Source organism: Anomaloglossus baeobatrachus, chromosome 11 (genome assembly GCF_048569485.1).
Source record: "Anomaloglossus baeobatrachus isolate aAnoBae1 chromosome 11, aAnoBae1.hap1, whole genome shotgun sequence".
Classification (NCBI taxonomy): Eukaryota; Metazoa; Chordata; class Amphibia; order Anura; family Aromobatidae; genus Anomaloglossus; species Anomaloglossus baeobatrachus.
In genome coordinates, this window is record NC_134363.1 from 59769966 (window position 1) to 59842054 (window position 72089).

General features: G+C 47.3%; 1 protein-coding gene across 1 annotated transcript; it reads right to left on the reverse strand.

Moving 5' to 3' along the window:
* Window positions 1-8255: 8255 nt before the first annotated feature.
* TNNI3 (troponin I3, cardiac type) lies at window positions 8256-42626 on the reverse strand. Its single transcript, XM_075327256.1, has 8 exons — window positions 42562-42626; window positions 36650-36662; window positions 30881-31063; window positions 30594-30635; window positions 20333-20464; window positions 16904-16993; window positions 10081-10266; window positions 8256-8357 (listed from the first exon to the last, which is right to left on the reverse strand). The coding sequence occupies exons 1-8, from the start codon at window positions 42624-42626 to the stop codon at window positions 8256-8258; spliced, it is 813 nt and encodes a 270-aa protein (XP_075183371.1).
* Between the last annotated feature and the right edge of the window lie 29463 nt (window positions 42627-72089).

Consider the following 72089-nt stretch of genomic DNA (forward strand, 5'->3'; position numbering starts at 1 on the left):
GTCAGATATAGTGGAGACATTGCATGGCCTGTAAGTCTCCTTACACTCCCTATACCCTTAGATTCACAATAAGAATAGTTAATGATAAAATAATTTTACCTTATTGTTGGGGTTGAGGGCTGCAAGACCATGCTTTTCTAAAGGTGATAAATTTGCCAGACGTTGGCGATTTATAGTGCAAGTGACCAAAACTTAAATCATCATTTTATGTCACCACAAGGTGAAAAGAACATTTTAGAGAATTCTTGTAATTTATGAACCCTTTACCTTTTAGAATTTAATAAGTGAAGTCTCATATACCATATTTTTTATATCAATTGTGGAAGAAAAGCTCAATAGGGTCTTACCAACGATAAATTGAGTAAAATGAGGGTAAAAACCACTCACCTATAGGAGTTGTGCCAGTCACAACCCCTTTAATCGAAAATATGATGAAAATAAAGTGCATTAATCATTAATGATACAATTGCAGAGTGGTGAATAGCTGTTACGTCACCGCCAGAGTCTGCTCCAGCGACTTCTGCTCCAATCGCCAGGCGACGCCGTGTTCCTGCCGTGGATGGTGCTGGTGATGGGAGAGGAGTCGATGCCAGCGGTACCGGTGGGCGCAGGCTTCGCTCATCCACTGGGCTGGGTTATCTTGGGATCTGCAGTACCACTGGCTGACTGTGGGTGGCGTGTGTCTTCCAGCTGAAGTTCCCAGCGTTCAGCTACAGCCAATGGGAAGACACCACACCCTTCTTATTCCCTCTCCTGTCACATGACCTTTGCCAAAGATAGTTCTGATTTCCTGGCTCCTGATCCGCCCTATTCTGTTTTGTGATTCCTGTGTGCTGACGTCTGCGTGTTTTCTGACTACCCTTCTGCCTGCTGTTTTTGTACCTCGCTGCCCGATCCGGATTTGACCTCTGCTACGTTTTCTGATTACATCCTTGCCTGCTGATTCTGTCCTTGTCCTGCAATTCCTGGTTTGACCCTGCCTGACGACTACTCTCATCGGACTGCAGCCTTCCACAGGTAGTGATCTCCAGGGCCCTGTGTAATTCCAAATCCCTGTATTAGGGGGTTAAAGGGTTTCAGGGTTCTGGGGGTCCTGCTAGGTGAGTGGCTTCCCTCTAGCCTGTCCATTACATCCCCCTGAGTCTGTTGATCCAGGCAGGCGTTACAATAGCGCGGCATCCAAACCGGACTTCATCCTCCTATCCATCCATATACCATATTTTTGACATTCACAATTTTGGCATTTTAATTTCAATGAGTAATACAGAGCATAGACAATATGTGTATCCTGAATACTAAAATCATCCAAACAATCAATAGAAAGGAAGAAGGGATCTCGGTCGGTCAGACAAATTCCAGTGTAATTTCATGACGTGCAACTTCTGACCTAAGAGAAATAACAAGCAAAGATAAAAAGTGATGATACGTAAAATACTGTATATATGTAAAAAATAATTACCACCATACACAAAGCAGGGCTGAGACTAAGGGTATTTGTGACATTGGAAGATATCTGCAGTGTCGTGACTTGATTGCACCACCTAACCTCATAACATAATAAATATATTTTATATGTATATATATATATATATATATATATATATATATACACATACACACAGTATATATATATATATATATATATATATATATATATAATATATGTACAGTTAGGTCCAGAAATATTTGGACAGTGACACAATTTTCGCGAGTTGGGCTCTGCATGCCACCACATTGGATTTGAAATGAAACCTCTACAACAGAATTCAAGTGCAGATTGTAACGTTTAATTTGAAGGTTTGAACAAAAATATCTGATAGAAATTGTAGGAATTTTACACATTTCTTTACAAACACTCCACATTTTAGGAGGTCAAAAGTAATTGGACAAATAAACCAAACCCAAACAAAATATTTTTATTTTCAATATTTTGTTGCGAATCCTTTGGAGGCAATCACTGCCTTAAGTCTGGAACCCATGGACATCACCAAACGCTGGGTTTCCTCCTTCTTAATGCTTTGCCAGGCCTTTACAGCTGCAGTCTTCAGGTCTTGCTTGTTTGTGGGTCTTTCCGTCTTAAGTCTGGATATGAGCAAGTGAAATGCATGCTCAATTGGGTTAAGATCTGGTGATTGACTTGGCCATTGCAGAATGTTCCACTTTTTTGCACTCATGAACTCCTGGGTAGCTTTGGCTGTATGCTTGGGGTCATTGTCCATCTGTACTATGAAGCGCCGTCCGATCAACTTTGCGGCATTTGGCTGAATCTCGGCTGAAAGTATATCCCGGTACACTTCAGAATTCATCCGGCTACTCTTGTCTGCTGTTATGTCATCAATAAACACAAGTGACCCAGTGCCATTGAAAGCCATGCATGCCCATGCCATCACGTTGCCTCCACCATGTTTTACAGAGGATGTGGTGTGCCTTGGATCATGTGCCGTTCCCTTTCTTCTCCAAACTTTTTTCTTCCCATCATTCTGGTACAGGTTGATCTTTGTCTCATCTGTCCATAGAATACTTTTCCAGAACTGAGCTGGCTTCATGAGGTGTTTTTCAGCAAATTTAACTCTGGCCTGTCTATTTTTGGAATTGATGAATGGTTTGCATCTAGATGTGAACCCTTTGTATTTACTTTCATGGAGTCTTCTCTTTACTGTTGACTTAGAGACAGATACACCTACTTCACTGAGAGTGTTCTGGACTTCAGTTGATGTTGTGAACGGGTTCTTCTTCACCAAAGAAAGTATGCGGCGATCATCCACCACTGTTGTCATCCGTGGACGCCCAGGCCTTTTTGAGTTCCCAAGCTCACCAGTCAATTCCTTTTTTCTCAGAATGTACCCAACTGTTGATTTTGCTACTCCAAGCATGTCTGCTATCTCTCTGATGGATTTTTTCTTTTTTTTCAGCCTCAGGATGTTCTGCTTCACCTCAATTGAGAGTTCCTTAGACCGCATGTTGTCTGGGCACAGCAACAGCTTCCAAATGCAAAACCACACACCTGTAATCAACCCCAGACCTTTTAACTACTTCATTGATTACAGGTTAATGAGGGAGACGCCTTCAGAGTTAATTGCAGCCCTTAGAGTCCCTTGTCCAATTACTTTTGGTCCCTTGAAAAAGAGGAGGCTATGCATTACAGAGCTATGATTCCTAAACCCTTTCTCCGATTTGGATGGGAAAACTCTCATATTGCAGCTGGGAGTGTGCACTTTCAGCCCATATCTATATATATAATTGTCTTATTCTGTCTGTCTGTCTGTCTGTCTGTCATGCTCCAAAATTGTGTCCTTACGGTGACACAAAGCTGATTGGCCGCTGGGCTCGCCATGGCCCCGCCCCCCCACACGGATTGGCCTCTCGCCCCGGCTCTCTGCAGGCCCCGCCCCCCTCACGCAATGCACGCTCGCTCTGGCCCAACTGACACGGAGCTCCGACTACCAGGTGAGTACACACACACACATCAGATCACACTCACTCTCACACACACCTCACACATCACATCCACACACTCACAACATCCTGGGATATCGCTTGCTTCTACACCGGCTCCGTCACGATCCCAGCAGCGCCAGACATAACCTTGCGATGCTGGGATCTTGACGGAGCCCGTGAACGCTGGTAACCATTATACACATCGGGTAACTAAGGTCCCTTGGTTACCCGATGTGTATCATAGTTACCAGTGTACACCGGCTCCCGGTACACATGTGCAGGGAGCCGGCATTATACTCCTCTCCCCCAGGACTACTCCTCCTATTACAGTCCTCCTATTATACTCCTCTCTGAGTATAATAGGAGAACTATTATAGCATGGGGGATGTAGCACGATGGGGGGTGCGCAGCATGGGGGATGTAGCACGATGGGGTGCGCAGCATGGGGGATGTAGCACGATGGGGAGTGCGCAGCATGGGGGATGTAGCACGATGGGGAGTGCGCAGCATGGGGGATGTAGCACGATGGGGGGTGCGCAGCATGGGGGATGGAGCACGATGGGGGGTGCGCAGCATGGGGGATGTAGCACGATGGGGATTGCGCAGCATGGGGGATGTAGCACGATGGGGAGTGCGCAGCATGGGGGATGTAGCACGATGGGGAGTGCGCAGCATGGGGGATGTAGCACGATGGGGAGTGTGCAGCATGGGGGATGTAGCATGATGGGGAGTGCGCAGCATGGGGGATGTAGCATGATGGGGAGTGCACAGCATGGGGGATGTAGCACGATGGGGAGGTGCGCAGCATGGGGGATGTAGCACGATGGGGAGTGCGCAGCATGGGGGATGTAGCACGATGGGGGGTGCGCAGCATGGGGGATGGAGCACGATGGGGGGTGCGCAGCATGGGGGATGTAGCACGATGGGGATTGCGCAGCATGGGGGATGTAGCACGATGGGGAGTGCGCAGCATGGGGGATGTAGCACGATGGGGAGTGCGCAGCATGGGGGATGTAGCACGATGGGGAGTGTGCAGCATGGGGGATGTAGCACGATGGGGAGTGCGCAGCATGGGGGATGTAGCACGATGGGGAGTGCGCAGCATGGGGGATGTAGCACGATGGGGAGGTGCGCAGCATGGGGGATGTAGCACGATGGGGAGTGCGCAGCATGGGGGATGTAGCACGATGGGGAGTGCGCAGCATGGCGGATGGAGCACGATGGCGGGTGCGCAGCATGGGGGATGTAGCACGATGGGGAGTGCGCAGCATGGGGGATGTAGCACGATGGGGGATGTAGCACGATGGGGGATGTAGCACGATGGGGAGTGCGCAGCATGGGGGATGTAGCATGATGGGGAGTGCGCAGCATGGGGGATGTAGCACGATGGGGAGTGCGCAGCATGGGGGATGTAGCACGATGGGGAGTGCGCAGCATGGGGGATGTAGCACGATGGGGAGTGCGCAGCATGGCGGATGTAGAACGATGTGGAGTGCGCAGCATGGCGGATGGAGCACGATGGCGGGTGCGCAGCATGGGGGATGTAGCACGATGGGGAGTGCGCAGCATGGGGGATGTAGCATGATGGGGGATGTAGCACGATGGGGGATGTAGCATGATGGGGGGTGCGCAGCATGAGGGATGTAGCACGATGGGGAGTGCGCAGCATGGGGGATGTAGCACGATGGGGAGTGCACAGTATGGGGGATGTAGCACGATGGGGAGTGCGCAGCATGGGGGATGTAGCACGATGGGGAGTGCGCAGCATGGCGGATGTAGCACGATGGAGAGTGCGCAGCATGGCGGATGGAGCACGATGGCGGGTGCGCAGCATGGGGGATGTAGCACGATGGGGAGTGCGCAGCATGGGGGATGTAGCACGATGGGGGGTGCGCAGCATGGGGGATGTAGCACGATAGGCGGTGTGCAGCATGGGGGATGGAGCATGATGGGGAGTGCGCAGCATGGAGGATGGAGCACGATGGGGAGTGCGCAGCATGGGGGATGGAGCACGATGGGGGGTGTGCAGCATGGGGGATGGAGCACGATGGGGAATGCGCAGCATAGGGGATGGGGCATGATTGGGGGTGCGCAGCATGGGGGATGGAGCACGATGGGAGGTGCACACCTCCCCCCAACACACACACACACACACACACAGGGAACCACAAACACCGCCCTACACAGACACCCACACACACAGACAACGCTGCACACACACAACTCCCAACACAAACACCGCGGCATACATAAATATACGCACATACCGCACAACACACACATTGAACAAAACATACCTCCCCCCAAAACACACCACACCCACACAAACCGCGTAACACACACACACACACACACACGCTACAGACACGCAGCGCTCCACAAACAACGCAACACACATACAACACCGCTCTCACCCCCCGCCACACCCAGACAACACCCAGAACATGTACAGCACCTACACAAACACTTGGTAACTACACACAACAACATCTATATCTATATATATAATTGCCTTATTCTGTCTGTCTGTCTGTCTGTCTGTCATGCTCCAAAATTGTGTCCTTACGGTGACACAAAGCTGATTGGCCGCTGGGCTCGCCATGGCCCTGCCCCCCCCCACGGATTGGCATCTCGCCCCGGCTCTCTGTAGGCCCCGCCCTCCTCACGCAATGCACGCTCGCTCTGGCCCAACTGACACAGAGCTCCGACTCCCAGGTGAGTACACACACACACATCAGATCACACTCACTCTCACACACACCTCACACATCACATCCACACACTCACAACATCCTGGGATATCGCTTGCTTCTACACCGGCTCCGTCACGATCCCAGCAGCGCCAGACATAACCTTGCGATGCTGGGATCTTGACGGAGCCCGTGAACGCTGGTAACCATTATACACATCGGGTAACTAAGGTCCCTTAGTTACCCGATGTGTATCATAGTTACCAGTGTACACCGGCTCCCGGTACACATGTGCAGGGAGCCGGCATTATACTCCTCTCCCCCCAGGACTACTCCTCCTATTACAGTGCTCCTATTATACTCCTCTCTGAGTATAATAGGAGAACTATTATAGCATGGGGGATGTAGCACGATGGGGGGTGCGCAGCATGGGGGATGTAGCACGATGGGGTGCGCAGCATGGGGGATGTAGCACGATGGGGAGTGCGCAGCATGGGGGATGTAGCACGATAGGGAGTGCGCAGCATGGGGGATGTAGCACGATGGGGGATGCGCATCATGGGGGATGGAGCACGATGGGGGGTGCGCAGCATGGGGGATGTAGCACGATGGGGATTGCGCAGCATGGGGGATGTAGCACGATGGGGAGTGCGCAGCATGGGGGATGTAGCACGATGGGGAGTGCGCAGCATGGGGGATGTAGCACGATGGGGAGTGCGCAGCATGGGGGATGTAGCACGATGGGGAGGTGCGCAGCATGGGGGATGTAGCACGATGGGGAGTGCGCAGCATGGGGGATGTAGCACGATGGGGAGTGCGCAGCATGGCGGATGGAGCACGATGGGGGATGTAGCACGATGGGGGATGTAGCACGATGGGGGGTGCGCAGCATGGGGGATGTAGCACAATGGGGAGTGCACAGCATGGGGGATGTAGCACGATGGGGAGTGCGCAGCATGGGGGATGTAGCACGATGGGGAGTGCGCAGCATGGCGGATGTAGCACGATGTGGAGTGCGCAGCATGGCGGATGGAGCACGATGGCGGGTGCGCAGCATGGGGGATGTAGCACGATGGGGAGTGCGCAGCATGGGGGATGTAGCACGATGGGGAGTGCGCAGCATGGGGGATGTAGCACGATGGGGGGTGCGCATCATGGGGGATGTAGCACGATAGGGGGTGCGCAGCAGGGGGGATGGAGCATGATGGGGAGTGCGCAGCATGGAGGATGGAGCACGATGGGGAGTGCGCAGCATGGAGGATGGAGCACGATAGGGAGTGCGCAGCATGGGGGATGGAGCACGATGGGGGGTGCGCAGCATGGGGGATGGAGCACGATGGGGAATGCGCAGCATAGGGGATGGGGCATGATGGGGGGTGCGCAGCATGGGGGATGGAGCACGATGGGAGGTGCACACCTCCCCCCAACACACACACACACACACACACACACACAGGGAACCACAAACACCGCCATACACAGACACCCACACACACAGACAACGCTGCACACACACAACACCCAACACACAAACACCGCGGCATACATAAATATACGCACATACCGCACAACACACACATTGCACAAAACATACCTCCCCCCAAAACACACCACACCCACACAAACCGCGCAACACACACACACACAACGCTACAGACACACTGCACTCCACAAACAACGCAACACACATACAACACCGCTCTCACCCCCCGCCACACCCAGACAACACCCAGAACATGTACAGCACCTACACAAACACTTGGTAACTACACACAACAACATCTATATATATATATATATATATATATATATATCTATATCTATAACAAAAATCATACATGAACTACACAATACGTAAATTCTAGAATACCCGATGCGTAGAATCGGGCCACCTTCTAGTTATATATATAATTGTATTTCTGAACATGTTTTTGTAAACAGCTAAAATAACAAAACTTGCGTCACTGTCCAAATTTTTCTGGACCTAACTGTATATATATATATATATATATATATATATATATATATATATATATATGTACACACACATAATAACACATATATAGAATAGTTAATAGTTGAGATACTAAGGAATTAATAAAAATATGTTGCATTCATGATACCTTCTTAACCCTGCACTGCTCCTGATGATTCAAACTTCTTTTTCCTTCCCTCCATTCCACTGAGGGCATCAACGTTCTTTCTCCAGTCTCCAACTTCCCGTATTTCCTAGATAACACAACAGACAGACATTGTGATGAATGCATATATAGTTCTCCGGAATATCGTCCTGTCAGTTTACAAGAACTAGAAGAATAACTCTGAGGGTGTCTGAAGCGGGTTTGGTTTTCCCAACCTTTTTTTTTTACATGTTTTTCAGCCTCCTAATTTTAATGGCAAATTGAATGCAATTTCCATATCAAATCTGCATTAAAGTAGTGAAATTTCAATGTTTTTTGGGGGGCTGGGAAAAAAATTGCTGTATGACAAGAAATGAGGTTTTCCTATTCAAATCATTAAATGGACTCCGTAAGGGAAATCAGTTGCTACACCATCCAAGAACTGTCACAAAGCCTATGAGATAGTGGGTAATCGGGGCTCCTAAACTGTCCCTCAAGCTAATCTCAGGGATACTCCTGATGGTGTAGAGGCCTGAGTCTCCTTCCTGGCCCTGCTCCTGCCTTTTCCTGATCTGATTCCTCCTCCCTCCAGGGAGGGATGGGACAGGAGTGTGATGAAAATCACAGATAAAGACAGACAAGGGAAAACCAAAACTTTGTCACAGATCTCACACAAAGGATGATTCAGGATGAAAACAAGAACAGGAAGGAAACTACAAAGCAACAGGGGTAAACTCCATAACCCTACCAAGCAATAAGCACAACTTTCACCAGAAAGTCTGAGATACCACATCTCACAGATCAACATAGGATAAACTATAGCTGGCATGGGTGAAAGGTTTCAACCAGCATAAATAGGAGGGGAGCAGATGTGATAGGCCTCCTCACAACATGTGACAAAAGGAGCAAGTAGACGAGCAGAGGTTAACTCTTGATAGCCTGCCTATGAATCAACACACAGCAGGTTGATGCCCGAGTCTGTCTGTGTTGATCCCAGACACCAGAGAAACCACTGGGCTGAGTGTCAGAATCTGCCATCTGAACAGCACCAAATGCAGGCATGACAGTCAGTCAAATTTGTGCAAAACTCCATTTGACAGGAGCATGATGTAGAGGCAGAGACCCTGATACCATCAATGTAACACTAGGCTGCTTACTGAAATCACAGTTTTATCTACTGCAGATCTACTAGTTGCCTGAATGTTGAGCACTGTATAACCCCGCCCACACTACTGATTGGCAGCTTTCTGTGTAGCATAGGCAGAAAGCTGCCAATCAGAGGAGGGGGTGTGGTTGGACTAGTCCTCTAGTGATAATATCCTGCTGATAAAACTGTGATTTCCTCAAAACTACAAAGCAATTAGCCCAGCAAGTGACACATGGCTAGAATCAGGGTCTCTGTCTCTACATTATGCTGCTCTCAGATTAGGTAGTAAAAACAGATTCCCTGTAATTCCCATATTTGGTGGGAAATAATATAGTTTGAGTCTCCATCTATGGTACAATGACATATTCTAGAGATAAGACTTCATTTTATGTTGAAAATACTCCTTTAAAATACAAATTTGAAACAATATTGAAAGAAAAACACAAATCTGTGACTAGAGTTCAATTCAGTGCATATTTTGTCACGGATGTGCAGATTTCCCCAAAAATATATTAGGAGATATTCCTGCCTGCATCCCACAGTTCAAAAAAGCAATAAAAACATGCATATTTTACGTATTATCTTTCCTCCCAAGACATACAGAAATGATTCAGAAATTTCTGTAGCAAATTCTTAATGTGTGCACATAGCCTCATAGGTAAATTTTGGAAAACGTGTGACTTACTTTCTCCACATCATCTTTCTTGGCTTGCTTCACTTGCTTAAGATTAGCTCTTAGGTCCATGGCAGCTTTGTGCTTAGTACCCAGGAGCGCCCGCATCATGGCATCGGCTGACAGGCGCACTCTTCTCAGCGTTGGGCGTTTGAACTTTCCACGTAGGTCAAAAATCTTCTGATTCAAATCCTCAATCTGTGAAGTCAAATGAGACCTTTTGCTCTTAAAAAGTCTAAATTATAGAGTGCGACTGATTAAATACTATAAAAAAATAATAATGTCACTCGGGCGTCGACCCACAGTCTTGTAGTTCATAGACAGGCTAGAAAGAGTTAATATCTGCTGGTGTGCTTGTTAGTCTTCTTCAATCACATGTGGGGGAGCCTGTTACATTCGCTTTCCTCCTATATATGCTGGCTGTAGGCTTCCTTTAATGCCAGCTATAGCTTCTCTATACTGGTCTGGGGAGGTGTTGTATCCAGACTTACTGGTGGTTGTAGTACTTTGCTGTGAGCAGTTGTGGTGTTAATCATTGGTGTCCTTTTGTTACTACCTTACTTCTCTTGCTTTTCTCCTTAATTTCTTAAAATTTGTTCCTGTGAGTTTGCAGTGTGTCGGAGTTTTGGTTTTTCCTGTCTGTCTTAATCTGTGTTTCCATCAAACTCCTGCCCCTTCCCTCCCTGGGGGAATAGTTAAGTTCTGGTCAGCAGAATAGTAAAGCCCGCAACTCCGGTATCTCCACCATCAGGGATAACCCAAAGGTTAGAGATAGCCTAGGGTCTCCTAGTAAAATGGGCAGTATAGGCGCCCCCTGTCACATCGTGACACATGACTCTCAACTTTGAAAGATAAAAAAGATGGCCACATACTGTGGGGTGGGCAATGGTAATTTTTGTTTTATACTCAGCCAGTACCTTAACCTCATCCACTCCTTTTTAAGCACCCACACAAATATATTGCTCCTAGCAAAATACATTAATGTTCCCACTCATTATGTTAGCCTTTTCGTGGACCCCATACTCAGTATTAACACTGCACTAACAGTATTTTGTCCCATAGTACATTCCTTCACACATGGCATGATTCCCCGACAACCCCCCACATATAGTATAATACTCCAATAATACATTCCCCACACCATATGACGCATCCCACAATCCCCCCACACAATATTATGCCCGTCACGGTTTTCCCCGCAAACAGTATTAGACTATAATTACTATATAGAGGCACAGAGCGTGACACTATCCCTCACACAGTTGCCTGTGTGCCCTGCTTCTCTGCTGAGCTGGTCTCATGTGACCTGAAGGTCCTTTACTCTACCTAAACTGAGAGCTGGTGTATGGATCTGATAGATCCCTAATCCACCTGAGGACACAGATACAGTTGAAGTTTGGACATACCCACAACCTCCCAGGACAGCAACTCAAATTTTGGAATGACCCTGGGGATGGGGGAAACAGTTTAGTTCTGGTCAAGAGAATAGTAAGGCACGTGACTCTGGCATCTCCACCATCAAGGGTAATCTGGAGGTTAGAGATAGCCTAGGGTGTGCGGCTAGAGTGAGGGACAGTATAGGAGCCCCCTCCCCTTCTCTATACTACAGTTACATCATGACACATACCTCCCAACTTTGAAAGATAAGAAAGATGGCCAAATTCTGCAGGGTGCACATGGTAATATTTGTTTATGCTTAGCCAGTACTATAACCTCATCCACTCCTGTATAGCACACACAACTATATTACTCCTAGTGAAGAACATTAATGTTCCTACTCAGTATTTTAGTATTTTCATGCACCCCAAACTTAGTATCAACACCCAACCAACTGTATGATGTCCCATAAATCATTCCCTCAAACATGGCACATCATCATTCTAACATCATCCCCACACACATTGTATAATGCCCGAACACTACATCCCCACACACAGTATGTTGCCTCCCCCAATCCCCCCACACAATATTATGGCCCTCACGGCTTTCCCCACACACAGTATTAGACCATAATTACTATATAGAGGCACAGAGTTTGGCAATTTCCCTCACACAGTTGCCTGAGTGCCCTGCTTCTCGGCTGAGTTGGTCTCACGTGACCTGAAGGTCCTTAAATCTCTACCCAGACTGAGAGCTGGAGTATGGATCTGATAGATCCCTAATCCACCTGAGGACACAGATGCAGTTGAAGCTGGGACATATCCTCAACCTCCCAGGACAACTCCTCAAATTTGGAAATGTTTAGCTGGATCCAGGATGTTTTTAAGCTAATAGAGTCTATGGATCAAATTGTCTTGGTAATACAACCCATTTAAAGAGGACCTGCATTTTTTTTTAAAACTGAGTGTGTCCTTCAATTGCCATAGCTCCACTGCTTCTGGAACAGTTTTCTTTTTCTTCTGTGCCCCTCTTTTCCGAAGTTATGGCGCCTAGTAATAATGGTGCAAAATTTCTCTTCAACCACTCGAGAGTATACCACAGATGTTCGCTATGGGTGCTTCCTTTGTCTTCTCTGACACTGGCCAATCAAAACATTGCCACGCCCACAGAGGAGCTCTGCAGTACACACCCAGTTGATTGAAAGCTAAATTTCCACCTTTATTTCTGGGGGGCATAAGTTTGGAATGGAGGGGCGCAGAAGAAAAAGAAAAACAGTTCCAGAATGAATAGACCAGTGACAATTGGAGGAGCTACTCAGTTTAAATTAAAAAAGTCAAGTGAAAAGTGCCCTTTAAGGAAATGTTCAGAAATTAATATAGGCTTTAGAATGCTGCCTGGATGTTGTCATTGTGATTATATATTACAAAAGTTAAAAATAATTCTTCTGAACAGATGCTATAGGAAATCCTCTGTCTTACGAAGCTGAAGATATCAAACTAAGGAAATGACTCGCCTCATGCCATCTGACACTGGTATTTTTATAATATGAATCCAAAATAGGAATTTCTTTAGGAAAGGAAAGAAATATTAAATTGAAAGTGGCTTCAATACTGAGGATGCAATCTATCCTCATGGCACAATCAGCGGAGTGAAGGGGCTATCCTCTGCATTGTTTTGCAGGTTTGGAGGTACAAATCATCTCATGTTGATGGCCTCTCTATAAATGGGTATTCTCAAGTTTGGGATAGAGTATAACTTCCCAATTGCTGGAGATCTAACTAGTCGCATCTGCTGTGATCCCACGAACTAGGTCTCTGAAGCGCTCCATGTGAATCCCCGATTCTTGGGGTCAGTGGGGGTCCCAGCGGTCAGATCCTCACCGATCAGCAAGCTATCAACTCTCCAATTGATAGGTGATAACTTCCGAACTTGGTAGAAATATTATATACTTCCAGAAAAAACATGTAAGTAATAATAAAAATAAGTAAGTTATAGCAGCCGCGTGGTCTGCCACTGAACAGCGCTGCTCCTCACTCGCAGAGAGGAGGTGGCTGCTTCTCTGCAGGGCGGGCACCGGGCCCCTAACCCTGCCGGGCCCGGTCACAATCGTGATCTCTGCAATCTTTACGCCCTTGGTTATACATATATGGTATGTTATACAGCCATGCACTTTATAATATTGGTGCTTAAAAATAATTTGTCACTATGTTTTGTGATCTAATTTGAGATCAGTATAATATAGGGGCAGAAACACCAATTCCAGTGATGTGTAACTTACTGGGCTGCTTGATGCAGTTTTGATAAAATCCCTATTTTATGTGCTGTAGGTCTAGCCATGGTCAGAATGCTGCATTCTGTATAACCCTACCAATACTGTGCATAGGTAGAAAGCGACCAATCAGTGGTGGGGGAGTGTGGTCGGACTACATGGCAACAGGTTTACTAGTCTGCTAGGGATAATTTCTGGCTGATAACGCTATTTTTAATCAAAACTGCAGCAAGAAGCTCAGTGACCCATTGCTGAAATAAGGGTCTCAGATTAGGTGGCAAAAAACACTTTAAGGTGTGATCTGGCAGCTGTGGACTACTGATGTGGCTACTCGACCAGGGTTCTGGAATTTTTTCACCACAATTAAAAGGGTATTTCCATCTCCAAGATCCTATCCCTGTATGTAAAATTATTATTATTATTATTATTAATAATAATAATAATAATAATATTAGCAAATACCTTCAATTAGAAACGTAGTATAGTTCTTCTGATTCACTATGTCTCTTACCTCATGTTCAGGGCATTGTTGCAATTTAGGTATCCATGGTTATGACCACGCATATAGTCACAGTTAGTTGTGAGTGGTCAGGACTCATAACCATGCATTTCTAAGTTCCTGCAATGCCCTGCACATGAGGTAAGCAACATAGCTAATCAGGAGAACTATACTACATTTCTAATTGGAGGTATTTGCTATTTTTATTATTATTATTATTATTGCACCTACTACATATTGGGATAGGATCTTGGTGTCTTATATCAGTCTTGCAGCAGGCAGTGGGTTACGTGCGCTGCTCGATGAGACTGCTATCTATAAAACACAAGTCATAGTGTCACTCGGCTGAGGCTGCCGGATGTTGGGAAGTGGGGCAATGTGAGGGCGATAAGAGCATGACTTCTGGTTCCTAAAAGCGGAAACCCAGCATAGTCACTTTCTGGTGTCAGACCTGGCAGAGGAGGACACTGAGGCTCCATGCAAGTCACAGTGCTGGCGTTACTGTATAGGGCATTGTGCGAAACCTGAGCAGGCGCCTAATCTGGACTATGTTCCCCAGTAATCAGCTGTTACTATGAAGGAAAGCTGCCAGGGTCACACACACAACCACCGCTCCTTCTTAACTACTTTCCAATCTGGCTAATCAGGAGGGCTTCAGACTGGGCGACACCAAGTCTTACCAAGACATATCCTAGATATACGGTCTCAAAAAAATATATGTTTATTAATTGAGAAAAAGTAAAATGGTCTGGCCAAATAAAATGTTCAGACTGGTGCAAAAAGACCCCAAACAAACAAACATATAATAATAATAATAATAATAATAATAATAATAATCATAATAACTAATAATATTACTATTATTTGTTTATTTATTATTGTTGTTTATTCTTTTTATATACAATGTGTTAAGAATAAATAAACAAACAATAGTAAATCGCAGAAGGGAAAGTCATGCACTAATGTTTATTATTATTATTATTATTATTATTATTAATAATAATTAATAGTAGTACCATATAAAAATAAACAACCATAATAAACTTTTTATTATAAAATGTGTTATTAGTATTAATTGATAATAATAATAATAAAAATAAAAATAATAACTAATTATATTAATATTGGACATTTGTGCATGATTTTCCCTTTTGTGATTTATTATTGCTTGATTATTGTTGTTTATTCTTTTTCTATACAGCGTGTATTATTATTTTTGATAGTATTATTATTATTATTAATAATAATAAAAATAATGACAACACCACACTATATAAAAAAATAATAAGCAACAATAATAAATAAACAAACAATAGTAAATAGCAGAATGTAAAGTCATGCACTAATGCCCATTATTACTATTATTATTATTATTATTATTATTATTAATAATAATAATAAAAATAACAATAATAATAATACAGATTAATATGATTAGTTAATAGCATTATTTAAGTTATTAATACAACATAATAATGATAACTAATCATATTAAAATATGTATTATTATCATTATTAATATTATTATTAATAATAATAATAATAATATATATTAGTGCATGACTTTACCTTCTGCGATTTACTATTGTTTGTTTATTAGTGTTGTTTATTCTTTTTTATATAGTGTGTTATTATTATTTATTATTATATTAATAATAGTAATAATACACACTATATAAAAAAATAAACAATAATAAATCACAGAAGGGAAATGTCATGCACAAATGTCTATTACTACTACTACTACTAATAATAATAATAATAATTATTATTATGATTATGATAAAGATACTAATAAATATTATTAATACAATTAGTTATTATTGATTATTATTGATATTATAATTATTATATTATAATGACGACAATAATAATAATAATAACAACACCACAGTATATGTATATACTGTATATTTGTATCTAAAAAAATAATAAGCAACAATAATAAATAAATAAACAATAGTAAATCGCAGAAAGGAAAGTCATGCACTAATGTCCTCAGTAGATTTCTCCCAATCGTCACTCAACATCAGTGTATAATTTCTTAGCGCTGAGAATATAAATCTTTCTTTTCACATCCTTATAAAATCCCAAGATGTCACATTTTTAAAAGGTTTTCGGAGACCGTTCTCATAGACGGAACCTGAGTTCCCCCTAGTGGCTCATCTTGGTATGTAATAGGGCAAGGAGACGACTGTGTGACTTGGAATGAATTAGTATTTGTACTTTTGAAGAATAGGGACACCATTGTGGGAAAAGGATGGGGAGGGTTTTTTTTATGAAATACATCTTTAGAATTAGGTGTCATTATAACTGTTGCCCTGTTCGCCTTCTCCGTCTACTGTTACTGGATGTAGATTGAGGACAGTTTCTGACTGTTATCTTCCCTCTTCCGAGCTCTTTTCCACTAATTTATGACCACAAAGTTCAACTCGAATCTCGTGTGGTCCGAAATCAGTGGCTAGAAGCTGAAAAGAAGGAAGATACGAGTTCCTTCAGTTACTTTTTGGCCAAAAAACACAACAAAAAACAGCCCAAGCTTCCTCTTTGAGCAGGAATGAGAATGTGACCGCTGCAGCCAATCACTGACTGCAATGTTGATTAATGCGTCCCCACTGTAGTCAGATTTCCAAACAACCAGAAAATTATGTATACAGTAGTCTACATTTAGCTTATGAAACTTGAACCTCAGTAATGTTTTTGTTGACTTTAGCTTCCATGTCATATCTTTCTTCATCCACAACATCGATTTTTCCATGGAGCTCTTTGCACAGATCCTGCAAATATAAGAAATGTTTGTCAAAATGATGACCCCCATATTTAGTAGCCCAAGATGTATTTTTTTTACTGAAGCACTGAAGAACGTTGGAAATGGTAATAACCCCTTAACCCCCGGGCTATTTTCCGTTTTTTCCGTTTTTTTTTTTTTTTGCTCCCCTGCTTCAGAGAGCCGTAACTTTTTTATTTTTCTGTCAATCTTCCCATACAAAAGCTTATTTTTTGCGGGACAAGTTGTACTTTTAAATTAATATTCAAAAAACTGACATCCAACAAAGGTGAACAGGTGCTAGCTGAAAAAACATAGTAACTATCAAATGCATACAGCTGCACACTGAAAAAGCCAAAAATATACAAGGGAAAATATTGCACTGCATTACTACAAAAGAAAGATATTTAGTTTATGTATTGGCCACTGCATGTAAGCCCGAAACCAACGGCAAGGTAATCTCTATAGTCCGGGAACCTAACTTAACTCAGTGTGCAGCTGTATGCATTTATAGTTACTATGTTTTTTCAGTTAGCACCTGTTCACATTTGTTGAATGTGCGGGTCAGTTTTTTTGATTTTTGTAGTGAGTCTTTCTGACTGAGCACTCCGCCCTAAGACCTGGCTGTGATCATAACCATTATAGCAGGAGCCTAGCCACCCATACATGGAGGTTTGTAGTCCAAATAGTGGCATTTTGCCCAGACATGGATATTTTTAACCTAGATAGTGGCATTTAAGTTAGGGTTCCCGGATTACAGAGATTACCTTGCTGTTGGTTCCGGGCTTACATGCATTGGCCAATACATAAGCTAAATATCTCTCTGTTGCAGTAATGCAGTACCATATTTTCCCTTATACATTTTTGGCTTTTCAGTGTGCAGCTGTATGTACTTTTAAATGAAACCATACATTTTACCATATAGTTTTCTGGAACACAGCAAAAAAATTACAAGCGCGCAAAAATTGCAAAAAAAGTGCGGTTGCATGATTGTTTTTTGGGATATTTTATTTACCGTGTTCACTATATGGTAAAACTGATGTGTCGGGGTGATGTCTTGGGTCGGTTTGTAGACACCAAACATGTATACGTTTACTTTTATCTAAGGGGTTAAAAAAATTCAGAAGTTTGTCCTAAAAAAGTGGCGCACTTTTTGCGCCATATTCCGTGACCTGTAGCGTTCTCATTTTTCAGGATCAGTGATTGCTTATTTTTTGTATCTCAAGCTGACATTTTTAACAGTACCATTTTTGCGCAGATGCTATGTTTTGATCACCTGTTATTGTATTTTGCGCAATATTTGTGACAAACATAAAACATAATTTTGGCATCTAGAATTTTTTTGCTGCTACGCCATTTACTGATCAGATTGATTGATTTTATATTTTCATAGGTCGGGCATTTCTGAACGTGGCGATATCAAATATGTGTATATTTTTATTTTTTCAACCCTTTAATTTTCAATGACGGTCTGGGAAAGCCTATTCTTGGAGGGTTGCACAAATATCCACGGGGCAACCAAAACTACCCTGACTGCTTGTAACGATCACGGCCAGTGTAAAGGAAGAAAGCGGGAATAGTAGATCCGCTTATCCTTTAGTGAGATGGGCTTAACTAAGCGATTACCACAAGGTGGACACCAGGTACCACTCCCAGGGCAGTGACTGGGACTGTGGCAGTTGAGCCCCATGGCAGGAGACGGACTTAGTTTTAGACACAGGTGCAGGTCAATGCCACTGACTAGCCCTCATGTTCTCATGCCTGGATTCAATTGACCATCTCAGCTGTATCATGTATCAGTGCATCTGAGGCCACCAAGTAGTGCCAAAAACTGTGCACAGGTGTTTTGATTAAGGTCTAGAAGGAGATGTTCAATACGCCATCCACTGTCTCATTGGGAGCATGTCCACATGACAGGAGTGTAATGCCCCTGAGGCTTCAGTCGCTACAGGGTATTGCATCTCACTTAAGGTGCAGTACTCATCCCGGGTAAGGAAGAGGTTAACCAGTGGTGTTCATCACTCACATAACACTTTAGGTGCTTTCCCACTGGAACTGAGCTAGAGTTGGTCACTATAGCAATGGGACTTTACCAGCACTAGTGTGTCAGCAGGAAGGTGGGGGCAGCATGAGGGAAGTTAGAGAACACACAGATTTTTACCTCAGAATAGTCTGGGACACAGAACAACACGGTCACTGAAGAGAGTGATTTAGAGCTACCTCAGTTAGGACCAGCCCGACTGGAAGAAACAGGGGACGGCCGGTGGAGTTCGTGAGACAGAGGAGCAACATTGTACCTGAAGGTCAAGCTCAATAGCTCCCTCAGTACCAGCGAAGTTCAGGGTGCAGAGCCCTGGGGTGGCATACACTTCATGTTGTGCCATCAGAATCTGCTGAACAGGGAGATTTCACGTCTCTCTGGCCACCAAAGATCCCGGGGCACAGCAGCATACAGAGTTAGGAGTCAGGACCATGGTCGGGCCCACGTTTGATTCACGCTGCCTGCAAACGGGACAGAAACTTAACCACCAAAGGCAGGTGAGCCAAGTAGCTTCACGCCACGGGGATCCACAATACAAAGCGCAAGGACGGAAGGTCTCACACTCCACAACACCGGTGGTGGCCTCTGAACTATCCGGGATTGGCTAGGGCCCATCACGGCGGAAACCGACACTCCGAGGGTGACGACCTAATAGTGAGAAAAGACCTTGAACCACATCTGTGTCAGCCCATCACTGCCGGCGCCGGCGCCACGCGCTCCAGTGCCACTACCACCCTGTCGTCCTCCCCGGGGCCCACTCTACCTGTGGGGAGCCGAACCGTCCGACCTACGACTCCATCCGCCCCAGAGGACATCACCCGTAGCGGTGGCTAATCCCTGGCCGCATACCACAGGTGGCATCACGAGACAACTACCCCACCATCTCCCTTCCTTCATGTCTCTTTCGTGGACACCTCAGGGCCACGAAGCCCGGCCAGGCCTCCGTGACATCCCCCAAAGACCCCTCCATCATCGGCCCGGTGATGAGTAGAACCCCGGCCTCGTGGGGTGCTCCAGGAGATTATACAGGCATATTGCAGCCGTTCATATTAATGATGACTTTCATGCAAATTGAACCTGAATGTGATTACAATTTTTTGCACTGAATCTGGGGCAATATGGAATCCACTTGTTAATTGGTTGATGAGTCTGACCTCCATTGGGCATTGATTGATCATTTTATTGTCAACAAATTAAACAATCTACATCACTAATATATATATACAGTATATATATATATATATATATATATATATATATATATATATGTTTGTGTATAAAACTTACCCTGCAAATCTTTTACTTTACCTGCAGGTCAGAACGAGACAGTCCAGAAAGCTGAAGTGCTTTGCAGTGTTCGGACAAGAAGCGCTCCTTCTCCTTGGCCCGCTCTTCTTCCTCATGTTCCATCTCACTCTTAGCAATCTGCAGCATCAGACTCTATTACAAAAAATTGTGACAGTCAAAAAATGAACACTACTAACACAAGACTCACATGTGACTGCAGAAAATCCAATGGACAGGACGTATTCTGTTAAAGGAACCCTAAATCCAAAAATCCTAAAGTAGACAGCTGGGGGCTGATATTACCGCTTGAGAAATTCCGCACCTACCGTTAACAAGAAGTGACGTCTTGAGCTTCCTTCTAAGAATGTTCTCGAAACGAAGCTGTGAGGTAAATCCGGAGATATGACGATAAATCATGATATTCAAGTATGTCAGGAAGCCCTCTCCTGGTGTCACCCCCCCTTTCCTTCACACAACTGGTTTAGCAACAAATCCCATGGCCATGTCCTGTGATATGGAAATTAGGTGGCTTAGGGACAATGGACACAGGATGACTCCCTGCCGTGACCCTGTAGTGGGGGCTGCTAGCTAGTTAGCAAGGCTATGGAAATAGCCAGACAGAACGACTCCAGTAAAAAATGGTTCATATCTCGCAAGCCATATTTCCGATAAATATGGCAACCATAAAAATGGTGTCTCCGCATGTGGACGATGCCGGCACCCCCCTTTTTATGGGAGCAGGACATTGGGAAATGCCCCAGGCGTGATATCAGCCAATGGGGAACTGGCAGACAGGTCATGAGTCCCCTCGTTCTGTAGCTAAATTCATAACTGTCACAATGAGAGCATTGGCGTCCGCCTACGACGCTCCCAGGCAAAGTTATGGCCCATATTCCATGTTGGGATATTGTCCATAACTCAAGCCAGGGGTGGAGCAGTGCTCCCTGTGAGGTCACTAAGGTAGGAGGGGACCTGGATCTGCCCAGGTTGATAACCCTACTTCGGCCATTTTCCAGGGTTCTTCTGCTCGGGGGCCTGGTTGGGAAAGACCTGTGAGGGAGTTCCTGGAAACCTGGTCTACAGCGCCCCCCTGTGGCCAGACGCAACAAGGTAACTGCTGGAACTGTGTATGCCTGTTTGTAACCCATGCTTTGATTGTAACTGTACTCTGACATATGTATATTCTGTAGATTCCCTATTGTATATATTGTAGTTTCTAGTGTGCTTTAGGCTGATTAAATTATATAATTAATCTTGGGCTGTTCTGTTATCTCGATCTTGAATCCCACGTCTGTGTGTTCGGCTAATAGTTACCGTAAATCGGTTGGTGGCAGCGAATTGTGCCAAGGATTATTGTGGGGAGGCCAGTGAGATTCAGGGAGATTTTATATATTCCGCCCGCGGAGGTCGGGGGAATATATACCTTACTCTCACCGGGGACCCTTCAATAATCGGCATAAGTAGTATAGCGGCCTCCTTGCTTATCGTCGGGCAATTCCATAATTGGCCTGACTATAAGAGGGGCGCTAGAGAGCGCATCACGTGCTCTGTCTGACGGTCGGGAGGTATAAAGGAGGGGTGACCCCCACTTGTTACCCCCCGATTGTGACGTACTGGTAGCCAGCGCGGGGGATTTCTGAGTGACCCCCCCGGTGGTTTGTGACATATTGGTGGCATAGCGGTGGGATCGAGATAATAGTGTGTGTGAGTGTGAGACCCATACTCCCAGACACTAAAGACTGCCTGCAGCAGCTGTGGCTGCTGGGGTCTTCAGACTAGCTCAACACTAGAGTGTCAGAGTGCAGATACTGTAAGGTGTGTGGAGGCATCAGGTGTCAGTTCTGTGTCAGTGACCAAAAGTCTGCAAGAATGGCTGATGGCACCAGGAGCAGAGCTATGCAACTGGCCAATGCTAAGGCAGGAGCCGAAGAGAGGGAGGACGGTGCTGTGGACAGCAATGAGGAGGTTGCCCACGAGTCCTCCAGGAGCTCGACGCCAGAAAACCGTTCTGCCGAGGACATTGCGCAACCTGGCACTGCTGGACAAGATGAGGAGGAGCTCACCCAAGGTTCCTCAACGAGCCAGATGCCAGCCCTCCGCTCTGAAAGGGACAGTGAATCACCAGGCTCCGCAGCGTGCCGCAGATCACCACGTGCCATTCCACCGAGCCTGGGAGGCTCGGATAGCCTTCTTCAAATGGCTATGGCCCTTCTCCAGGCTGGAGACCAGAAGGGCTACAAGGAACTCCTGGCAGAGCGCAGGGCAGAGCGGCACGCAGAGCGTGAGGCTGCGGAGCGAGAGCGGCAGGCAGCGCGTGAAGAGCGAGAGCGAGAGCGACAGGCAGACCGTGACTACCAGCTGCAGCTAGCTCAGCTCCGGCCCTCATCAGCCACACGTGACCTTCGAGACACCAAGCTTCCAAAGGTCCGTGTTGAGGACTTCCCAGTGCTGGAGAAGGATGGAGACTTGGACTCTTTCTTGACTGCTTTTGAACGGACTTGCTTGCAGCACCATCTGGACAAGGACCAGTGGGCCAAATACCTGACCCCCCGTTTAAGGGGTAAGGCCCTGGATATCCTTGGTGACTTGCCTGCTGAGGCAGATCAGGGCTACGACACCATCAAGCGGGCCCTGATCCAACAGTACAACCTCACTCCAGAGTCCTACCGCAAGAAGTTCCGGAGCCTACAGAAGGGACCAAAGGACTCCTGGGCTGACCACCGGCGGGCACTTGCCCGAGCTGCCGACCACTGGACCCAAGGCCTGCAGCTTTCCACCGGACCGGAGATCCTGGACTTGTTCATCACGGAGCAACTCTTGTGGAACTGCCCTGAGGATCTCCGCCAGTTCATCCGAGACCAGAAGCCAAAGGGGTCCACGGCTACAGCTGCCCTTGCCGATGACTACACCAACAACCGGGCCCCTGAGGCCAGGAGAGCGGCCACCAGCAGCACCTGGAGAGGGGGTAAGATGAATTCTGCGACTGCCCCACCTGCCCCTAGACTGCAGGGGGTGTCCCCCTCAACTCCCCTCTCCAGGCCCGTGGCGGAGCCAAGACGGTGCCACCAGTGCAACCTACCTGGACACTTCAAGGCCATGTGCCCTCAGCGTCCCAAGGCCCCGGCTCCGTCCCCGTCCCAAGGGCCGCCCAAGGTGTATTGTGTGGGTGGGGGTGGTGGTAGGTCCCTGGACAGCTTCCAACCTGTCACCGTCGGCCGGTCTGTGACCATAGGACTGCGAGACAGCGCCTCGGAGGTGACTCTGGTGCGGCCTGAGATGGTGTCCCCCCAAGACTTGATCCCTGGAAAAACCCTCGCTGTCTCCGGGATTGGAGGCACTGACCCGGCGCTGCCTGTTGCTGACATTTATGTGGACTGGGGCGCAGGGCGGGGGGTGAGGGAGGTGGGGGTAACTGATCGGATCCCTGCAAACGTGCTACTTGGGACAGATTTGGGGCAGATAACCTCCCAGTTTGGGCCCCCCCCAAGGGCTGAACCTTCAGCCCGTACTGACATGACTCCTAACAATGTTAATGTGTTATCTATGAATGATGTAAGGGAGGAGGGAGTGAACTCTGATATTTCTGCTTGCATAGACACCATAGACACACACTCAGCTGCAGCTGTGACAGGGGAGGGGGTCAGAGAAAGGTGTGACAATGCCTCTACAAGTAATCAGCCTGTGAGCTGGGATCTGTTGCCCTCTGCAGGGATAAGCAGAGAGCAGGGTGCTGCAGGGGGAGGACCAGTGTGTGGGGTGGGGGCTACCACAGCAAATGTGGGGTCCCCAGAGATTTCACAGCGGGGTTCTGTTGCTGCAGGAGGGGAACAGGCAGGTGAGATTGGGGCCGGTCCAGGAGCGGAAGTGCTCCCAGGTAAGATCTCGGTGCATGGTTCCCCCACAACCGGGGTGTCAGGAAGCCAGGTAGGTCTGCCTGAACCGGCGACTTGGTCAGGAACGGAGGAGGAGCAGGCACGACCCACGGTCGCAGCGGCTGTGGCCGCTGTCACCCGCAGTGGGAGTGCTGGAAGCCAAGGGGCCTCCCGGAGGTCCGATAGCTCTTCCCCTTCTGACCAAGTGGCAGCCGAGTCAGGTGGAGGCCAGGACACAGGTCCCGGGGTACTGACCGAAGATGTGACAGTCTCGTCGATTCTGGCCACATCTAGTCAGGGGTTTCAGGCAGCGTTAGAAGCTGACGACAGCCTGAAAGCTCTTAAGGAGCAGGCGGCACAGCCTCCCTCGGACTCGGACCCGGAGCGAGTGGTCTGGGACCAAGGACGGCTGTACCGGGCCACGGTCCAGCAGGGTTCACCGGAGGCGTGGCCCAGGGACCGACAGTTGGTGGTACCCTATCCGTTCCGGACGGAGTTGTTGCGGATCGCACATGAGATTCCGATGGCCGGACACCTAGGGATCGCTAAGACCAAGGCCAGGTTAAACCAGCATTTCTACTGGCCAAAAATGGGGGCCGATGTGGCTGCCTACTGCCGTTCGTGTGAAACCTGTCAGAGAGTGGGGAAGGCGGGGCCACGCCCCAAAGCCCCACTGGTATCTCTGCCAATCATCGATGAGCCTTTCAGGAGGGTGGCTGTGGATCTGGTCGGCCCGCTGGCCATCCCCAGCAGCTCCGGGAAACGCTTCATACTGACGGTAGTGGACTATGCCACCCGGTACCCAGAAGCAGTGGCCTTGTCGTCCATTCGGGCTGACAAGGTGGCCACCGCATTGCTGGAGATTTTCTCCCGAGTGGGTTTTCCCCAGGAAATGCTCACTGACCGGGGGACCCAATTCATGTCCCAGCTGATGGAGGCCCTCTGTAAGCAAGTCCAGGTGCGACATCTGGTGGCCAGCCCGTACCATCCACAGACTAATGGCCTGTGCGAGCGGTTCAATGGCACCTTAAAGCAGATGCTTAAGATGTTGGTCGACTCCCATGGGCGTGACTGGGAGCGGTATCTCCCACACCTGTTATTTGCTTACCGGGAGGTTCCACAGGCCTCAACAGGATTCTCACCGTTTGAGCTCCTGTACGGGCGACGTGTGCGGGGCCCCCTGGCTCTGGTGAAAGAGGCTTGGGAAGGGGATTTGGCCACCCCTGGAGTGTCGGTTATCGAGTGTGTCATGCGCTTCCGGGACAAAATGCAGGCCTTGACGCAACTGGTACACGACAATATGGCTCAAGCCCAGGCCGATCAGAAGCGTTGGTACGACCAGAACGCTTGTGAGAGGACCTACCAAGTGGGTCAAAAGGTGTGGGTACTGGTCCCCGTACCACAGGACAAGCTTCAGGCAGCCTGGGAAGGCCCATACCTCGTGTACCAGCAGCTCAACCCTGTAACGTACCTGGTCACCCTGGACCCTGCCCGTGGAAGGCGGAAGCCCTTCCATGTGAACATGATGAAGGCACATCATGAGCGGGAGGCATGTGCGCTCCCCGTGTGCAACCTGCCCGAGGAGGGAGAAGCGGAAACCCTCTTGGATATGCTAGCCCAGGTTAGGGCAGGCGGATCCATTGAGGATGTGGAGGTTGGCCACCAGCTCTTGGAGGACCAACGGTCCCAGCTGTGGGCCACCCTACACCCCTTCCGGGGGTTGTTTACCAACCAGCCCGGAAGGACTGACTTGGCTGTCCATCACGTGGACACTGGGGATCATCCCCCGATCCGGCGTTCAGCATATCGGGTCTCCCTGGAGGTGCAGCAACACATGCGCCAGGAGATTGACGAGATGCTGAAGCTGGGGGTGATCCAGGCATCCAACAGCGCTTGGGCCTCGCCTGTAGTCCTCGTCCCTAAGAAGGACCGAACCACTCGGTTCTGCGTGGACTACAGGGGGCTCAATGCGGTCACGGTCGCCGATGCGTACCCAATGCCACGCATCGATGACCTGCTCGATCAGTTGGCCGGGGCTCAGTACCTGACCATCATGGATCTGAGCCGGGGATATTGGCAGATCCCCCTGACTCGCAAGGCCAGGGAACGCTCTGCCTTTATTACCCCATTTGGACTGTACGAGTCCACGGTGATGCCATTCGGGATGAGGAATGCCCCTGCCACTTTCCAGCGGATGGTCAACACCCTGCTCAAGGGACTTGAAGGGTACGCGGCCGCGTACCTGGATGACATTGCCGTCTTCAGTCCCACCTGGGAGGACCACCTAGAGCATCTAGCACAGGTGCTCAGGCGGATCCACCGGGCAGGTTTGACCATCAAGCCGGGAAAGTGTCAGCTGGCCATGAGCGAGGTCCAGTACCTCGGTCACCGGGTAGGTGGGAGAACACTGAAGCCCGAGCCTGAGAAAGTGGAAGCCATCGCATCCTGGCCCACCCCCAGGACCAAGAAGCAGGTGATGTCCTTCTTGGGGACCGCTGGGTACTATAGGAGGTTTGTTCCATGCTATAGTAGCCTGGCAAAGCCCTTGACGGACCTCACCAAGAAGAAGCTGCCCTCTGCAGTCGATTGGACAATGGACTGCGAGACAGCCTTCCGGGCCCTAAAGGACGCCCTGTCCAGCCCGCCCGTGCTACAGGCAGCCGACTTCACGCGGCCGTTTGTAGTACAGACCGACGCCAGTGACTTCGGCCTCGGTGCGGTGCTCAGCCAGGTGGACTCTGCGAGCCAAGAGCACCCAGTCTTGTACCTGAGCAGGAAGCTGTTACCAAGGGAAGTTGCCTATTCCACGATGGAGAAGGAGTGCCTGGCCATAGTGTGGGCCCTGCAGCGTCTGCAACCCTATCTATACGGGCGCCACTTCATCGTGGAGACGGACCACAATCCCCTCAGCTGGTTGCACACCGTCTCTGGGACGAATGGGCGATTGTTGCGATGGAGCCTTGCGCTCCAGCAATACAACTTCACCATTCGCCACAAAAGGGGCCGTGACCACGGTAACGCAGACGGGCTGTCCCGACAAGGAGAGGTCGCGGACGGGCGCACGGGGGAACACCGGAGTGTGCTGCCCCCTAGCGCCCTCAAAAGGGGGGAGGTGTGAGGTAAATCCGGAGATATGACGATAAATCATGATATTCAAGTATGTCAGGAAGCCCTCTCCTGGTGTCACCCCCCCTTTCCTTCACACAACTGGTTTAGCAACAAATCCCATGGCCATGTCCTGTGATATGGAAATTAGGTGGCTTAGGGACAATGGACACAGGATGACTCCCTGCCGTGACCCTGTAGTGGGGGCTGCTAGCTAGTTAGCAAGGCTATGGAAATAGCCAGACAGAACGACTCCAGTAAAAAATGGTTCATATCTCGCAAGCCATATTTCCGATAAATATGGCAACCATAAAAATGGTGTCTCCGCATGTGGACGATGCCGGCACCCCCTTTTTATGGGAGCAGGACATTGGGAAATGCCCCAGGCGTGATATCAGCCAATGGGGAACTGGCAGACAGGTCATGAGTCCCCTCGTTCTGTAGCTAAATTCATAACTGTCACAATGAGAGCATTGGCGTCCGCCTACGACGCTCCCAGGCAAAGTTATGGCCCATATTCCATGTTGGGATATTGTCCATAACTCAAGCCAGGGGTGGAGCAGTGCTCCCTCTGAGGTCACTAAGGTAGGAGGGGACCTGGATCTGCCCAGGTTGATAACCCTACTTCGGCCATTTTCCAGGGTTCTTCTGCTCGGGGGCCTGGTTGGGAAAGACCTGTGAGGGAGTTCCTGGAAACCTGGTCTACAGCGCCCCCCTGTGGCCAGACGCAACAAGGTAACTGCTGGAACTGTGTATGCCTGTTTGTAACCCATGCTTTGATTGTAACTGTACTCTGACATATGTATATTCTGTAGATTCCCTATTGTATATATTGTAGTTTCTAGTGTGCTTTAGGCTGATTAAATTATATAATTAATCTTGGGCTGTTCTGTTATCTCGATCTTGAATCCCACGTCTGTGTGTTCGGCTAATAGTTACCGTAAATCGGTTGGTGGCAGCGAATTGTGCCAAGGATTATTGTGGGGAGGCCAGTGAGATTCAGGGAGATTTTATATATTCCGCCCGCGGAGGTCGGGGGAATATATACCTTACTCTCACCGGGGACCCTTCAATAATCGGCATAAGTAGTATAGCGGCCTCCTTGCTTATCGTCGGGCAATTCCATAATTGGCCTGACTATAAGAGGGGCGCTAGAGAGCGCATCACGTGCTCTGTCTGACGGTCGGGAGGTATAAAGGAGGGGTGACCCCCACTTGTTACCCCCCGATTGTGACGTACTGGTAGCCAGCGCGGGGGATTTCTGAGTGACCCCCCCGGTGGTTCGTGACAGAAGCTCTATAGGAATTGATGGGCATTGTGAGAAATTACTCAATTGGATTACGTCGCATATTCCAGGATTTCTTTTTAATTAGTAAATTGGTGAACGAAGGAGTATGGGGGAGTGTTTATTAAAATAAACTATTTTTTCCATTGTGTGTGTTTTTTTAACTGGTCACTTGCTGGGTTAGTAATGGAGGTGTCTAGTAGATACCGCTTGATTACTAACCCCTGGGATTAATGTCCGCCTACATTACACAGCTGACATCAACTCCATAAGTATTACCCATCCACAGTTGCACCTAAGGCGCCAGAAATGGTGCAACTAATGGATACTCCACTTCTGGGGCAGCTGCGAGCTGGGAGGGGCCAAATAACTATGAATCTTCACAGCCTGATAATATCATTCCCCAACTGTATGCTTTCTCTTGGCTGTTTATCCAGAATAGGGGAACCCCACACCATTTTTTTTAAATGATTTAAATAAATAATTTTTGAAAATGACATGGGATCCCCTCTATTTTTGCTTACCAGCCAAGGTAAAGCAGACAGCTGAGGGCTGCAACCCGCAGTTGTCTGTTTTACCTGCAATGGTTATCAAAAATAGGCGAGAGCAAACATCATTTCAATATTTTAATTTATTGTTCATAGCAAGCGTCTTCTGTATGTAATTAAGGTGTTGATTAGCTGCGCTGCAGCCTTTCAACAAGCTTTATTAGCATACGAACAGCACCTGAACGCCTAACCTTTTTTTAAAGGTCCATGATCGAGTTCGAGCTCCACACACCCGGTGTCTGGTACAAACCCAGAACTTTACCGTTCCGGTTTACTCATCCCTATTCCTGATCCTGTATCGGGAAAGGGCCATTTACCCCTGGCTCTTGACCAGGTAAAATTTATTTATTTTTTCCTTAAATGTTGTTTAAAGAGTATAATTTTTTTCTCTTTTGGATTCAATTTATTTTTTGCATTTTTTTTTTCGTGATGCGTGGGACTTCATTTTTATTCCACTGTCAATTTTTTTTCTTGCTGGTGGGAACACAAGAGTAATAAGTGTTTGTTTTTCCCATTTTTTTTAATTAATTTATTTTTATGACCACACAGAATCACTAAAATGCGTTTAAAAAGCTTTTCAACACTCTCTGACTAATATTTTTATAAATTGTACACTTTTTTTTTTTTCACTAAGGTGGGATTAGTAACGGTGATTTGAATTGACAATGCCATTTTTTTAAATTTATTTTTTACCTGATATTTCTTTTTAATTTTTTTTATACTTTGTGTTCCTCATAACGTAAAAAAAAGACAATACTAAATTTCTTATTTCCCTTGTAACTGGGGCTGCTATATTATCCCCAGTTACAGGGGAAATACATAGCAGAAATGTCCTGATCTCCCATGATTCACCAGCTCCTGTTTCCTCCCTACAACTAGAGATTCTATGACCACTGTGTATAGAAGAAGCACCATCAGTTGCACATATGGTGCTTCTTTAGTGCTTTCTATACAGTGATGGAGAAGGCAGAAGTGGTAATAAACCATCTCTGCCTTCTCTATGTTCTAAAGCATCACTGCAGCGAGACCGGCAGGATGTTTAAAGTCTTTGAGTGGTTTATGGAAGCAGTTAATAATAGCTTACATTTTTCAGTACCACCAAAGGGAGTGAACATCAAAAAGTGGTCCATTAAAACGTGAAACAGTAGTTGTAAACGAGACCTAGACCCGTTCCTGGTTGGTGACAAGCCAAGTGCCCTACCCTTGTAGCTATCCAGAAGTATGAAGGATTGCCACTGCAGTTGGTTGTTATCTATGGAGCAAGTATTCAGTGCCTCAATAGCGCCACCACAGGACAAATAAAGAATTACACAGTTCCCATTTAAATCAATGGGTTATCTCTGTATATCATAGATGTGACAGGTCTTCTGGAGAGAAAGAGGAACTCTTTGCACATAACTCTGGTGAACAGATGATGGTTTGCTACAGTACAAAAGTTACACCATCCAAACACTACATATTCAGATTATTACCTTCAGCTGCAGTTTCCGAGATGCTGAAATCTTTGGTTGTCGCTGAAAAAAAAAAAAATATTACTTTATTTCCTTAAAGCTGTCCTCAGATTTCACATTATAAACTGCATACATTGGTAAATAAATCTCTTAGACTGGATGAGGCTGGTGTACTTACTTTGAATATCAGTGTCAAAATTCTGACTTAACTGGGCTCATTTCAGTCATTATCAGCTTTTTTCCAAACATTTTAACTGATCCAATGTAAACTATAAAATCCGCACTGAAACAAAAGCATCTTTCTTTACCTTGACATGTGGTTCGGTGGCGTAGGAGCGATAGTTTGCCGATGACTTTCTTCGGAGTGGTGGTGGCGCTACGACGGGAGGAGGAGGAGGAGCAGGTTTTGGCGGCTCTGGCACAGGTTCTTCTTCTTCTTCCTCCTCCACAGCTTCCTCCTCTTCTTCCTCAACATACTCTTCTTCTTCATACTGTTAAATAGAGCTTTATTCTTATGAAGGTAATGTAGTATTTTATCAGTAGGATGTATTATACCTAGTACCTAACTTTTTGCAAAATTTAGGATGTGGCTACTAGTAGGGTAAGACTGCTCAAAACGGATTTGTATGTCTTAAAAAACCTTAAGCGTTCCTAAATTCCCGCTAGTGGTAGCTGAAGGCAGTGACATTTTATTTAAAGGGAATCTGTCACCAGGTTTTTGCTATATAATCTGAGTGCAGCATGCTATAGGGGCAGAGACCCTGATTCCAGTGATGTGTCAATTACTGGACTGTGTTTTGCTGTTTTGATTTTCAATCATTTTTATTGTATTTTAAATTTGAACAAATAAAACAGAATTAATTTCATTAATAAATTTGTCCGACTACATTATGAATAAGTATACTTACATTAACCATTTAGTATATATAGGGGGTAAGGAAGGAGGGGTTAGGGATGATAAATTAGGGAAAAACAACTTTATTGGGGCAAACCTGGGAAAGATCAAGGAAAAAAGGTGGAAAGGGTAAGTAGTAAAGGGAGAATTAACCTTAAGTAACGAAAGAGGGGAAAAAAAATAAAATTATAAGAGTAAAGAAAAGAAGGAAAGGAGAAAAGATAGAAAAAGAGAGAGAGGGTTGGGTAGGGAGGAATAGAGGTTTTTGTATCTTTGGAGTAGAGTCTCTTTGAGAAAATCTATAAATTTATGACTGTCAGAGAGTAGTAGAGGTCAACCTATATATTTGGGATTTGCTGTTTTAATAAAATCAGTGTTTTATCAGCAGGAGATTATCACGATAGGACTAGTCCTGGTCTAATCACTGATTAGAAACTGTATGTCAATTTACAGTGTACACAGAAAGCTGCTACTCAGTGATGTGGGTCGCGTTAAACACAGCTCAGCAGTCCGAGCTCTGCTAGATCTGAATATATCACAACTGTGGCACTCAGTAATTCCACAATTGTATTTTAGTTTTTTTCATTTGCAGGTGTCATTTTACAATGAAAATGACCTGACAATGTATCAGTATGAGTATGGAGATACCAAACATACATAGTTTTTGCATAAAGTAGTAAACAAAAATTCATTTATGAAGCTTTAACATTTTTTGGTCTATGGGGCTATGGAAGGGTTTATTTATTGCGCCCTGAGACGGTGATTTTAATTATATCAGTTTGGGGGTGATACAATGTTTTGATTGCCTCTTATTACATTGTTTATGTTATTGCGGTGGCCAAAAAAGAGCAATTCTGGCTTTTTGGCTTTTTTTCTCATTACAACATATACCAATCAGATTAATTTATTTTATATTTTGATACTAAATGTGTATTTTTTTATTTCTTAATTTTTAAAGGGAGGTGATTTGAACTTTAATATTTTCTTTATTTTTCATATTCATATAAAAAAATAATATTTATATTTATATATTTATTTTCCCTTTCTACTATATTTGTTAGTCCCTACAGGAGAATTGAACCTGCCATCATCCGATCGCATGTGCTATGCACATATAGCAAAAATCACAGTCTCCTCTGAACGCCAGCCATGCGCTGGAGTTCACAGGAGTACCGTCATGACAGGCATAGGGTCGCGTAGAATGGCGTGCCCCCTGCCAGAGTGCTGAAAATGCCACTATCAAAGATTAAGAGGTTAACATCCGTGAGAGGCGCTCCGCTCAATCTGTTAGTGGTGGATGAACACAGCCATCATCAGCTGTCAAAGATGCAGGCTCGGTTTGTGAGCCCGCATGAAAGTGAGGTGACGCAACTCTACGTCATATGTCGGTAACGGGTTAAAGAAGACTTTGCTTTGTCACACCAATATCGATTTAGATTTCTCTTTTCTTCATTCACTTCTCTTCATTCTTAAAGGGGTTGTCCACTACTAGGACAACTCCTGATTCCACATGTTCCCCTAGGTAAATAAATACAAACTATACTCACCTCCCGTACCTTCAGCGGTGTCAGGAATCGCGGTGGGGTTGTGACATCATGTGAGCTCTTCGTCCAATCATCACCAGCTTCTTTCTCCCCACCTTTGGACCAAATGAGTTAATGAACAGGAAGTGACCTCTGCAGCTGCGCTCACTTCCTGTTGATTGTTCGTTTGGTCCAAAAGTGGAGAGAAGGAAGCCGGTGCTGATTGGACGAGGGGCTCACGTGATGAGGGGCTCACGTCGTAGGGGAAGTGAGTATAGGCTTTACCTGGGAGAAACGTGTGGAATCAGAAGGGGTTGTCCTAGTAGTGGACAACCCCTTTAATTGATAAAAAAAAATAAAATATCACTTTTTAAAATTATTCTTACTTTTCAGCCTTTTTTCCACACTTGTCCAAAACTTTTGCCCAGTGCTGTATATACCAGTATATGCGTCATCTCTGAGCAATGTCTTCTATGACTCACACCAGCAGAAGCCTCTATACGTTATTTTACATCTTGCTGAACTAGTGAAATGTCAGCTCAGATCGAAAGTAAAATTCAATTTCTCCTTTCCCACCTTTCATTAAGTGAGTATTACCCAAAATAGAAATGCATCGTTCTTCATCTTATTAGAGAAAATTACAGCCCCGACTATCGGCTCCTGTCTTACTGCTGGATGCTGACACGCCGTTATTATATGACAGACATTATTACATTTCTGAACGGCAAATAAAAGCTAAACAGACATTAAAATATAATGAGGGTAATGAGGAATCCAGTATTTTGTACAAACCTATCATTTCTATCACAAGTAATGTTAATTAATTTTGTATTAAGCTTTTCTATAAAGCAGGCCTGCACAACATGTTCGGCACGTGGGGGAGGATGCAACCCACCAGAGGATCTACTGTGGCGAACGGGGGAGGATACAACCCACCAGAGGATCTACTGTGGCGAGCGGGGGGAGGATACAACCCACTAGAGGATCTACTGTGGCGAACGGGGGAGGATACAACCCACCAGAGGATCTACTGTGGCGAGCGGGGGGAGGATACAACTTACCAGAGGATTTACTGCAGCCCACAGGAGGGTGGATACAACCCACAGAGGATCTACTGTGGCAAGCGGGGGAGAGGATTTACTGCAGCCCACAGGAGGGAGGATACAACCCACCAGAGGATCTACTGTAGCATGCGGTGGGAGGATACAACCCACCAGAGGATCTACTGTAGCATGCGGTGGGAGGATACAACCCGCCAGAGGATTTACTGCAGCCCACAGGAGGGAGGATACAACCCACCAGAGGATCTACTGTAGCATGCGGTGGGAGGATACAACCCACCAGAGGATCTACTGTAGCATGCGGTGGGAGGATACAACCCGCCAGAGGATTTACTGTAGCCCACAGGAGGGAGGATACAACCCACCAGAGGATCTACTGTGGCGTGCGGGGGGAAGATACAACCCACCAGAGAATTTACTGCAGTCTATGGGAAAAAGGATACAACCCACCAGAGGATCTACTGTAGCATGCGGTGGGAGGATACAACCCGCCAGAGGATTTACTGTAGCCTGCAGGGGGGGGATTCAACCCGCTAGAGGATTTACTTCGGTCCGCAGAGGGAGGATACAACCTGCCAGATGATTTGCTGCTGCCCGCGGACCTGTTTGGCAGACGCTGCCACTCCCTACTTCGTGTATTCAAATATATTTGCGATTTTCATACATTTGAATACTGTGGCGCCGGAAGTGGGGCGGAAGAGCACATAGCAGAGGAGTGTCCGTCATCCCTAGCTCCCTTCATTTATACCTTAAACATACAATGAGTAAAGGGGTTGTCCACTACTTTTATATTGATGGCTTATGGCGCGCCCATGGGGTCTTGGGGGTTACTCATCACCGGGCAGGTGGAAGAGAGCGGTTGGGATGTTATAGCGGCCAGGTCCAATTCCGTGACCCCGGCGGTGTCAATAAAATGGGGGATAGTGGTTATTCGTGACGTCACTTGTGGTATGTGGCTATAATGGGAGCCGCCGCTGCAAGGGGGGGGGGTTTCCTCTGAGGGCCGATGGTAGTGCAGCTAGGTTGGTACAGCTCTCCACAGGCAGAGCTCGGGCACACAGGGAGGATGGGAGTTGTCGTCTCATGCTGCTGTGCAGGAAGTTATTTATTCACTGAAATGTCACCGCCTTTGGACTACCAGACTCCGCTGTCATGGGCTCCAGCCGATCCCGGATAGTTTGGAGGTCAGAACCGGTGTTTCTTTCAGTGAGTCCTTCCTCCCTGCGCTGTGTTTTATGAGACACTGTGGCTTGAAGCTACGCAGAGACCCGAGTCCTGGGAAATGTTTCGCTCCTGTCCCGTATAGCAGGCAGCGTGAGTTCGTTACTGGTGTCGCCCTTTGGTCACGACTCCTGGCTCTATATGCTGCTTTGCCCCGGGCACTGTGTGTGGTCCAGAAGACTTGAAATCCTCTGCCCGGTGGATTCTGCTGGCGGGACTTGCAGTGCCCACCAGCCTAGGGCTCCGCACCCTGTTCTGTGTGCGCTTGATTCTGAGGGAGCTATGGCGCAGATCTCCCCTCAGCGACTGTGTCCTGCTATGTCTCAATTGTTCCCTGGTTGTCACTGTTCCAGACTGACTGAATGTCTGTGTGTGTCGCCTTACTCCTCAAGTGTCGCTCCACCCCCTCGGGTTGCTGAACTAGTGGGTGGGGGGTCCCATACCTTATGGTAACCATCGTAATGACCCTACCCTAACCCAGTCGTGGTGAGAGGGCAACTAACTGTGTGAGGTGCAGTACCCTGTGGCGACTGAAGCCTCAGGGGTGCCACACTTATCCTTAGGATAGGTAATCAATGTCTCATCGACCGGAGTCTGACACCCAGCACCCACACCAATCAGCTGTTCTTGGTTCTGATGACAGAAGCAGACAGCCAGAAATACTGTCGGACTCTGGCCGATCACACATTGATGACCTATCCTAAGTACACCTCTGGTGTACTGTTTGTGGTGTACTGTTTGTGTCTTTCCTTGTGTGTTGGTAGTGGGGTGCTCTAGTTGGTTTACATCCCATTTTGTGTGTCCATTGTGTCGTTGTGATTAATATCCTGGTCCATCTTTTGGGTGTGGAGGAACTTAAGGCCCCATCACACACAGAGATAAATCTTTGGCAGATCTGTGGTTGCAGTGAAATCATGGACATATTGTTCCATTTGTACACAGCCACAAACCTGGCACTGATTGTCCACAATTTCACTGCAACCACAGATCTGCCGCAGATTTATCTCTGTGTGTGACAGGGCCTTTACACTAGGACCTGGACAGGAGACAGGAACACGCTGGTGGCTCAGACGTCACTACCATCAAGTGTACCTCTGGATTGAAGGTCAGCTCAGGGTGCACCTAGTCTTAGGAGTTCCCATCCAGTCACTTCCTAGTCCCGGGTGTGAGAGTTGGTTGATGGGGAAGGGAAACAGCTGCATATTACCTACAGTATCTTACAGAAATTGAGTACATATATAAGGTCTTTATAATAAGCTTTCTAAAGGAGCAGGCTGATTTCGTATTCTTGCTATTATATAGAAATAACTTGGAGAGCTAAAATTGATGCCTCTAAGTCACATTGAAGATCAAAGGGAAGCACAAAAAAATACTTACAGTCACCTCTTCCCTGCAAGAAAAGAAAAAGAAAAAAAACATTAATATTCAGAGATGCTTAAGGAAAAAGACATTTTAACTATTCCGTATCCCTAACAAAAAAGAGAATACTGATAGGATGCAAGAATCGTATAGTAAAAAAGGATCAAAGGAAGTCAGCAAGCCGTTCACACCCGGAAAAAATGGGTGAATGTCCTACATCACAAGAAAAGGTTTAGCAGCAGGATGAATGCAAAAATCAAGTTCAATAACATTGCCGCACAAATAAGGAATTCCACCAAAAAAATAACTGACGACACACAAACTTTGATGACGTCCTGATTAGAAAAATGACCAGCAATCAGCAAACAAGTAACTTATCGCTGGGCACTTAGTGCCATACATCAAGAAATGCAAATATAAGACCATAAAGCCTGCTTTACACGCTGCAATGTATCTTACAATGTATCGGCGAGGTCACATCGTAAGTGCCGCATGTCGCGGGCGGAGGGGCTGCGCTCGCTACGCTCGGGTCCGTGGCTGCTGCTGCTGCTCGGTGGCTTGAGCGGTGGGCCGGACCCGGGGACTCGAGCAGCACTCCTCGCCCACGAGTGAAAAGGGGGTGGTTTGTTTTGAGAGATAGTTCGTGACGCCACCCACGGGTCGTGGTGATAAAGGGCACCACCGCTGCTGGTGACGGGGATCCCGGGAGCGATGGTAGGGAGCAGCTAGGATGTTGTCACCTACGTGGGTAGGGGTTGGTGATCCTGGGGCCCGGTGTTGGTACGGGGAGGCTGGATGGCTGGGGTGCAGGGTTGCATGGGCAGTGCGGTGCGGTGCCGGATGGCACTGTGGTGCCACTTACTCAGGCACAAATTCACAAAGTCTCTGGTAAACCAAACGGCTGGATGGACGGGTCCCGCAGCCGGCTGCATTGTCTTTGCTCTCCCCGGACAGGTTGGTGGTGGCTGTCTTTCCCTGTACCTGTGTAGAATGTGTTGACTCCGATGGTTTCCCAACGGTTGTCCGCTCCCTGGCGTATAGGTACCGAAGGAGCCCGTTTTGCCCGCAGGCGCTGGCCCTTGGATCTCTAGCCTATGGCGATGGCAGTGTATCCTCACGGTGTGGACTGTTGCCTTCTGTCGGGTCTTGGGTGTTAGGAAACCCCTGGGGTTCTGGTCACTCTCGGATTTGACCGTTGTCGGCGGCTCCCAGCCTAGTCGGGGTCCGATCGCCCTGCCTTTGTGCTTAGCTTCACTCTCCGCTCCCCGGTTCGGTACCGGCGGGCCACCACTAACTCCTGCAGACGGCCACCACCGTCTGCCGATCTTGCTGTTTGTGTCTGGGTCCCTATCCAGACACTGACAGTTCTCTCCTCCTCACACTTCCACTTGTCTACTCAATTCTAAAACTGAACTGAACTGAACTGCTTTTCCCGCCTCCAGGCCTGTGAACTCCTCGGTGGGTGTGGCCAACCGCCTGGCTCCGCCCCACCTGGTGTGGACATCAGACCCTGGAGGGAGGCAACAAGGGTTTTGTTTGACTGGTGTTAACTATCCAGGGGAGGGTGTGTGTGTGATGTTATGTCTGGGACTACCTGGCTAGTCCAGGGCGTCACAACGCACATCCGGCATCGTAAGTTACATTGCAGTGTGTAACAGCTACGTCCGATTGCGATTGAACGTTAAAACGTTCATCGCATACACATCGTACCTTTCTCTAGAATTGCACATCAGATTGTTCATCGTACCCGGGGTAGCACACATTGCAGTGTGTGACACCCCGGGAACGATGAACAGATCTTACCTACGTCCTGCGGCTCCCGGCCCATAATGCGGAAGGAAGGAGGTGGGCGGGATGTTTACGTCCCGCTCAGCTCCGCCCCTCCGCTTCTATTGGCCGGCTGCCGCGTGACGTCGATGTGATGCCGAACGTCCCTCCCACTCCAGGAAGTGGATGTTCGCCGCTCACTTCGAGGTTGTATGGACAGGTAAGTATGTGTGACGGGGGTTAATCGTTTGTGCGGCACGTTCAACAAATTGAACGTGCCACACATACGATGGGGGCGTTGCAAGTCGCATACAATATTATATGCGAAATTGCAACATGTAAAGCAGGCTTAAGACTTTATATAAATGAATTGGTTAAAACACCAAAAAATGTAATAAAAATGATCTTTAAACACCAAGAAAAAAAGTTGTGGAATTATGGAGATCACAGGATGGATAGCGATGTTACCGATCTGCAAATGATGATAAAATGGAAACAATACTTTCAAAACATCTCAATATGGAGTATTAGCGCCACGTGAAGAAATCCCGGTACTTACAGCCTTGGCTGCTATCAATGATGTTACTAGTGGTTGTCTGAGGAATGTTCTGTTGCAATGAATGCACTTAAGCAAATCATCAAGATCCTCTGCTGGCAGCTTCTTTGTATTTGCCAACCAATGATGTCCCAGATGTGCTCGATGGGAGACAAGTCTGGAGAGCCTGCAGGACGTGGGAGCAGGTTTAGGACATGCAGGCTTCTCACAGTGGTATGAGTAACATGCAGCCTGGCCGTGTCATGATGAAAAACATAGGATACTGTCATGGATGTGTCAGACAGAAAGTTCTTTGGTGTCCGACTATAGAAGGTCACAGCATTTGGCTGCCCAAACTGCTCCCTGACCTTTTATCATTCCTGCTTGGTTTTCTTCCATTTTCCTTTACATTTTCCATTTTCCCTTTCTCAGTTCCTTTTCATTAGTACTTTCCTTGTCTACATATACCTTCACTTCCTATTAGTCAGTGCTAGTGATATTTGATACATCGTTATCAAATCTTCAGTGCAAGCAGGCGGCTTGCATACATCAGGAGAATCTTGGTGATTGTTGCAGTCCCTCTCCCTGAAACAACTAGAGATAAGTTGTTATTGGTTTTCCCTCGTTTGTTATCCCTGAGTGTCCTTAAGTACCTAGTGGGGTTGACGAAGAGCTCATCCCATCCGCTCCCTACCTAGGGCCCAGATCAGGGTTAGCCTGGGGTCAGGTTTCTGGCTCGGAGCATAGGTACAAAACCTATTTAGGAGGAACCCAGTGCTCAGCAGTAGCCTTGGTCGGGGGTAACCATCTCCTCCTTCCCTAGACACAGGGTTTCCCTTACCTTCCCTTTTGCCGTTTGCTTGGTACTTCCCCACATCTAGTGTAACAAATACTTCGGAGAAATTGCCAAATCATTGGTTCTACCATCAAATTAATGTAACTCCGAGATGTTAGTATACCTGGAATGAAGATTTGAGGGGTCTGACTACTGTACACTACACTATAATCGGGTGAGTAGGACTGGTAAGACATTCTCTTGTGAAGGCCTCATTATGGTGTTGCCTACATGGATGAACTGATAGCCAGAGATTGGTCTAGAGACCAAACCAAAAGTAGGATCCATGAGTGAAGAGGATAGATCTCCATTCCAGTCTCCATTTCCATCTTCCTTTACACCATGATAGCCTTTGACAGAGGTGGTGTGAGGTCAATGGAGCTCCTGGCACAGGACTCCTGTTTCGAAGACCAATATCGTGCAAACCCCTATAGATGATTTGTGTAGACAATGTCTTGATCTTGGTATGTGATGTCAACTCTCCCATGTAGCAGAGATTGGATCACTTTGCGCCATTCCTCTAATCTGACGATCCATCCGTGCCGAGGTTCTCCTCTGTGCACCTCCCCGGTGTTCTCTTAACCACTGGGACATGCAATATTGAACAGTGCTGACTACAGAATGCAAATAACAGTGAATTGGCACAAAACACTTACTCGTTAGACATATTGGTTTGATCTACAAAAAAAAATAGAAATATTAACACAATTTTAACAGTGTTTTTTTATATTTATCTCATTTACATTTTTATTATGTGCTTTACAATAAATTCAATTTATGAAATAACCTTAAAATACTGCGAGTTTCCTCATGTTAGGATATAATCACTTAGGACGACATAATGACTGCAATATTTAGGAAATTGTGTGTTGTTCTCTAATTTTGATCTCTAGTGTATATATACTTTAGTGTGCACTGGTTATGGATACTGGGTACAGTTCATTGTACGTTAAAAACACTACTTTAAGTTCCCTGATGTCGATGATTCTCAGACATCAATATTTGGAACAAAAATGCAATTTACTGTAAGTAAAATAATAATTTATTCACTTATATAGCGCGATTAATTCCACAGGGCTTTACATACAGCAGAACATTTAGAATCTTTTATAACGCATTCAAGAGTTAATCCTTGCTCTACACAGTTTTGAAAACCACCAAAAACTAAGAAAAAAATCTTGCCCTAAATATTTTTATATTCATTCATTCATTCATTCATTCATTCATTCATTCATTCATTCATTTATTCATTCATTTTTGTAACCTGATATACATGCTGGTGTTTCTTCTCAGTAAAACACTCAAAGAGAATGATTGAGGACCACATATCCTTTGATAATAAGTTTAGATATACAGGGAGGAGGAAGGTATATCTCAGGAATGGAGAGGAGCAGGACAAGAGAAGAGAAATGGAAACAAAAAAATGGAAGAGGGAGCCATAATGGAGAGGTGCAGGACAAGAGAAGGGAAAGGGAGCAAAAAAATGGAAGAGGAAGCCATAATGGAGAGGCGCAGGATAAGAGAAGAGAAATGGAAATGTGACGCCCTGGACTAGTCAAGTCGTCCCAGGTAGTCACACACAACACCACACCCCCTCCCGGTTAGGTGACATCAATCAAACTAAAAGCCTTGTCACCACCCTCCACGTTTGATGTCCACACCAGGGGAGGTGGAGCCAGGCGGTTGGCTCCGCCCACCGAGGAGTTCACAAGCCTGGAGGCGGGAAAACACAGAGTCGAGTTCAAGCTCGTGAGGAGAGTAGTCAGGAGGAGGTGTAGAGCAGACAAGTTCAAGGGAAGTCCTGTATCCAGGCCTGCCAAGAGACTACCGGGTGGCTGGGTCGGAGCCCAGTCACCATTGGCAAGGAGGCAGACGGTGATGGCCGCCTGCAGGAGCTGGGATTACAGCCGATGGAACCGTAGGGACCAGGGTCGGGCGGTGGCCCGCCGGTCCCGAACCGGGGAACCAATTGGAAACCGGAGCACCAGGAGGGGTACTTAGACCCAGTACAAAGCCCTGAACCGACAGGGCAGAGTCGAATCAACTGATTGCGGACTGGACTTAAGGACCTATCCCACACAAGCCCCGTTAGAAGACTACAGCCCAACCATACAGGGTAAAGCCACCGCCAAGGCATAGAGGCCCAAAGGGCCAGTGTGTGCGGGCAAATGGGCTCCTACGGCATATACCAGTCGGGGAGCGGACTACCGGTGTCTAGGCATAGGAGTCAAACATTTACACACAGAGGTGCAGGAGAAAGGCGGAAACCACCAACCTATTCTGGGAGAAGCTGCAGCCGGCTGCGGGCCCCGTTCATCACTCCGTTTGGTTTACCAGAAACTCCGGTGTCTTGTGTCAGAGTGAGTACAACAGTGCCATCAGGCAACGCACCGCAACACTTCACCCTGCACCCCGGCCCTCGCCAACCGGGCACCGGGACCAACATCTCCTACCCACGGAGGGGTCAACACCTAGCTGTGCCATTACACCGCACCCGGGTACCCCCATACCTTCACCGCAGCGGTGGTGTCTACAATCACCACAACCCATGGGTGGCGTCACGAACTTACATCCCAAACCAAACCACCGCGGCCCCCGGCCGTGGAACTCCTCAAACCAAGTCCATGTGTGTAACGCCAACTCCCTTGCAGAGCGACGTGACCCCCGGGTCCGTGAGAGGCTTGAGCCACCACACGCAGTACGAGCACGGATCCTAGTGGCTCGGCGGTCGCAACCGTGTGTCTACACATAGACTCTTCTGGCGTCACGAACAGGATAGAACCGTCCACTTACCTGTGGAAGTGTGCCTTGAGATCATCGCCAGTGGCATCCCGCTGAAAAATTTGAGAATCCGCCATCTTGGGTTTCGAAAAGTTCCAGCCCAAGCCGTCTTCCCTGAACAGAAAGGGGGCGAAGACGAAGCCCCGCCCCCCGAGAGCGGAGCGGAGCAAAAAGCAAGTGAAATGCTCAGAGAACACCATGGGGGGAACGGATGGAAAGATGTCAGCGTTCCCGGACGGGAGCGGAGGGGTGCCCGCCGCTGGAGCGGCGGAGCTCGGAAGAAGCAGATTCCCGCCGGAACCGCTGCTTGGTTGGAGCGGTAGCTGGGCCAGTTCTGTATGAAGGTGAGGGCGCAGAGTCTGCAGCAGCTGCTCGATTGGAAGGCAGAGATCCGCAGGATGGTTGCCGTGGTGAGGGCCCGCGAGCAAGGGGCCGTCGCAGCCGTGCAGCGCCGAGATCAAGCCACGCAGACTCCTGAGTCAACCCTTATCAGTTGGGAGCCGGGACCCGGCAGTACCGCAGCAAGTGGGCCCGAGGTGGTGCAACTGTCGCGGGCGGGGAAGGACGCCACTGCGCTGCGCTCGCTAACGCTCGGGTCCGGCGCTGCTGCTCGGTGGCTCGAGCGGTGGGCCGGATCCGGAGACTCGAGCGGCGCTCCTTGCCCGTGAGTGAAAGTGGGTTGTTTGGTTTGGGGATTTGGTCCGTGACGCCACCCACGGGTTGTGGTGAAGTTGGGCACCACCGCTGCTGGTGACGGGGATCCCGGGAGCGATGGCAGGGAGCAGCTGGGATGTTGTTTCCCCCTCCGTGGGTAGGGGTTCGTGGTCCCAGGGCCCGGTGAGGTGACAGGGAGGCAGGGTTGGCAAGGTGCAGGGTCACCTGGACTGCGCAGCACGGTGCCGGACGGCACGGTAGTACTCACTCAGCCACAAATGTACGCAAAGTCTCTGGTAAACCAAACGGCTGGATGGACGGGTCCCGCAGCCGGCTGCTGTGACTTCTTCCAGACGGTTGGTGGTGGCTGCCTTTCCCTGCACCTTTATATATGTTCGGTCCCAATGGATTCCCACCGGTAACCCGCTCCCCAAAGTGTATATGTGCCAGAGGAGCCCTTTTGCCCGCAGGCTCTTGCCCTTGGAACTCTAGCTGTGGCGGTAGCTGTATTTACTTTTGCTGGTCGGACAGTTGCCTTCAATCGGGTCTTGGCTGTTAGGAAACCCCTGGGGTTCCGGTCACTAACGGATTTGACCTCTAATGGCGGCTCCAAGCCTGTTCGGGATCCGCAGGCCCTGCCTGTGTGAGCTGGCTTCACTTCGCTCCCTGGTTCGGTACTGGCGGGCCACCGCCCGTCCCCGGTCCTACGGTTCCGCGTTGATCTGCCTCTCCTGCAGACGGCCACCACCGTCTGCCAACCTTGCTCTTAGTGCCCGGGCCACGCACCCGGACACGGTCAGTTTGCTCCTCCACTTCTACTTCACTCCTTTCTCACTTCTCACTCACTACTCTGACTTCCTTCTCCTGCCTCCTGGATTGTGTACTCCTCAGTGGGTGGGGCCAACCGCCTGGCTCCACCCCACCTGGTGTGGACATCAGCCCCTGGAGGGAGGCAACAAGGATTTTGTGTCTGGCTGATGTGCCTGTCTCAGGGTGGGGGTGTATGTTGTAGTACCTGTGACGACCTGGCTAGTCCAGGGCGCCACACAACTCATGGAGGAAGAGGTACCAAGTACGCTGCCCCCGCCGCTGTTCCCGTTAACGGCCTACAGCCCCGGAACCTACTGCACGTGGATGGGGAACCCGGTAGATCGCCAGACCGTAAGCCGGGCTGGTCCCCTGTGGTGGTAGCCGCACTCCGAAATGATCCCTGAAGTTTACAGTTCACCGTTTTAAAGTTAATGTTTTAAAGGACCCACTCTTGCAGTACCCGGAGTCCTTTGTTGAACGTCCCTGAGTTCCCCGTAAGACGCCATCCGGTACGCCGGGTGGAAGGAGCCGCACCCTGCCTGACTTGTTGAACGCTGCCGGAGTCGGAGCCTCAGTGGGCGCCATCAGGGGTCGGAGCGAGGACAGTTCTACAAGTAGAGCCCGGTTACCGTACCCGCACCGCAAGCAGTGGAAGACGGGGTCTTTATGGACAGTGCCACCGTGAGTGAGTGTGGCATTGGGGACCCGTGCTGCCCTGTGGTGGACAGGGGAAAGTAGCTGGAGCTGGCAGCAGAGTTTTACCTAAGAAAATGAAAGTACGGCAGCGGAACCTGGCTGCCATGTTGAAGTCCCCGTTGGGACCCTGACTGCCTATCCCCGTTGGGACTTTTGTTGCCCCCATTTTTATAAAGACAAGGCCGAGAACTTGCAGGCCACCAAAAACTATTGGGTTTGAAAATAATCCCTCCCTTAACCGGCCGTCCGGTTTCACCGCCTTCGGAGATGCAGACTGGAGGATGGGCCTGCGGGAAGCTGTTGGCCGAGGCCCACCACCACTACAACCGGTGGCCATCCTCCGAGTCAGGAGTCCCCTGGACGTGGGGCCTCTGAAAGGACTGTGAAACCTGTACCCGTCCTGTTGAAACACCTGGGCCCGTTCCTGGATTGGGGAAAAGGGGTGTTGCCCACTTCTTATAGGCAGCATCAAGGCTAGGTTGTTTGGGTGGGTGACTGAGGACCCGGTTCCCGTGTTATTAAAAATGTTATCGTAACGTTTAAGTATGTGCCTCCCGTAAGGGAAGATCTAAAAATTTGATAGTTTGTACAAATGTTATTATGCTTGTACCATGTTCCCGTTTTTCTATTTTGCAGAAACCAAAATAAACCGGTGATGGACGGGCAGCTCGCGGACGGTCTGCATTAAATCAAGGGGGAATGTGACGCCCTGGACTAGTCAGATACTGATATAACAATGGTCTGCACTCAATTTAAAGAGGATGGCGGTGCACGTGAAAAGAGGGCGATGCCCTAAAGTCATATAATAATAAATTCACTGCACTCAATTTGTAAATTTGCAAGAAGGTGAAAAATCATTTATTTAAACAAGTGATCAAGCAACATCCAACGACGTTTCGACCCGCCTGGGTCTTAGTCAAGTCGCTAGGTGAAAAAATACAAAATATATGATCAAAATACAGCAAGATTATATACAATAATAACTACTATATACATATTAAAGAAAATATATACAGGATATATACAAACTATATACAGATCAAGACAAATGGTCATAAAGTACTGTCATGTTTAAATTTTTGTATAGGCTATAGTAGCTAAGTGGCATTTTAAATATAGTATATGCAAAATTTGCATGAAAACTGGACATGGACTAGTCAGGTCGTCCCAGGTAGTCACACACAACACCACACCCCCTCCCGGTTAGGGGACATCAGTCAAACTAAAAGCCTTGTCACCACCTTCCAGGTTTGATGTCCACACCAGGGGAGGCGGAGCCAGGTGGTTGGCTCCGCCCACCTGTGGGCAAATGGGCTCCTACGGCATATACCAGTCGGGGAGCGGACTACCGGTGTCTAGGCATAGGAGTCAAACATTTACTCACAGAGGTGCAGGAGAAAGGCGGAAACCACCAACCTATTCTGGGAGAAGCTGCAGCCGGCTGCGGGCCCCGTTCATCACTCCATTTGGTTTACCAGAGACTCCGGTGTCTTGTGTCAGAGTGAGTACAACAGTGCCATCAGGCACCGTACCGCAACACTTCACCCTGCACCCCGGCCCTCGCCAACCGGGCCCTGGGACCAACACCCCCTACCCACGGAGGGGTCAAGACCTAGCTGCGCCATTACACCGCTCCCGTGTAGCCCCATACCTTCACCGCAGTGGTGGTGTCTACAATCACCACAACCCGTGGGTGGCGTCACGATCTTACATCCCAAACAAAACCACCGCGGCCCCCGGCCGTGGAACTCCTCACCCAAGTCCCCGCGTGTAGCGCCAACTCCCTTGCAGAGCGACGTGACCCCCGGGTCCGTGAGAGGCTCGAGCCACCACCCGCAGTACGAGCACGGATCTGAGCGGCTCGGCGGTCGCAGCCGAGCTTGCGGGGTGGTACAGAAACAAAAAAAATTGAAGAGGGAGCCATAATGGAGAGGTGCAGGACAAGAGAAGGAAAACAGAGACAATAAGTGGAAGAGGAAGCCATAAAGGAGAGGCGCAGGACAAGAGAAGAGAAATGGAAACAAAAAATGGAAGAGGGAGTCATAATGGAGAGGTGCAGGACATGAAATGGAAACGAAAAAATGGAAGAGGGAGCCATAATGGAGAGGCGCAGGACAAGAGAAGGGAAACAGAGACAATAAGTGGAAGAGGAAGCCATAATGGAGAGGCGCAGGACAAGAGAAGAGAAATGGAAACGAAAAAATGGAAGAGGGAGCCATAATGGAGAGGCGCAGGACAAAAAAAAATGGAAACCCCACCAGACATCCTGGGAGGATCCACTGAAAAATTATGAGTTTCCCATTGATTTACATTAGATTTGTTATTTGTGACAAATACACAAACATCACAAAATATTCGAGACGAATAATTTGAACCCGAATATTTTAGTATTCGCTCATCACTTCTCTTTAAGTTCAATAAATGTGTGACAACATGGTTGGAGATTACTGAACAAAATGCTTCAAAATATTATCACAAATTTTAACAAGTACAAAAAGTAATGCGGATGTGTCTTACCAGGGTATTAGACCCTTGCTTCACCTATCTTGAAAGCTCTTTGCACAACATTTACTCCAGCCAACTGGTTAGCTTTTTGTGTAAAATTTTAATGCTCCCCTTTTCGAAATTTGTGATAGGCACAAGTCAATACATAGCGATAGATCAGCATTGAAATGATTTATATTCAAAATAATTTTGATGCAATTGTACCCTTTTTTTTCGCGATGTCCCCCTCTTTGTCCTTTACGTAGCAGTAGCTCGTGTCCTCTAGATAGTGGAAAGTGGCCGTATAGACATGTCATGATAAGTGTTCCATGTTGTTTGTTTGGTGATACGGAGAACAGTGCCATCACTCTCGCTCCTGATATCCATCATTACGTCTCAGACCTCCATCCTTGGCTCCATATTTGGTCCGGCCAACAGAGTTACAAGAGTGAAGAGATAAGAGACAGTAACTTTCTGCTTTGTTTCCATCTGCTAAATTTACTTGCATGGATTGCTTTCTGAATGCACAGCCCATGGGGCACTGATGCCCTTCAAATGGCAGATAAGACCATGACCGGCGCCCGTGCTTGTACAATTCATTAGTGCTCATGGCTTTTAAACAGAGGTTATGTTCTGTTAAACACGGACTAATTCTATCTATTGAAGGCTTTTTACAATTTGTCTGTTTCTCTAGAGATTTATTAATCAAGCATTACCGCGGAAAATCACTCACACTGAATAATAATGGATGTAGTGGAACGAAGCAAAGATTTAGGGGAGAGAATTAAAGTATTAAGATTTTGGAAAAGAAGGGTCCTGATTAGGGATAAACAAATCAACCAGAACGGTAAAGTTATGGTTATGGTTATTTGGACCTTCCCAGCCTAAAAAACAACTCTGACGCTTTGCCCAGGTGTTCTCAATTGTCCTAGTGCAGTGGCAATTGGGATAATACTGTTGGGGTTAATGTTATCTGTGAATTGTCAGCTGGCATCAAGCCCAGGGGTTAGTAATGGAGAGGCGTCTATCAGAAACCCCCATTACTAACCTAGCAAATATAAAGCTAAAAAAACACACAGGAAAAAAAAAATTTGAATAAAGACTCCCCCACACTCCCTCATTCACCAATTTATTACTTCAAAATAGATCCTAGACGTTCTGACATAATCCAAAGAGTAATGTCTCACGACGCCTATCAATTCCTATGGAGCTTTGCTCTGAGAACATTCTCAGCACAAGGCTCCATAGGTCACTCTTGGTCAGTGGCAGCCCAGAGTTTCTCATGAGTGGTGATGCCAGTAATTCAGTGACATCACTGCTCTTGAGAACTCGATGGGCGTTGAGGGACTTTACTCTTTGGATTATGTCGTAACATCAAGGATTTTTTTATTCAATAAATTAGTGAACAAGGGCATGTGGGGGAGTGTCCATTTGAAGGAACTTTCTCCCTGTGTGTGTGTTTTTTGAATTCTATACTTACCGAGTTAGTAATGGAGGTGTCTCCCCATTAGTAACCCCTGGGCTTGATGCCATCTGACATTACATAGTTGACATGAACCCCTAAAGTATTACCCCAATTGCCACTGCACTAGGACAATTGGGAAGAGCCAGACAAAGTACCTGAATTGGGCAGCTGTAGGCTTCTATATTTAGGCTGGGAAGGGCCAAATAACCATTGATCTTCCTAGCCTGATAATACAAATCAGAGTGAAGAGGGGGTTAATGCCGCGCATCAGCCAAAATGAAGATGTAGCACGTTGATGTTATAAACGTATTCTTTTATTCCATCGGTCCATCGATAGCCTGATAATAGACATATAAATGTAAATGGCAAACAATTGATCCACATGACTAATCACAATACATATTATATGAAAGATATACTTTTAGCAATTGACATGTGGATATACATGGACTATATAGAAGGATAATAGTATGCAAAATATGAAGAAGGAAAAGAGAAAACGATCAAAGTCCTTTTTAATGCAAAAACATTTTATTGATCAGATAAGGGAGAAAAACACCACAATGTGCAATTAACATCAATAACAGTTGGACCATAAATGACCTTCCAAAACAGATGGTGTCAATTTTAGAATAATACGTATAATAAGCAGGTTACAAACTACCCAAATTTCCTATATATAGGTGAAAGAATTATTGCTTTACATATAAGGCACAAATAAGCCATCCACTACAAGAGATAATCTTAATTAGTTCCAAATATATGAGAAAATAGCAACATGTGTTAATTAAAACTTAACTTTTAATTGGGTTATATAAAAATATAGTATAAAGTGCAAATAGTGATCCACACACCAGTTTAAAAACCTGAGAATGATGACGCCAATCAAGGAATAAAACACCATCACTCTCATATCATGACACAGGAGAGCAGAGGGGTAATCTACCCTATGTATCAATACCCATCTAAATATCGTCAGCTATAGGGACAACAGGTGAATATGGTCCACAGAAAATAGGCTTACAATCAGCCCAAGATATTACATAGCAATTGGCGATATTATAGCAAAAAATAGCTGCCTAATAATAAACACACAGCCTGTATATATTGACAGGTAGATGGACATATCCATACATGTATATACCGTTGATTGGAGTAACCACTAATAGATAAATCCAAGTGGATCCAATATGAACAAATAGAAAAACCTGTGTACAAATAGGCTGTAGGCAACAGTTGCTATATAATGTAATAGACACAAAAGAAAAAGGAGTGATCTCACCCAATTCCTATGTCCTGTTCAGGGGTTCAAATTTCTCCTGTGTCATCAAGATCTGTATGTCAAGTTGACGGAAGAAGTGACTTGGTCGCTAACCCTGTCAGGGATAAAGCTGACCCTTTTTCACAATAAACTCCCGCCCTGACAAGGGCAGTCCACAGCTGGCCCTGTTGTGGCTAGCCCTATTATCCAGACCAAGTGCCTCCCAAATCCTATCACATAGGAAATATACCATGCGGATATAAGGGGACAATAACTAGATATCTAAAGAGATTGCCAAGGCACATAAAAGAAATCTATTCACAGTAATCACCACAGGGGCCCCTAGACGAAGGCGTTGCCGAAACGCGCGTTGGGCGTGTTCTGGACCTGAGTGACCTCCAAAGTTGAATGCAGGTAATATCTTTGTTCATGCCCATATCTATTGGATCCCTTTGGGAGCTTGTTACGGATTGCCGTATGCATGTATTTGGCTACATAGTGGTTGGGCAAGCTTTATGCGCCTTCAATGCAGGCTATATCTTATTATGCCCAAACTTAGATGAACTCCCCCTTGCGGTTTCTGTGTATTACTGCATATATTGGTTGGGGATTACTGTTAGTAGGGGAGGTGTTGTCCCGGGACCCAGGTGTAGGTGATGTGCAGTGCTGGGGCGCCGTCTGCAGGCTGGACCGGATAACACCGGTGTACTCACTGTTGTTGAATAAACCACACAAAGTCCAAGTAGTAAACCAAGTGCCGGATATCGGTAGCCTCCGGAGGGGTGTGCTCGGGTCCCACACACCGGTAGACAGGACAGGGACCCTTCCTCCTGCACTTCAGTGTTTTGTCTTCTGTGTTGACTAGTCCGCATGAAATGGGAAAAGTCCGCTCCCGGTGTCTTTGCTGTGGGAGCTGTTGCCCGCGAGATCTGACCCTTGGGATTTTTGCAGGCACTTGCAGATGCCCTATACCCCGCGTTGGGCTTCCGTCTCGCTCTATCTGGGCTCGCTGGTGGCACAAGACGTGCTAATTGACAAGGGGCTTGAAGCTGTCCTCACCCTGGGGTCCAGGTACCCCGTCTGTGCACGGCCTCCGGACCGGATTCCCGCTGTCGGCACCGGCGGGCTACAACCCTGCCCCGGTCCACTTAAGGTCTCCCGTGACTGGATCTCCGTCGCCTGTGGCCCTGCTCTGCCGTCTGCCACCTAGTCAGCTCAGGTAGTCCGGTAGTCCGGGAGCTACAACCCCCGACTACCACTTCACTCCTCTCACTTCCACTGTCTAGACTCTTCTGCCTGTCTCTGTCTCACTTCCTCTGCTCAACTCTAACTGCTGTGTCCCCTCCCCTGACACCTCAGGACCCCTAGGTGGGTGTCACCATCTGCCTGGCCCCGTCCACTGGTGTATCCCTATTGTCCTGGGGGGGGGGGTCACTAGGCTTTGTGGCTGGTGTTTGTACCTGTGTGTGGGTTTGTGTTGGTAGGACAAGGAGGAGGGGATCCTGCATTTGGAAGATGGATGCGGTCTCCTGTGACAACCTGGTTTTGCCAGGGCATCATATACAGATATCTGACCAACACTCTTGTGTGTAATTGGTCATCTGATCTGATGGAAATCTGATTTATTTGCCAGATCTAGAGCAGATCTAGAGCAGCTTTCTACCATATATACTGCAAAAACCACACAAAGAGGCGATCAAATAGGTCCAAATACATTTTTATTAATATAAAGTGCAGACAAGTGGAGGGGGGCAGAAACCGGTATACATCACTGCAGCTAACAACTGCAATTAATATGCTGAACAATACAAGATGTCAAAGTATATATATGCACAGTCAGGCATTACATCATGCACTCAATAAAGAGAATTTTTAAATTACTGGCATACTCACAGAGAAGACATATAAATCCCTTAATATAAGGTATATCTCAGGTTTGTTGCTAGTAGATAACTACACAAGAAGCAACTAAATCATCTGATATAGACAACTTAGATACATTTAGTGCACATCAGAGTACTAGAATGCTGTATATAGTGCAATAATGTAACTGCCACATGTAACACGCAGACACTGGTCACGAAACACATTGTGAATCATAGACTTAGTCAAAGCGAGCGTCTATTAGTCTATCCTAAAGTGCACTGAAAGTAAACATAGGAGATATAGGAAATATCCACAAACCGGAGAACCAGATATATAAGGGCAAGTAATGCAAGGCAAGACAGGGCCTACATATTACCTGAGGATATGGATAACTGCAGTGGATTGTGCCCAATGCGCATTTCGTTATTAACCTTCTTCAGGGGGCGTATATACTGTAAGTGATTACTCCTGCAGTCACTAGGTGTCATCCTCGCACAGCACAATCAAACGCCATTTTCGTTGCCTTGTTCTTTTCTCTTATATATCTATGTATCTGTTGAGAATTTACATTTCTTGTGTCGAGGTGCCGACAATACCCAGAGTGCCCCAATAAATGAATGATCTGTTCTGTATTCAATATCAAAAAACACATCCGATACAACCCTGGCGCTTTAATAGTAGTTACCCGCCAAAAGCTATCCAAGGAAGCACAACCGGGCAACGGCTGAGAGGGTCAAGGTAGCCCAAGGCTTAGCAAATGCTCACCCATCTGATATTATCATTTTGCAGGCTCTGATATAATAGAGATAGCACCAGTATGTAGAGATGAGCAAATATATTAGAGTGAAATAACATTTTACAAAAATCTGAATTTGCCAAAACGCTTAATTTTTTGTGTTCAGTAAAAGGTTAAAAAAACAACAAAAAACTTATACTCATGTCACTATCCTTGATCCGATCCTCGGGGTATCATCTTCTTACCACCGCTCGACCTGAAATCCATGGGCCTCTGCCCTGCAATGTTTCGGCACTTATGCCGCCAGGTTACAGGACTCGTTGTGACGCAATGATCCTACACGTAGCACCATCTGAGAGATTTCAGCGCGAGTAGGATGGATAAGAAGATGTGACGATGACTGGACACGTGACGGTGAGGAGCGGAGGGACCAGAGAGTTGAGAGGTAAGATGAATATTCTTTCATATTTTTACATTTTATATTTATTATTCTATGGAGTCTGGAAAGAGACCGAAGAGAATATTAAGGGGCATTTAATAACTTATCCGCAAATGGAATTTCCCAGGAAAATCCGCTCAAGCAGACGACTTTGCATTGTGCCTGATCCATTTTTTCAGACTTGTATCCAGGAGCCAGGGGCTTAAACACAACAGCACTAATCAAATATTTGTCCCAGTTGCTTCTTACTGTCACAGTCTCCTCTTTGTGAAGTTAGTGCCAGTGTCAGGGTCTCTGTTATCATCCAAGGCTTCACACATTAAACATATGTGGGGTGATGTTGGGGGCCCAGGCCTCACTACCATTAAGCGTACTCCTGGGTTGAGGGAAAGCCTAGGGTACGCTTAGTGTAGCATTCCTGTACATGTCAGGGCACTACAAGGTACTGCATCATGTCAAAGATGCAGGGCCTACCCCCAGGGACCTGGAAGACCAGTGCCGGTAACATGAAAGCACATAAACATTCCCAGTTTCCCTCTCCCAATCATTGGTGACTGACTAGTTTGGGGCCCAATGGATGGCCATCCAGGGGTGGAGCCGATCCGTTCCACTAGACGTCAACCGGGGGGGAGGTGTGAGACAACAGGACAGTCTGTAGTGACCGTTGTAAGAGACGGACGTGTCTAGAGACAGGGTCGTGTAGCAGTGACCTAGTGGTGAAGGAGAGTGGTTGCCAGGGAAGGTACGACGAGGTACCCCTGGAACCATAGCACTGACGGGGCACAGGGAGAACGCTTCAGGCTACCTGACAAATACCTGCACAGTGAGGGGACCATCCAGGACCTCACTGACCCAAGAATCCGGGGGCATCAGCAGTAATGATAGAGCCAGGGACCGGAACAGAACACCAACCCTACAGGGTTCACACCGCCATATGGATCAGAGACTGAACGACAAACAGAAGGAGACTCCCAGACGCTCCAAGTCACAAGGTTCCAACAACCAGTGAGAAGTGCAGGGGGAAGAAGCTACCAGGTTACAACACCGGCACTGGGACTAAAGGGACCAGGGTTCGAAACCAGCCTGCTTCAGTGAACCAGCGTTACTACCGCTGTGAGTATACACCAGTTGCATTGCATTCCCATTGTGTGATCTTCCTTCTTTCCACACCGAACTCCATCAACTACTCCTGGGGCTCGGCCCTACTTGCGGAGGGCCCAACATCCAGGCTGCCATCACGACTAGTCCCAATGGCAATAAACTATGCAGCGGCAGCTCCATCAACCTAGCCGCAACACGCAAGTGGCGTCACAACATAAACTCTCTAATCTCCCCTGTATATAAACCTTTTACAAGCAACCCCCAGGGTCACGGAACCAGGCATCGGCCATTACACACCCGTGACACAGCATCCCCTACATATATGGCCCGGGACTGAGTACCCCATAGCCCTGGGCGGCACACTCAGTCTTAGGGTCAATGTAGGGTTCCCTGTAAAGTTGTTCCCCCATTCCTGTCACTCCATGTGACAATATTCTATTATTGGCTACTACATTACTGGGTGAAAACGTGGGAGTCAAAATAAAAGCTGCTGTTATATATGAACTACAAAGGCAAATATAACAAGTGTTTTGTAGCATTAACAAAAACACATGACATAAACCTTAAAGGGAACCTGTCATCAGAAATTTCGCCCAAAACCTAACAGATTCCCCCTCTGCAGCTCCTGGGCTGCATTCTAGAAAGGTCCCTGTTATTATTGTGCCCCATGTGAGACCAAAATAAAGCCTTTATAAAGTGCTACCTTTTTGTATGCAGCTTCTGTAAATGGGACACGGGGGCGGGCTCTCTGGCGTCCGTTATTCTGCCTCCTGGTCCTGTATGCCGCCCCCATCGCTCCTTTCCATATCTGATGCACCGCCCACTGCTCCAGCCATCCCCGCGCATGCCCAGTGCCAGTCTCACAGGACTGAGCAGTGTGACCGCTGGTGACGTGTGCGCAGGCAAGTGATTATGGGCGGGGCTGTGACTGTTATCAGCAAGTACCCGCCCATAATCTCGTGAGCGCGCAAACCTCTCCAGCGGTCACACTGAGCTCAGTGTAGATGCTAGACTGTATGGGCTGCTTCCAGGGATGACGTCCCTTTGTCACGTGATAGTATTTTGAACACGCCCCTATCACGTGACAAAGGGACGTCATCCCTGGAAGCAGCCCATACAGTCTAGCATCTACACTGAGCTCAGTGTGACCGCTGGAGAGGTTTGCGCGCTCACGAGATTATGGGCGGGTACTTGCTGATAACAGTCACAGCCCCGCCCATAATCACTTGCCTGCGCACACGTCACCAGCGGTCACACTGCTCAGTCCTGTGAGACTGGCACTGGGCATGCGCGGGGATGGCTGGAGCAGTGGGCGGTGCATCAGATATGGAAAGGAGCGATGGGGGCGGCATACAGGACCAGGAGGCAGAATAACGGACGGCAGAAGGCCCGCCCCCGTGTCCCATTTACAGAAGCTGCATACAAAAAGGTAGCACTTTATAAAGGCTTTATTTTGGTCTCACATGGGGCACAATAATAACAGGGACCTTTCTAGAATGCAGCCCAGGAGCTGCAGAGGGGGAATCTTTTAGCTTTTGGGCGAAATTTCTGATGACAGGTTCCCTTTAAAAGGGGTATTCCCATCTCTAAGATCCTATCCCAATATGTATGTAGTAGGCGTAATAATTTTAGCACATACCTCCAATTAGAAATGCATCGTGTTTCCCCAAAAAAAACCGTAGCAGGAATTTTTGGCCTTTTCGGAGTAAGGCTTAAATATAAGCCCTTTCCCAAAAATAACCCCTAGTCGCGATTCAATAATGAAGTGTCCATGCAGCTAAAAAAGTTAAAGATACTGCAGGACACTTTATTATAGAAAGCAGACACCCCCAAAAGAAAGAATAAAGAAGACAGACAATGCAATCATACTCACCAGACCCCGAGCTGGACACTGTGGAATGCAAGTACCGTAGCTGTGGTGGAACACATCGAAGACCTGAGGTGGAACGCATCAAAGACCTTCAGTGGAATGCATTGAGGACCTGCGATGAAACGCATTGAGGGCCTGCGGTGGAATGCATCGAGGGCTTGCGGTGGAACGCATCGAGGGCCTGCGGTGGAACGCATCGAGGGCCTGCGGTGGAACGCATTGAAAACCTGAGGTGGAATGCATCGAAGACCTGAGATGGAATCCATTGAAGACCTGTGGTGGAATGCATTGAGGGCCTGTGGTGAAACGCATCGAGGCCTGCAGTGCAATGCATTGAGAGCCTGCGGTGGAACGCATCAAAGACCTGAGGTGGAACGCATCAAAGACCTGCGGTGGAACGCATTGAGGGCCTGTGGTGAAACGCATCGAGGGCCTGTGGTAGAACGCATTGCTGGCCTGCGGTGGAACGCATTGAAGACCTGCGGTGGAACGCATCGAGGCCTGAGTTAGAACACATCGAGGGCCTGTGGTGGAACGCATCGAGAGCCTGCAGTGGAACACATCAAGGGCCTGCGGTGGAATACACACACATACAGTGATACTGTAGTGCTCTGGGAACCTGGGACGCAGTGGAACATGAGAACATGAGGTGGAACACACTGAGGACCTGCAGTGGAATGCATCAATGTGACCAGTTCCGAAATAAATCAGAGGCATAGAAGTATGGGACAACAGCAGCTATAGGACATATGGCGGTAATACAACAGTAGCTATAGGACATATGGTGGTAATACAACAGTAGCTATAGGACATATGGTGGTAATACAACAGTAGCTATAGGACATATGGTGGTAATACAACAGTAGCTATAGGACATATGGTGGTAATACAACAGTAGGCTTTAGGACATATGGTGGTAATGTGACGCCCTGGGCAAGCCAGGGGTCACAGGTCATCACACCACCACACCCTACATCCCAGTTAGGAACACCAAAGCTACTAAAATCCTTGTTGCCTTCCTCCAGAGGCTGATGTTCACACCAGGGGGTGGGCCAGGCGGTTGGCTCCGCCCACCGAGGAGTTCACAGCTCTGGAGGCGGGAAGAACGAAAAGTTGAAGTCTAACTGAGGGCTAGAGTGGAGTGAGCTCAGGGAAGAGGGAGCGTGAGGAGTGAAGTAGAAGGAAGTGGTAGAGGAGCTAAGTGAAAGTGAAGTGGTAGTGGAGCAAAGAAGAAAAGGAGTAAAAGTGAGCGTAGAAAGCCCTGAAGTTGGTCCGGCTAAGTGCAGGACAGTGTCAGCAAGGTCAGCAACAGCGGTGATTGTCTGGAGGGGGACTGCTCGGAGGTTGCTGGAAGGACCGTGGACGGGTAGTGGCCCGGCGGTCTGGAGCAGCATACGAAGGACAGTCAGCACCAGGGCAGGGGCCTCTCGGACCCCGGCAAGGCTAGGAGTCGCCATAATTTGCCAAATCCGTCAGTGAAGGGGACGTCGATCCCCCAACAACCAAGTCCCGACTGAAGGCAAAAGTCCAACCATTAAGGAGGAACACCGCCACCGCCAGGGCACCAGTTCCTCGGGGCCAGTGTCTGCAGGCAAAGCAGGGCTCTTCCGGCCCATATCCAAGCTGGGGAGTGGGTTACCGGTGGGAACCCATCGCTACCAACACAGAAACACTACGTGCAGGTCAAAGGGACATCACCGTTACCTACTGGGAGAGCAAGTGCAGCCGTCCGTGGGAACCGTCTTTCCAGCCGTGTGGTTTACCGAAAAACTGTGTCAACGTCTCAGGCTGAGTGAGTACCACAGTGCCGCAAGGCACCGCGCTGCCCCCGCGTCCCTGCGCCCACCAAGCCCTGCATCTCCCATCTCATCACTGGGCCCCGGGATCACCAACCCCTACCCACGGAGGGGCAACACAACAACTGGCTGCTCCATACCACCCTCCCCGGGATCCCCATACAGAGCAGCGGTGGTGCCAATAAATCACCACAACCGTGGGTGGCGTCACGGACAATAAACCATCCCCACACCCAACAACCCCCTTTCACTCACGGGCGAGGAGCGCCGCTAGAGTCCCCGGGATCCGGCTCATCGCTCGAGCCACCGAGCAGCAGCAGGCCGCAGCAGCCGCGGCAGCCGGACCCGAGCAGCAGTGGGAGGGCACGGCGTCCCCTCCTCCGCCCGCGACAACTTGGCGTCACGAACAGGATCTTACCGCTCTGCCGTTGGGTAGAGGTGCGCCTTGTGACCGCCGGAGGTATCCGGTTGAAAATTTCCAGAAGTCACCATCTTTGGCGCGAAAAGTTCCCGCTCGAGCGTCTTCTCGAGTAGCAGAGGCGCGAAGGCCAAAACTCCGCCCCAATAAAGGAGGGGCCGGAAAGAAGCTAAGGGGGACGCGATGGCGTCTAGCTGCATGTGAGCGCAGCTATAAAAGCAGGGACGGCAGGACTCTGCAGTCACCCTGTTCCTGGAAGGAGTTGCCAGCAGAATGTGGATGCCGTCCCGAAGCACCGTAGCCCCCGCGCCGGGAACCGCGGCGTGGGTGGAAATCCGTACCGCGCAGCTCTACCTGAGGCTGCAAGTCAAGATGCAGCTCCTCCTGGAGGAGTGGGAGACCGACATGGCGGACGTTATAGCCACCGTGCGGAGACGCGAGGAGGAGGCGGAGGAAGGGAGGGTGAGTGACCCACGCCCCTATGTCCCCGAGGGACCGGTCGCTGCGGCTGAGGGACCCGGTCCAAACCCTCTCCCTCCGCTGCCTCCTTCGCCACCCGTCCCGGAGGCCGTGACCCCGCCACTAGGCCCGCTGCCACCGCAACCGGTAGCGATACCCAGCCCGTCCGCCCTCGCGGACCGACCTGCAGTCAGAGCCCGTGGCAAGTCGGAGGTGCTGCCATGGAAGGCCCCGAAGTCTGCACCGGAGGCAGTCCCTGAGAAGTTCCCCGAGCCGGAGCTGGTGACCCGTTCCGAGCCGAAGGCACAGCCGCGGAAAGCCCCTGTGCCCATCCCCCACACCTCGGCCGAGGTGGCGTCGGGTTGTCGCTGTAAGGCGGCGCCCAAGGCCAAGACACCGCGGGACCTGCCGCCCAGAGCCCTGACAGTGGGCAACGTCCAGGATGTCCCGCGGGGCCTGATCCGTGCGCCGGAGCTCGCAGCAGCACCGTATTGGGACAGGGAGCCGGTACTGCTGGGCCTGGAGATCGGTGAGCGGGAGAGGAAGAAGGCCGAGCTGGTGGCCCGAGCTATAAGGGAGAAAGAAAATCTCCGCCAGGCCACGTTCCGTGTCCGGGGCCGGCTGTACGAGGGGCAGGTGAGGCGGTTTGATGTCCGCCGGGGCTACGGGTTTATTTATGAACCGGGCCTGGAGGCCGAAGTGTTTGTAGCCCGGCGGGATGTGAATGCCCACCTGCCTGAAGAGCACCCCGGCCGTAATCTGATGCCGGGGGATATTGTGCAGTATACCCGGCACTGTGGAGAGAGGGGGTGGTTTGCCCTAGATGCCAAACTGCGGGGCAGCCAGGAGAGCAGAGTTAGTCCTGCACCCCCTCCCTCGGATGAAGCCGAATAATCGGAGTAGGGCAGCGGAGCACCGTTGTCCAGTCCCCGTTGGGACCACCAGCGTGTTGTTGAATGTTTGGAAAAAGTTTAAAAAGTTTAAAGTGATGATAAGCAAAATGATTACCGTGTACTTCACCTGATTAACAGTGATTGAACCAGCCGGAGCCGGCACCGTTGTCCCCGTGGGGACCGCTTAAAAAGTTAGCATGGGAACTATCCATGGACAAGCCCGTGAACTTGCAGGGCAACCACAAACGTTAAGTGGCTTGTAAATAAGTTGTTTTACCGTACCGTTTTCCGCAGTTGCCGCCTCCGGAGAGGCAGGTTGGAGGGAGGGCCCTCAGCAGAGCAGGCTGGGGCCCAGCCACCACAGGAACCGGTGGCTACCCTCTGGAGGGGAAGGAAAGATCCCGCTCGGGTAACTGGTGCTGGACTTGGGTCAAGGGGTGCTGCCTGGGCTTTAGGGGCAGCATCAGGGCCAGGTTGCTTGGGTGGGAGAGAGCGGAAACCGTACCCGTAAAACCGTTTAGTAACGTTTAAGAAATGTGCCTCCCGTTGTGGGATGATGTTATGATATATATGTTACTGTTTACTTTTTATACATTTACAGAAAATAAAACCGGTGTTGGACGGGCAGCCCGCAGACGGTCTGCATTTTGCTAAGGGGGAATGTGACGCCCTGGGCAAGCCAGGGGTCACAGGTCATCACACCACCACACCCTACATCCCAGTTAGGAACACCAAAGCTACTAAAATCCTTGTTGCCTTCCTCCAGAGGCTGATGTTCACACCAGGGGGTGGGCCAGGCGGTTGGCTCCGCCCACCGAGGAGTTCACAGCTCTGGAGGCGGGAAGAACGAAAAGTTGAAGTCTAGCTGAGGGCTAGAGTGGAGTGAGCTCAGGGAAGAGCGAGAGTGAGGAGTGAAGTAGAAGGAAGTGGTAGAGGAGCTAAGTGAAAGTGAAGTGGTAGTGGAGCAAAGAAGAAAAGGAGTAAAAGTGAGCGTAGAAAGCCCTGAAGTTGGTCCAGCTAAGTGCAGGACAGTGTCAGCAAGGTCAGCAACAGCGGTGATTGTCTGGAGGGGGACTGCTCGGAGGTTGCTGGAAGGACCGCGGACGGGTAGTGGCCCGGCGGTCTGGAGCAGCATACGAAGGACAGTCAGCACCAGGGCAGGGGCCTCTCGGACCCCGGCAAGGCTAGGAGTCGCCATAATTTGCCAAATCCGTCAGTGAAGGGGACGTCGATCCCCCAACAACCAAGTCCCGACTGAAGGCAAAAGTCCAACCATTAAGGAGGAACACCGCCACCGCCAGGGCACCAGTTCCTCGGGGCCAGCGTCTGCGGGCAAAGCAGGGCTCCTCCGGCCCATATCCAAGCCGGGGAGCGGGTTACCGGTGGGAACCCATCGCTACCAACACAGAAACACTAGGTGCAGGTCAAAGGGACATCACCGTTACCTACTGGGAGAGCAAGTGCAGCCGTCCGTGGGAACCGTCTTTCCAGCCGTGTGGTTTACCGTAAAACTGTGTCAACGTCTCAGGCTGAGTGAGTACCACAGTGCCGCAAGGCACCGCGCTGCCCCCGCGTCCCTGCGCCCACCAAGCCCTGCATCTCCCATCTCATCACTGGGCCCCGGGATCACCAACCCCTACCCATGGAGGGGCAACACAACAACTGGCTGCTCCATACCACCCTTCCCGGGATCCCCATACAGAGCAGCGGTGGTGCCAATAAATCACCACAACCGTGGGTGGCGTCACGGACAATAAACCATCCCCACAGCCAACAACCCCCTTTCACTCACGGGTGAGGAGCGCCGCTAGAGTCCCCGGGATCCGGCTCATCGCTCGAGCCACCGAGCAGCAGCAGGCCGCGGCAGCCGGACCCGAGCAGCAGTGGGAGGGCGCGGCGTCCCCTCCTCCGCCCGCGACAGTAATACAACAGTAGCTATAGGACATATGGCGGTTATACAACAGTAGCTATAGGACATATGGTGGTAATACAACAGTAGCTATAGGACATATGGTGGTAATACAACAGTAGCTATAGGACATATGGCGGTAATACAACAGTAGCTATACGACATATGGTGGTAATACAACAGTAGCTATAGGACATATGGTGGTAATACAACAGTAGCTATAGGACATATGGCGGTAATACAACAGTAGCTATACGACATATGGTGGTAATACAACAGTAGCTATAGGACATATGGCGGTAATACAACAGTAGGCTATAGGACATATGGTGGTAATACAACAGTAGGCTATAGGACATATGGCGGTAATACAACAGTAGCTATAGGACATATGGTGGTAATACAACAGTAGCTATAGGACATATGGCGGTAATACAACAGTAGCTATAGGACATATGGTGGTAATACAACAGTAGCTATAGGACATATGGCGGTAATACAACAGTAGCTATAGGACATATGGTGGTAATACAACAGTAGCTATAGGATATATGGCGGTAATACAACAGTAGCTATAGGACATATGGTGGTAATACAACAGTAGCTATAGGTCATATTGCGGTAATACAACACTAGGCTATAGGACATATGGCGGTAATACAACACTAGGCTATAGGACATATGGCGGTAATACAACAGTAGCTATAGGACATATGGTGGTAATACAACAGAAGGCTATAGGATAAATTGCGGCAATACAAGAGTAGACTATAGGACAGAAAAAATATATTTGTAGGTTATATATATATATATATATATATATATATATATATATATATATATATATATATATATATATATATATATACATACATACACACACACTAGGCTATAGGACATATGGCGGTAATACAACAGTAGCTATAGGACATATGGTGGTAATACAACAGTAGCTATAGGTCATATTGCGGTAATACAACACTAGGCTATAGGACATATGGCGGTAATACAACACTAGGCTATAGGACATATGGCGGTAATACAACAGTAGCTATAGGACATATGGTGGTAATACAACAGAAGGCTATAGGATAAATTGCGGCAATACAAGAGTAGACTATAGGACAGAAAAAATATATTTGTAGGTTTTATATATATATATATATATATATATTGTGACAATGTGGGCCCCAAGTGTATGTGGGCCACACATCAGGTAGCGGGATTAAAGCACGCCAGAGTAATTGGTCTCTTTAACAGACCATCTGGTTTATTAACAGGTCCATAAACCATATCAGGTCACATAACATAAAGATGCCGTTCGTTGGCTTTCTCCTCAAAGACCAACACATAATATAAAGTCCACACACTTTTGGACTGCCACCCATGTGTCACTGACCCTTGTCAGTATCCAGACCCCAGGTCCAATCCCAGTTACCTTCCTCTTAAGGTGGCTAGTGTCCTTTCCAGGTTCCCCCTGGCTCCAGCCACATGGCTTTACACATGGACCTAAAAGCCCCTTCCTTCAGAAGAAGGTCTCCGGAGGAGTGCAAAACACCCTGCTTCTGCTCTCTCCATCTCCAGCACACACACTGGAAGTCTAGAGCCAGTCTCTCCCTAGACTGCCCTCGACACTCTCCACCCAGGTTCAGAGACAGGATTGCTTTAACCCCTGGAGCCACACCCACAGGTGGTAAGGAGTGTGTAATCAGCATCACACACCCTTCCATGGCTCTGCATGAATGCAATCCTGTGGAACCACAGGTCCCAGCCAGTTTCACATTGCAGAGCACCCACGCTTCTGCAAAACATACCGGCCTTTTGTAATACAGCCGGTTGATACCTCACAATATATATATATATATATATATATATATATATATATATACACACACACTAGGCTATAGGACATATGGCGGTAATACAACAGTAGCTATAGGACATATTGTGGTAATAGAACAGTAGCTATAGGACATATGGCGGAAATACAACAGTAGCTATACGACATATGGTGGTAATACAACAGTAGCTATACGACATATGGTGGTAATACAACAGTAGCTATAGGACATATGGTGGTAATACAACAGTAGCTATAGGACATATGGTGGTAATACAACAGTAGCCATAGGTCATATTGCGGTAATACAACACTAGGCTATAGGACATATGGCGGTAATACAACACTAGGCTATAGGACATATGGCGGTAATACAAGAGCAGCTATAGGACATATGGTGGTAATACAACAGTAGGCTATAGGATAAATGGCGGCAATACAAGAGTAGACTATAGGACAAAAAAATATATTTGTAGGTTTTATATATATATATATATATATATATATATATATATATATATACATATACACACACACATATATGTATATATATATATATATATATATATATATATCAACATACTTTTTTTTCTTAAACACATTTAATTGGGACTCTATCAGTTTTGCAGTTGGATTTTTCAATGTTTTGGATTGCTTGCCATATCTATCTATCTATCTATCTATCTATCTATCTATCTATCTATCTATCTATCTATATGTCCATCCAAAAAGAGTGCACAATCCCTTTAACTTATTATCTACTAATGTCCTTTTTTGGGACGCCTAATCTTTTGCTTAAAATTCATTAAATTAAATTAATTAATCATTAATTAATTTAATTTATACATTACATTCATTAATTTTGCTTACATTTTATTTTCATTTTTAATTTTTTTTTTTTTTTTCATTAAAAATCTGTCATTTAATAAAAAAGAAAAAGAAAATTTCTTATTTGGCAAGTAATGGGTTAAGATAACAATGAATTGGTGACCAGAAATAGCTTTTATAACTTTTCATAGGTCAGGATATTGCCAGACATTGATCGCTTCTATCTTGATATCACATGAAGAAAACATCACTGTTCTTCACCAACTTTTGACATATGAACTATGAAGGTCTAAGAGGACTGAAGCGCGTGGTGATATTGTTACCTCTTGTGATGGAGTACGAGCTTTACATGATGGTGTACACTGCCATAAGAGATCACTGACTGGTTATCCGATAAAATTGATTGCGTCATGATGATCGTAAGAAACATCTATTCCAGTCTATGGCTATAACTGAATAGGATAACTGAAGTGAGCACTAATATATATATATATATGAGTGCAAGCCAAAAAATACATACTATATAAGAATAAGGCTGCACATCAGACTTAGATAATGGTATAATGCCTCAAGCATATGGAAAAAATATTGGAATATACAATGAAAAATGCTACTTGCTAATTTGAACATATGAATAATGAATTGCATACCTGCCATGAATATTAGGAAAAAGGAGATATTTAGCAATCTCATTGATCAATGTAACTGAGCCCCAAGACCTCGTCAAGGTATATCTCTATATTGGGGTCCCTAGCTCTGTGACCCTAACTGTGTGTCATCTCATTGCAATTAAAAACTGCTATGGGTGGAGAGGGGTAACTAAGGATTTTCTTATATAGGAGATGGAAAAAACATGGCCGAAAGGGGCGGAGCTGTGTTCACATTCAGAAAAAAACTACATATAACTGAATAGGATAACTGAAGTGAGCACTAATATATATATTCTGAGTGCAAGCCAAAAAATACATACTATATAAGGATAAGGCTGCACATCAAACTTAGGTAATAGTATAATGCCTCAAGCATATGGAAAAATATTGGAATATACAATGAAAAATGCTACTTGCTAATTTGAACATGTGAATAATGAATTGCATACCTGCCATGAATATTAGGAAAAAGGAGATATTTAGCAATCGCATTGATCAATGTAACTGAGCCCCATGTAACTTATGGCTATAAGGCATGACAAATCCGCTTATCTCCTCAATTCTTTTTCATTTTTAGGCACAGATACATTGAGTAACATACCTCCAGTGAGCCGAGTTCAGGACTGTGTTCCCAGCAGCTTCTCCAGGACAGAAGCCGCCTAGACTGGATATGTGATGGTTATAAGGTGCTGGAGGACTGGCCTATCCCTTGTAAGGCCGGGCATCGGGGGCCTGGAGTCCGCACTCTTCACTTTTTATCTTCTCGGTCACTTTTATCACATTTTATCATGCCAGACATTCCTGTGAAGCACTGGTGGCATACACATAATGAAGCTGCTCCACAGAATGGATTCTGAATACATTCACACAATGGAACACTGAAGAAAATTTGACATTTGAGGACTGTAGTTGTCTATTCAGGTGAATTTCCAGAATTAGTTGTGTGTACATAAGCAATAACTTGTAAAAGGATAAGGCACAGCCAATATAGTGGAGGTATATCGAGGTGCACTTGTTGGTTTCCAAACCGTGAGTCAATCAAATAGGTACAAGGCACTCTCAAGGGTTAATTTTCATATATTTTATTCCAAAATAGTTTTAAACATGTGACGTTTCAGCCACTAGGTGGCCTTCATCAGACAACTGGTATCATAAACTGGCCAAAATTGGAGTGTCAAGGCAACGGTATCCACCGCTATGCTTCGTGCATAACACAATACTGTAAATGGCCATCATTTAACTTTTTAGCAATTTCCCCACTCCACAGCTTTCTTCTTTATTAGTATTGCGTAACGGTGGAGACAGTAGCGTAACTATCGGGGAGATGGAGAGTGGAGGGAGCGCACCAAGATAACTCCAGGCCACAAGTTGCTGATGTTACTGTGTGCAACCTATGGCTCTAATCGTCCTCCCATGGCCCTAATCATCCTCCCATGGCCCTAACCATCCTCCCATGGCCCTAATCATCCTTCCATGGCCCTAATCGTCCTCCCATGGCTCTAATCGTCCTCCCATGGCCCTAATCGTCCTCCCATGGCCCTAATCGTCCTCCCATGGCCCTAATCATCCTCCCATGGCCCTAATCATCCTCCCATGGCCCTAATCATCCTTCCATGGCCCTAATCGTCCTCCCATGACCCTAATCATCCTCCCATGGCCCTAATCATCCTCCCATGGCCCTAATCACCCTCCCATGGCCCTAATCTCCCTCCCATGGCCCTAATCATCCTCCCATGGCCCTAATCATCCTCCCATGGCCCTAATCCTCCTTCCATGGCCCTAATCGTTCTCCCATGACCCTAATCATCCTCCCATGGCCCTAATCATCCTCCCATGGCCCTAATCATCCTCCCATGGCCCTAATCACCCTCCCATGGCCCTAATCACCCTCCCATGGCCCTAATCGTCCCCCCATGGCTGCAGTGACTAAGGACTTTTCTCAGAAACATCGTTGGTTGGTGATTACAAATGAGCTGCTAGCAGAGTATCTTGATGATTTGCCTAAATGCATTCAGCGACAATATCTTCCTCAGACGCCCATTAAAAGGGTTGCCCATTACTAGGAGAACCCCTTCTGATTAATCTTGTTTACCCCAGTTAAAATAAAAGACTCTGCACTCACTCCCGTTCTAGTGCTGTTATAGCGCTGTCGGAAATCATGGTTCGGGGCTCACTTGACATTGTGACATCACGTGAGCGCTATGTCCAATCACTGCCGGATTCTCTCTCCTCGCCTTTAAACTAAATGAGTTAATGAACAGGAAGTGAACGCTGCAACTGTCACTCACTTCCTGTTGATTGTCCCTTTGGTCCAAAGACGAGGAGAGAGATACCGGTTGTCATGATCCATCCTTGACTCAGCTGTTGCTGAGTCATTGCTGGTATTCCTTCTCAGGGTTCCTGGTCATGAGGGGTTAATCCTTGCTGCCTCGCTCTGATCTTCTGGCCGCTATATCCTGGCGCTGCACCTCCTGTGCTTCGCCAGTGATATTTTTGGCTCAGCTGTGGTACGTTCCCTTTAGTGACCTGTGTTCTGTCCTGTCCCGTCCTATCCTCCGTTAACTCCATGACCTGATCTGACCTCTGCTTCCCCCTGATCTCTGTCCTCTGTCTCCCACTGGACCCGACCTGACCTGTGGCTCCCGTCTTGTCCTTGTCTCTACTTCTGTTTCCCTCCGGTCTCTTGTCCTCCTCTGTTCTTCCGTCCTTTGCTGCAGACAATAACAGGGGAGGGCGCGTAGATCATACTTTTTTTCAATTTTTTTATACAATCGGGTGATCGTTTTCCAAAACCTGAAAACATCTTAAGGGGACACAGCATCCACCATCATTTTTTTTAGTGGCCATTGGTACAATATTAAATGTTTAGTGGATGTTAAGTGGACACTTAAGAGCAAAAACTGTTCACTTTTGACATAGTGACAAGTCCTCTATATTTTATTACTGCTTCTCTCGAGTGTTCCATTTTTTTTAACCCTTTCACCCCCAGGCAATTTTTCCGTTTTTCGTTTTTTCCTCCCCTTCTTCCGAGAGCCGTAACTTCTTTATTTTTCTGTTAATATTGCCATATGAGGACTTAATTTTTGTGGGATGAGTTGTGCTTTTGAATGAAACCATTCGTTTTACCATATAGTGTACTGAAAAACCGGGAAAAAATTCCAAGTGCGGTGAAATTGCAAAAAAAAATGCAATTGCAGGATTGTTTTGGGGGTCTTTTATTCCCAGTGTTCACTATATGGTAAAACTGATATGTTGGTGTGATGCATCAGGTCGGTGTGAGTTCGTAGATACCAAACATGTATACTTTTACTTTTGTCTAAAGGGTTAAAAAAATTCAGAAGTTTGTTCAAAAAAAGAATAGTGCTTTTGACGCCATTTTCTGCGACCTGTAGCGTTCTCATCTTTTGGGATCTGGGGCTCAGTGATGTCTTATTTTTTACATCTTGAGCTGTTTTTAATTATATCATTTTTGTGCAGATGCTACGTTTTGATTGTCTGTTATTGCATTTTTCAAAAGTTTTGCGAAAACCAAAAAACATAATTTTGGTGCTTGAATTTTTTTTTCACCATGCCGTGTACAGATCAGATTAATTGATTTTATATTTTGATAGATCGGGCACTTCTAAACTTGGCAATACCAAATATGTGTATATATACTGTAGTTGTATGTTGTATGTAGTTGTATCTTTTATGTAACATGAAGTTGTATGTTGTATGTAGTTGTATTTTTTATGTTGAATGTAGTATGTTTTATATATTTTATGATGTATGTAGTTATATGTAGTTGTATGTACATGTATGTTGTATGTAGTTGTATCTTTTATATTGCATGTTGTTGTATGTTGTATGTAGTTATGTTTTTTATGTTGTATGTAATTGTAAATTGTATGTAGTTATATTTTGTATGATGTTTGTAGTTGTATTTTGTATGTTGTATGTAGTTGTATATTTTATGTTGTGTTTAGTTGTATGTTGTATGTAGTTATATCTTATCTTGTATTTAGTATGTTGTATATAGTTGTATCTTTTAAGTTGTATGTAATTGTATGTTGTATGTAGTTGTATGCAGATGCATGCGGTTGCATATTTTTGTTCTATGTAGCATGTTTGTATGTTGTATGTAGTTGTATGTACTTGTATCTTTTATGTTGTATGTAGTTGTATGTTGTTGTATTTTGTATGTTGTATGTAGTTGTATCTTTTATGGTGTATATAGTATGTTGTATGTAGTTGTTTCTTGTATGTTGTTGTATGTAGTTGTATGTACTTGTATCTTTTATGTTGTATGTAGTTGTATTTTGTATGTTGTATGTATCTTTTATGGTGTATATAGTATGTTGTATGTAGTGGTTTCTTGTATGTTGTTGTATGTTGTATGTAGTTGTATCTTTTATGGTGTATATAGTATGTTATATGTAGTTGTTTCTTGTATGTTGCTGTATGTAGTTGTATCTTTTATGGTGTATATAGTATGTTGTATGTAGTTGTTTCTTTTATGTTGCTGTATCATGTATGTAGTTGTATGTTGTTGTATCTTATTGTATGTAGTTGTTTTTCTTGTATGTTGGATGTAGTTGTATCTTGTATGTAGGTGTATGTTATATGTAGCTCTTTGTATGTAGTATTTTTTTTCCTTCTAATTTAATTGTACTGTTGTTAAACAGAACATCACCTCACCTTGCCATTATAATGGAAGCATTACCAGGCTTTAGTGCTACAGGATAGCAAGCAATAATAATCTTTATTTTTTTATATAGCACCAACATATTCCGCAGCGCTTTACATACATCAGGAACACTGTCCCCATTGGGGCTCACAATCTAAATTTCCTATCTGTATGTCTTTGGAGTGTGGGAGGAAACCGGAGAACCCGGAGGAAACCCACGCAAACACGGGGAGAACATACAAACTCCTTGATGATTTTTTTCCTTGGTGGGATTTGAACCCAGGACCCCAGTGGTGGAAGACTGCAGTGCTAACCACTGAGCCACCGTGCTAACCATGCAATGTTTTTTCTTATATCAGAATATACGGTGCATTTTAAAGCTTAAAGCAACTGTCAGCACAGGATGAGAGCTGTCACTGAGTAGTCAGCATTGCACACCTCACAACTCCCACCACAGGCGTCTCCCCCCATCATTGTACACCATGCACATCCTTCCACAGACGTACCTCCAACATTATACATCCAAAAAAAATCCTATCAGTCATCCCAGCATTGCACACCCACCATAGGCAAGTAAAGATACCCCTAAGTGTGTTGCAGAGGGTCATTAGCATATAGTTTCCGATGCTCTCGTATCGGAAGCAATACGCAAGTGGATCCGTAGCCTTATAGTCACACACAGCTCAGGAGTCAGAGCACAGTTGGGTTACTTGCCGAGAGAGAGCCACAACAGATGTGATGAAAGGTCACCACAGATTATAGGTCAGATTGGTAGTAGAAAATGGGTGTTAGACACTGGTCCCTGTTCATTTAAATGACTCTGTCAGCACCAAATGACTGTTCAAGCCAAGCACAGGCGAGCACTGCACCCTCAGTGTGGCCGAACAGTTTGAAACCCCCTTCCCACCTGCTTGTATGTGTCAGGCTTACACCAGAGGGCGCAGAAGTCGAGAGGACAATGATCTCCAGAAAGCAGTAGTCTCACGCACACACAGAGAACGAGTTGTCAGAAAGCTGAGTCAAAGCCAGGTCACATCTGAATAGAGGGAATGAGCAAGTCGGGAGGAAGCACGAGGGTCAGGAGCTGATGGAGCACATAAATACCAAAGCAGGAAGCAGAGCCAAGGTCAGGAAATGTCACCTAGGTCAGAAGCCGTGAGATCAATCAGAGCAATGGACGGGACAAGGACCTGGACGATGGACGGGACCAGGGTCAGGAAGACAGGAAAGACAAACAAAAAACGGGAGATGGAGGTCAGGGAAAAGTCAGCTGATTAGTAGGAATGGATCAGGTAACTCACAGAACCAGAAGCGCACGCTGTAAAACAGTAGCTATCACTAACGGCACTCCGGGGGGAACCAAGCAAGCCGAGTCAAAGCCAGGAGGTCACGTCTGAATAGAAGGAATGAGCAAACCAGGAGGAAGCATGAGGGTCAGGAGCCGAGGGAGCACATAAATACCAACGCAGGAAGCAGAGCCAAGGTCAGAAAATGTCACCAAGGACAGAAGCCATGCGCTAAATCAGATCAATGGATGGGGCAGGGATCGGGACATAGGATGTGACTGGGGTCAGGAAGACAGGGAAGACAAAGAAAACACGGGAGACAAAGGTCAGGGAAACATCAGCTGGGTAGCAGGAATGGATCAGGGAACTCACAGAACCAGAAGCGCACGCTGTAAAACAGGAGCTATCACTGGTTGCGCTTCAGGGGAAACCAAGCAAGCCAAATCAAAGCCAGGAGGTCATGTCTGGATACAGGGAATGAGCAAGCCGGGAGGAAGCACAAGGGTCAGGAGCTGAGAGAGCATGTAAACGCTCGCCCCTCTCCAGTCCATCCTTAATGCTGCTGCCCAACTGATTCACCTCTCGCCTCACTACCACCCCGCTTCTCCTCTCTGCATGTCCCTTCACTGGCTCCCAATCTTCCATCGTATCCAATTCAAACTACTAATACTGACTTACAAAGCCATCCACAAATTGTCTCCTCCATATATCTCTGAACTAATCTCACGCTACACTCCAAAACGTAATCTCCGGTCCTCCCAAGATCTCCTTCTCTCCTCCTCTCTCATTCGCTCCTCATGCAACCGCCTCCAAGACTTCTCCCGAACATCCCCAGTCTTCTGGAACTCGCTGCCTCAACACGTCAGATTATCTACTACACTTGCAAACTTCAAATGGAACCTAAAGACTCATCTGTTCAGAAATGCCTATAACCTTGAATGACCAAACTGCCCCACCACCGTGCGGAGCTGCCGCCCCACCACCGTGCGGAGCTGCCGCCCCACCACCGTGCGGAGCTGCCGCCCCACCACCGTGCGGAGCTGCCGCCCCATCTACCCCCCACCTACTGTCTCCTCCCCATAATCCTATAGAATGTAAGCCCGCAAGGGCAGGGCCCTCTTCCCTCTGTACTAGTCTGTCTACTGTAACTTGTATATGTATTTTGTATGTAACCCCCTTCTCATGTACAGCACCATGGAACTAATGGTGCTCTATAAATAAATAATAATAATAATAATAATAATAATAATAATAAATACCAAATCAGCAAGCATAGCCAAGGTCAGAAAATATCACAAAGGTCAGAAGCCGAAATATCAATTAGAGCAATGGAGGGGGCGGGTATCGGGACATAGAACGGGACTGGGGTCAGGAATACAGGGAAGACAAACAAAACATGGGAGACGGAGGTCA

What these genes read in the sequence shown, in the direction of transcription:
- TNNI3 (XM_075327256.1), bottom strand. Translation starts at nt 42,626, where the DNA reads ATGGCGGATTCTCAAATTTTTCAGCGGGATGCCACTGGCGATGATCTC. An exon ending in CTCGGAAACTGCAGCTGAAG is followed by an intron (nt 20,465 to 30,593) that starts GTAATAATCTGA and finishes TTTTTGTAATAG; the next exon opens with AGTCTGATGCTGCAGATTGC. An exon ending in TCAACAAAAACATTACTGAG is followed by an intron (nt 10,267 to 16,903) that starts GTTCAAGTTTCA and finishes TTGACTTCACAG; the next exon opens with ATTGAGGATTTGAATCAGAA.